This window comes from Lissotriton helveticus, chromosome 2_2 (assembly GCF_964261635.1).
Source record: "Lissotriton helveticus chromosome 2_2, aLisHel1.1, whole genome shotgun sequence".
NCBI lineage: Eukaryota > Metazoa > Chordata > Amphibia > Caudata > Salamandridae > Lissotriton > Lissotriton helveticus.
The window spans coordinates 224,196,049-224,268,137 of NC_136060.1; positions in this window are offsets into that span (position 1 = coordinate 224,196,049).

Consider the following 72,089-nt stretch of genomic DNA (forward strand, 5'->3'; position numbering starts at 1 on the left):
AGGTTTGCTGATAACAGAAATTTACCTAACCTCAATTTACAAAATGTGGAAATCAAGTGGATTGCCCACAGAGGATTAAAATGTCACCAATTGATACCATTGGTGAAAACCTTTTAGCATTTGCCAAAACCTGACCTGTTAATTGTGCACTGTGGAGGAAATGACTTGGGCACTTTGATTGGGGTAGGTCTGGAAATGCTTTTAAAGGACACCTTTGAGCAATTGATGGCACTTTTTCCTCAAACTGCCTTGGTATATTCAAATATATGCCAAAGACAGAAATGGAGGTGGTCAAACCAATTTTGTCCACAAATTGAGAAATCGAGGAAGCATGTAAATAAGTCTGTTTCAGCTTACATGAGAGACCATGGAATGGGCTCCATCTACAACAATAACTTGCGTTACTACATGCAAGATATCTACAGAGGAGATGGAGTTCACTTCTCAGATGAGGGGAACAGAATTTTCATCCTCAATTTAAGACTGTGCATTGGTACCTACTTGTAGGTACCTACATCAGCCACAGGACCCAAAAGCTCTTTTCAGAGCTACCCTACATCTGATCACTCACAATTATTATTTTACTCTAACTTTTTTCACTAATTTTCACCAAAGTACGCTCCCCGGAGCGCTACCCGGTACGCGCACCGGACGCTAACCGTGCAATTTTTTTTAAAAAAATGGTTTTTTTTCGCACATATGGGCCTCCTCAGCCACCCTCAGAAAACCTAGGGGGTCAAGATACGTCTACCGTGCCCCCTTCTACCCATTCTGAACATTATTTGCCCTCCATCTTGTATCTTAATTCGACCGAAACACAAAATGGTGGACTCCCGTAACGCTGCCGGTTCGCGTACCGGGGCGCTCACCGGGAAGCGCTCCATTAAAAAAGGTGGGAAAGTAATTTACAGAAGAAACCCTGGAGACAATGTCACCAAATATAGATTAACTCATACTACATACCAATCCCTACCATTTTCACAAATTTGGTTGGAATTCCATTTAGCCATTTAGCCTGTAGACCTCTCTAAATACCCTGAGGTAAATTACTTCACAAAACACATATGAAGTGTTGGAATTGACAACCAATTAAAATGTTACTTTCATTTTCTACTTTTTTTACCTGACATTTGATTGGTTATGTACCTGAATATATATAAAAAAAGAGAGAGAAACACAGCCATTTTGACTACTACTTCCTGAACTACATTGCAAGATCATTTTCACTCACAACTTAAACTTGTTTTTAAAAGGTAAGATATTAGTTTATAAATTTGAAAACATTTTCATATAGTTATATACTATCCCTCTGTAAGAGTTAGACATTGAGAACGGCTTGTTTATTATAATTATGGATTGATTTAGGTTTCTGTGGTATAATTATGAATTTACATAGGCTTTTTCACAGGCACTTTTTAATAGTACTACTTCATGCCTCAAAAGTACCTGTCTGAACTTAAACCCAACAGTGCCCTATCTCTACTGATATATTTATTTTTTATTCAAATTTCAGCACAAAAATGCAAGGAGAACAGAACGTTTCCTTTGAAATTGTCCTAGACATGAACAATGAGGAAATAATTGAACCCATTGACTTGGAATTCATGGATGAATCACGAGACCATGAACTTCTACAATGTGTAGAATCTGTGGATTGTTCACTTCATTATGATGACGGTCAAATGTGGGAAGTTATGTTCACTCAACAAGAGGACATATCGGACAGTCAAATGTTAGACGTTCTATTAAATTTTGAAAAACAATCCGAAAAATAAAATTATATTTAATATTAAAAAATTGTTTGAGTCTTTAATAATTTTTATATGTAATTCATAAACTAGTACCAAATTGATTATAATGTAAAGTCAGACTTATAGTATACTGTGCACAATTCCAAAAATACATTTATATTTAATAATCATTAATACTGCTACTTAAATTTAAAAAAAAGAAAAAAAAAAAAAAGAACAATCAATAAACATACAATATTTCAAAATATCATAGTCTATCATTCTTTTTTCCTTATAGTACGCTCCCCGGACCGCTTCCCGGTGCGCGTACCGGGCGCTCCCCACGCAAAAAAAACCAAAATTTTGTTAATTTTTTTTTTGCCCCGCGGGGCCCTTTTAAAGCCTCCACATCAAACCTAGGGGGTCAGGGAGGATCTACTATGCCCCCATTATGGTCATTTCCCCCTTTGTTTTGGCCTCCTCTTGTCTCTCGATCATACCGAGAGACAAGATGGCGGCCGCTCCAGACTGTTTAGAATGTTGACAGACACCGGAGAGCCAATCAGCTTCGCTTCGCGAAGTTCCGTTACGCGTCAGGTACGCGAACCGGGGCGCTGCCCGGAGCGCGCTTACAGATATATATATTTTTTTGAACGTTAATTTCTCAAAATCCACTGGAGCACATATATTGAGACATAGCAAAGGCACATCGGGCTACCAGTCCCTACAATTTTGCCAAGTTTCGTGCAAATCCATTCAGCCGTTCGGGCTAAAAGTGAGGCCAACCGCCCTATGGAAATTAACATGGGAAAAACGCGTTTTGGGACCCCCCTTTTTTCTCGGCCCCCCCTTGACGACCCCCCCAAAATTTCAGTGGCTGCTCAGAAACAAAATGTTCCATTTTCCTGAAAATTTCAGCCAATTCCGTCCACAAACGCCAAAGTTATTAGACATAGAATTTTCAAAAATCCCATAGAGAAAAAATCCTAACTATATATACCTACTGGCGACCGCCAGTAGGTAATATATATATATATATTCACTGAAAAAACCATAGGTTATAGACCATATATAGTTAGGAATTAGCATTTACAAAACCTTGAAAATTCACTGAAAAAACCATAGGTTATAGACCATATATAGTTAGCAATTAGCATTTAAAAAACCTTATTTTACTCACACAAAACCATTGAAATTCCATATATAGTTAGTTGCACTAACTATATATTGCGCACCCGCAATCCACTGCTGATGATGTCACATATTACATCATTCATGACATGGTCAGTGACATCACTGATGACATCACTGATAACAACATCCAGTGACTATGTTTCTGTAAAGTTAAAATATGTCTTACATATTGAAGAATGAGTGGATGTATAAGTGTCTGGACGAAGGATTTAGTAGGTGCATGACTGAATGTATGAGTGAGTGATTAAATGTGTCTCACTGAGTGCATGGGTTAGTGACTAAACTGTCTTAATTTGTGCATCATTATGTCTGTTGTTCTGTAAACTGCTGCATGTGTTGATCAGTAGCTATATGAGTAACTATATGGGTTATTGATTGATTGCCCAAGTATTTGCATGGGAGACTGAGTGTGTGTGTGGCTGGATGGGAGGTGTGTGACTCTGTACAGATCAATGTGTACTTGTATCAATGATTGTATAAGAGAGTAAGTATGTGTTAGTATATGGTTGAAAACGTAAGGTGCTCTATGTTTAACTGTATAGAGTAGAAAATGGAAGTGTGATTGATTCTTTACAGGACTGACTAGGTGTGTGAGTAACTCCATGGATGAGTGGCAGAGTGTGAGTGTCTGTATAGGTGTATGAGTGCATATGATTGTGTTGTAAACATGAGTGATTGTATGTATGAATGATTGTATGGGTGAATGAGTGAATGTGTGTGTAGACGTAGGAATCAGTGAGTACGTATGTAGTAACTAGTATTGGTGTGTCAATGGTTTCAAAAATTATACTCTGTTTTTAACACTGGGTGAAACAGAGGTTATATTAAAATGTGAGGAGATGCATTGTATTGTCACATGAATGATATCATCAGTGATGTGGTCATTGATGTCAAATGAGATGTCATCAGTGATGTCATTTGAGATGTCATCAGTGATGTCATCAGTGATGTCACTGACCATGTCATGAATGATGTAATATGTGACATCATCAGCAGTGGATTGCGGGTGCGCAATATATAGTTAGTGCAACTAACTATATATGGAATTTCAATGGTTTTGTGTGAGTAAAATAAGGTTTTTTAAATGCTAATTGCTAACTATATATGGTCTATAACCTATGGTTTTTTCAGTGAATTTTCAAGGTTTTGTAAATGCTAATTCCTAACTATATATGGTCTATAACCTATGGTTTTTTCAGTGAATTTCAATGGTTTTTTAATAGCAAATATCATAAGCTGTCGAATGTCAAGTACGTGGTAAGAATTTTTTTTTTCGTGTTTATGCACACTGATCTGCTTTGATTGCTGCCCCCCACCCCTCATTTCTATTAGGAGTACTCTCTCTTTGCAGATAGTGAAGGGTAGTTAACGCAGCCCTTTCCCCCTTTGTAATCCGTCGTGCCTGCTTCTCTCTCCATTTGATTGATTGTTCTCTTTGGTTCATTCTCTATTTACAAACAAGCACAGAGTCGCAATACTCTGTTTAGTCTTTGCAGATAGCGAAAAATCGTGTAAAAAAACAAAAGGAATCGAGCAAAATCAGTAGGCCACTAATGGGATCTCTTTTTGACCTCGCTAAAATAGAAACATTAGGAACAACCTGTTGAAAATAGCAATGCGTATGTACATAAGCGGCGTTCATTTGTGTTCACAGTACCCCTTGTTGATTGTTTCAATCGAGCATTGAATTGTTCGATGTTAATTCTCTTAAGGATCTTCTCTACCTGCAAACGAGGAAGAATAGGAATATTCTCTCTCCCTTTGCAGATAGTGAAGGGTAGGTAACGCAAGCCTTTAACACGTCGTACCTATTTCATTCCTCATTGATTGATTGATTGTCCGAACATTGACTGTTTGGGAATTAGTTCTTTTTGGAGGTATTCCCTGTTTGCAAATAAACGTAGGAAAATCTTTGCAAGTAGTGAAAGGGTACGTAATGCGGACCTTTCTCCCCCGTTGTAATCTATCATGCCTATCCCCACTGATTGATGCACCTGTTTCACCCGGACCATTTACTAGACATACGTCATCTGGCCCGACCAGAGAGCACCCCTAGTGAAAAGGACATATGCAATAATAACGAAGTGATCACTGTATCCTGTTAACAGAAACTTTAGCATGAAACAACCTGGAAAGAAAAGAATAGGAAAACGAAAATCAGTAGGCCACTGATGAACATGAACTTTTATTAAACAACGAACAAAGAAACGATAACATAACGTAATGATAAAACCTATTAATGTCCTAGAAACAAGAAAACGTTAAAATATGCCAGTGGTGAGAGACCAGAAAAACAGTAAGAGAAACCAAATCACCCCTCGCTGTCCCACCGCCTGCCACGCCAAAAAAATCGATAGACTAGGGAAAATGCAAGTCAGTAGAACATCCGCCCCCACTCTGGAAACTTCCAAGGTGGGGCAGGGTTCCGGCTACGCCCAGCCGGGAGCAGCCCATATAAGGCAGGTCCTGCTGCCACGCCTCGGCCAGGAGATCCTAACGTAGGGTGTAGCCGGAGGAGAGGCCGAGACCAACGGGACCCGGCCAGGGGATTGCCTTTACAACGCTGAACAGTTGCAGGGGGGGGGGAATGTCTCCTCGACCCTCCCCTCTCTCTCCCAGTCCGGCCGCGGTGGCCCTTGAGAGTTGCAGGTAGTCCCGCCACATGCTCTTCCGGTCCGGCCACCAACGGTCGGGGGGCCGAGGCCGACGGAATCCGGCTGCAGCCGATAAACCAAGAAACCCGTTCATGGGGCCAGAGCCAGGGGCGTCCGGCCGACATCCACCGGAAGCCCGGCCCGAAGACGGACGGGACACTTCTTTCTTTTATAATGGCTGCGACAACACTGGGGGGGGATGTCTTGCACATGCCTCCGACCCCCCCCTCGTCCTCATCGCCTGGTCCGGCCATAACAAATCTCAAGCGAGACGCCGTGGGGTGCACTGGGAGGGAGAGACGGTGCGAACAGGCCTCTCCCGCCTCCCCAGTGTAGGCTTCCCAGCTGCACCCTCAGCGGTCCAGGCGCCCGGAAAAGAGTTCTTCCACTGTGGCCATGCTGCAACGTCTCGCCCGGCAGGGTGGAGCCCGTCCGTTCATTTGACCCCGCGATCGCCAGTAGCTACCGAACTCTCAAAATGGCGGTCGACCTGGCAAGAGCGGGCCCAGCATAAAGAAATGGCCCGGTCACTGGTTGACTCCACCACCGTAGTCCTCCACGACCTTGAAGATTCTAGAGGAGCCGCGGGAGTCTCCCACCCCCGATGGGGAATGACTGCCATGATCACCCGTGGAGTGACGAAACTGTATCCGCGGGACGTCGGCGCCAGCCTCACTTTGAATTACTAGAATCCTGCAGACCTCACTTCCGGTGAAAGCACAGTGTGACCCGGTAGGAAAAATTGTTGCACCCCCTCCCCTTTTTGACTGATAGTTCAAACCACCGATCCTTTCCTTTGCCCTTTTAACGGAACTTTGGACTGCCTCCCCCTCTTTTACATTTTCTAGAGAAAACAAAACATTAACCACTACATTAGCATAGCAGTTGACACCAGAACTGTTTTCAAATTGAAAACCAACAACATCTTCAACAGAATCCTTTTTGTTTCTGCTGTGACCCTGCTCCAGCACAGGCATTGTCCCCAGCAGTAATTCTGCAATGCCGGTAAGAATAGCTGTGGTGCCTACTGGACTCACTCACCCCCGCGGCGCCCCACGCCGTTATTTGCTGGGCGGCAACTTGCTAGACATCACCTTCGTGACATCCAGATTTCAGCGCGTTCTGCTGCCTTGGAACTATTCGCACAACAGACCGCTACTGACAAGAATATTTCATTATTGGTGCTGTCAATTTCAATAAATCTATTACTGTTTTTGTTTTGTTGTATATATTTATATGTTATTAAAGTTTTATATTCCTACTACTTTGTTGGAGTGCTATATATTTTTTATGTGACACATAATTGTAAAAACTTTGATGTACAAAGAGTCATTCCTGGAATCTTCCGCTTCAGGCTCGGTCCCCTCCCCAATCACAATACAGGATAGGTTTCAGATAGTAGGAACACGTGTGGTGTGACGGATCTCATCGGGTGTGGGCCTTGATCTACTATAACTCCTTTGAAGAGGGGTGATTCTTTACAGCTGGGGCCATAAACTACATCTGCAGGGCTAGCTGATAGCCTGGACAATCGGACACAGAGGAAGAGGAGTGTCACAGGGTGCGGTAGTGAATAGGGCGAAAGGGAGGTGTCGGGCGGGCACAGTGTGATTCTCAGGGAAGAGCAGCGCAGATGGGGGGAGGTTTATTGCCCATGCATAAGACAGAGAGCGGGGGTGACCAGTGCCTGGGGAAGATGCTTGCGAGGGTGAGGAGCCATGCTACGAATCGACAGCGTGCAGAGAGTGGGTCTGGTCAAGACATCTAAAATGGCTGCCGTGCACGACAAAAGTGTGGCATTTCAAAAAAGGCAAGATGGCGCAGACAATGTTTTTCAACACTTCCTCATTTCCTTCGAATCGAACGTTAACAGACGTTGGGGCATATTACCAAAGTTAAGCGATATTTATCGCTAACGATGCTTACCAACCAATTTTTTACCACTAAGCATCGTCAGAAATTATCGAAGATAAACCTTACTATTATCAAGGTTTATCGCAAATGCGATAATAAACGGCCGCAATGCATGAATATCGCTAAAAACTCAGCGATATTCATGCATTACCGAGCTAATACTCTTAGCCATGTTATCCACCTCCCATTGGATAACATGGCTAAGAACTGCTCAGGGCAGGTGTTACTTTTTGGAGATATTCGCGCTTAGCGCGAATATCTCCAAAAGTTGGTAATAGGAGATAGATATCTTGCATGTTGTAATGCAAGTTATTGTGGTATATGGAACTCATACCATAATCTCTCAGGAAAGCAGAAACTGATCCTTTTGGGACCGCCTAAAAAGGCCTAGGGGGTGAGGAGTACTCTACTTTGCCCCCTTTTCACGTTCCGAACTATTTTATTTTACTCTCTTCTGTAATTACACAAAATACCAGCGATAAGATGCATCGGAGACACACAGTGAGAGAAAGGAGGCCGGAGATGAAGAAGACATGTCAAATACACATTGGAGATAATATAGTGGCAGAAGGGAAGTAAATATGAGTAAACTTACCATGTAACATAAAAATGTTGCACTCTATACTATAAGTCTCATTTTATACTACAATCACTTCGCTACAACCTCATAAATTAAAAATAAAAATAAATAATGTCTCAAACAATTTTTGATTTCTAAATATAAATTTATTCTTCAAAATTTTCTAAATTTGAAACAACTAGTAACATGTCCTCATCAGTAATTTCCTCTTCAATCATCTCATCTGGAATCTCCTCATTAAAAGTCTGCAATGATGATTCTTGTAACTCTATGGTCTCCAAACACTCGATAAATTCGCCATCAAGAGATTGATCAAAAAAATCATTCAAGTCATCTCCTCCTTCTGACAATATTTCATTATTGGTGCTGTCCATTTCAATCAATGTAGTGGAATCATTCAAGTCATCTCCTCGTGACAATATTTCATTATTGGTGCTCTCAATTTCAATCAATGTAGTGGAATCATTCAAGTCATCTCCTCCTTGTGACAATATTTCATTATTGGTCCTGTCCATTTCAATCAATCTAATGGAATCATACAAGCCATCTCCTCCTTGTGACAATATTTCATTATTGGTGCTCTCAATTTCAATCAATGTAGTGGAATCATTCAAGTCATCTCCTTGTGACAATATTTCATTCTTGGTGCTGTCCATTTCAATCAATCTAATGGAATCATACAAGTCATGTCCTCCTTGTGACAATATTTCATTATTGGTGCTCTCAATTTCAATCAATGTAGTGGACAATTCAAAAGAAATTGCCACGGTCTCTTCATTGTGAGCCATTTTATTTTGAAATTGCTTGCTGTAAATTGCAGAAAAAAATAATCACTTTCATTTATCGTTTTTAGTAATACATAATATAAAACTAACTTCATCAACTATTTAGTATAACAGAAGGACTGCAAATAAATAACAGAAAACATTTTTCAAATTATCTTCAAGTGTACAACATAGTTCCCCTTACAAATTAACAACTCACCTTTTTAAAAGTAGCAGAAGTGTTAGTACTGTGTAAATCAAACACCAGAAATTCACCACCAAAAATTCCTCACAAATGTACCTCAGACAGTAGTATCACAAAATGGCTGTGGTTTCCTCTCATTTGACATATATACATAACCAATTAACTTTCATCACACACAAATACAAAACCAAAGTAACATTTTAATTGGTTCTAAATTTCAACACTTTCAAATGTGTTTTCCCCATGCAATTTTCCATAGGACATTTACATACGTCTACAGCCTGAATGGCTGAACGGAATTACACCAAACTTGGCAAAATGGTACATCAAACCTAAGAGGTCAGGAAGGATCTACTATGACCCCTTATGGTCATTTCCCCCTTCGCTTTGGCCTCCTCTTGTCTCTCAATCCTACCGAGAGACAAGATGGCGGCCGCTACGGACTGTTTGGAATGTTGACAGACGCCGGAGAACCAATCAGCTTCGCAAAGCTCCGTAACGCGAAAAGTACGCGAAGCGGAGCGCTGTTACAGATATATATCTTTTTTTGAACGTTAATTTCTCAAAATCCACTGGAGCACATATATTGAGACCTAGCAAAGGCACATCGGGCTACCAGTCCCTAATATTTTGCCAAGTTTCGTGCAAATCCATTCAGGTGTTCGATTATTATTATTATTATTTTTTTTTGCCCCGCGGGGCCCTTTTAAAACCTCCACATCAAACCTAGGGGGTCAGCGAGGATCTACTATTCCCCCTTATGGTCATTTGCCCCTTCGCTTTGGCCTCCTCTTGTCTCTCGATCCTACCGAGAGACAAGATGGCGGCCGCTACGGACTGTTTGGAATGTTGACAGACGCCGGAGAACCAATCAGCTTCGCTTCACAAAGCTCCGTTGCGCGAAAAGTACGCGTCCTAGGACGCTGCCCGGTCCGCTGTTACAGATATATATCTTTTTTTAAACGTTAATTTCTCAAAATCCACTGGAGCACATATATTGAGACCTACAAAAGGCACATCGGGCTACCAGTCCCTACAATTTTGCCAAGTTTCGTGCAAATCCATTCAGCCGTTCGGGCTAAAAGTGAGGCCAACCGCCCTATGGAAAACTCAATGTTAAAAACACGTTTTGGGACCCCCCTTTTTTCTCGGCCCCCCCTTGACGAACCCCCCCCAAATTTTCAAGGGCTGCTCAGAAACAAAATGTGCCATTTTCCTGAAAATTTCAGCCAATTCCGTCCACAAACGCCAAAGTTATTAGACATAGAATTTTCAAAAAACCCATAGAGAAAAAATCCTAACTATATATACCTACTGGCGACCGCCAGTAGGTAATATATATATATATATATATATATACACAATACTAGATGTGAGACAATGAGCTTGTGACTTGTGTATTTATTAAAGTGGTAAAGGTGAAGAGATATATTGTGCAAAAACAAACCACAACAAATAGTCAGTCATGGTGAATGAAACCATATTGTAGATGCCAAATAGTCTGAAGTCTAAAATACTGCTCCCATCAGAAAGGGAAACGTGTCTAGAAATAGTCCACAAAGTGAATGTATTACACACATTGGAGGAAATGAAGGTCAAGGTTTATTGCTGGCAGTGGTGGGTGTCTTATCATCCATTCTTCCTGTAAATTGCATGGACCTCCACACTTTTGAAGGTGGGTGGGATCCGCTGCTGCAGGGACAGGTGTGTCTGCAGGTATGTCTTTCCCTGGGAAAGCCTCCCTTCCTGTGGCTGCTGCTGATGTAGATGTCCTGGGTGTAGTGGACCACAGGAAGAGGTAGATGTGGAAAAGCCCTGCACAGGGTTGTGTTGATGTCCTGCAGCTCCCTAATTAAGGAGCCCATGTTGGTGTTGTGGGTGGCCAGTTCCTGGTGTATTTCCCTCTGCAGCTGCTTTTTCTCCCGGATGTCCATCATTACCTGGCATATGACATCTTGGGACTTATGATAGACTCCTAAGACTTGATCAGTGGTGGCCTGGATGTGAGTGGCCCCTGTTGCCTCATTCAGTGGGCCCATAGTACCCCTCCCATGACCCCTATTCCCACAACCCTGTGCCCTTGACCCAGGGTACCCTCTCCGACTGGTTCCTGGTTCCTGGGTCCTGGTTTCTCTTTCACTTGGCTGGTGATTCTCACCTAAAAATCCAGGACTGGGGGCACAAGATGGTAGTAGCCGTGCTAGGTACACAGGATGGGGGACTAGAGTTGGCTGAGGTGTTGCAGCTGAGGTGGGAGGTGTTGGTGTGGGTAAAGTAAGACTCATTGTTGCTATCTGCCCAGGCTGACCAGATTGGACAGGACCACCATCCATGTCCACATGTCCAGAAGTGATGTAATCACTGAGAGCTACATCCAGGGGTGGATTGGGAGTCTGTTTGGTTGCAACGCACTGCCTAGGTGCTGCTCCAGATCGACCGGTTGTGAGTTAGAGATCATTGTTTTTGTTGGAAGTGTGGTATTTACATCCAAATGCTTTGTGTCACAGTATGTAGGTACCTAGGAAAAACAAAACAGGTAGAGATTACTATTGTGATATCTTTCCGTGGAATTGAACTTATTACCAAAATATATGGAGATATTCAAAACATATACTAGAATGGAACAACTCATTAGATGCGCTAATATGTTGCATTTTTGACTAAGGAATGAACATGACATCTCACAAACATTTAAGCCAACAAAATGGAGAGGTGACATGTGCATTTGTCCATTCCAAAGCCTAGTTCTGTACAATACAGGTGAACATACAACTTGTTTGTATATATAGCATTCGTCATCATGTGAGCAGTACAGAGTCAATGGGTCACCTGCCTCTTCTTATCAGCGGACTTACCGCAATGCCTTACAAATATTTGAGGAACACACTTTGTATGTTGTCACTCATGCCATCAATAGTTTCAGTTGAGGAGACCAGGATTACATCAAGCTAAGTAGGCAGACACGTCTCTGCATTGTATGTAGTTTGCCCATTCCATGAGAACTGAGCATTAGTTGTAACATGCAAGACACGTGAGAATAGGCAAAATCACTATTGCATCTGTTTTTCTGTTACAGAAACAGGTCCTCATAGTAATTGTAGTCATTTCAATCTCTACTTGAGAATCGGCAAAATCACCATTGCATCTTGTTTCAGTCACTGAAACCGAGACCCATTGTTATTATCATTGAAAGTTCTACTTTCCAACATGTGACAAATTGATAGTCTTGCATAGCTGTTGCCAAAATACATTTGTGCTGGGCCACTTATTTTCATATTGTCATATGTGGCATATCTTGGGTCCTAGGATGATAATTTATTAGTAATACACTCACAGACACCATTCTAACATGTGGCATGAAATGGAGGTTGATACTAAGGGTGGATGGCCAACTCCGCTCCTCCAGCGGAGTTTGTAGTATTTTGCCAACTCCGAGCTCCTCTGGGAGCTCGTAGTTGAGCAAAAACTTTGATTGCACGGCTTGGCAGAGTTTGCCCCTGCCTCCCACCCCTACCGGGGCTGCTGTCACTTACCTAGCACATTTTCCGCTGTGCTCGGGCTGTCCTCCTCCTACTCCTCCTGGCAGTCGTCTCTCCTCGTCCGTGCAAAACCCCTATGCTATATGTCTTGGGACTGTGCATGTGCACATTCTCTCAAGACTTACAGCGTAGGGGTCTTGCACAGAGGAGGAGGAGGACAGGTAAGCCAAGCAGGTGGCAGTCTATTGGGCAGGAGCCCTCCAGGTCTGCTGCCTTCATCTTGCTGCGCGCAGGATGCAGAGCAGAGCGGAGTGAAGTTCCACTGAGTTTATAGGCAAATCCATGGAATTCCACGTAGCAGCACTCTGCCAATTCCACCTACCCGTAGTTGATATATGTGATCTTATCTGCAACAATACACATTTACACTGACAATACAACATCTCAGACACTTTGAGTATGGCATGCTAAGAAAGTTGATCAACAACACAAGTATTGTGACAGTTACTGAGGTGTAATTTACCAGACTCCACTCCTGGAGCTATTCCTGTCAAGCCCTCATAGTGCAAGATGGCAAAGACATTCTCCTAAGCAAACACAAGGAGATGATGGACGGAGCGCTGAATCTTTTCATACACTCACCCCCAGTTACATATCAGGGTTGAATCTATCATCGTTCTTTAGCTCACTTTGTCACCCCAGTTCAGACACAACTATAGGCAAATCAGTCTTGGTCCTGTGCCTCATGGGAACAGTCCAGCCCAAACTGCCAAGCCATGTCTTCCCTGGACCGTAAACAAGCATCCTGGGACAGGTTTCAGGCTAACAGCCCTCATCAGCCAGGCTAGCTTGACTCCAGTGGCAAATTGAGCAAGGGACCCATGTCTGGGCATACCCTGCCAGCTTAGGGCGAACAAAGCAAACACAAGGAGATGATGGACAGACCGCTGAAACTTTTCAGACCTTCTCATCCCAGGGAAAGAGTTGTAATGGGCGTTGGGAGGACCATTGACAGTCTATTAGGCCTCCAAGTGTTGCTTGGAGGGCATGGAATGCACCTTTCCCCTCAGGTTCTTCCACCTCTTACAAATTTCCTCCTATGTGCCCAGGGTGGTACCTACAGCATTCACTCTGTCGACCACCCTGTCCCACATTTCCATTTTCCTACTGAGAGGAGTATGTTGGACTTGGGCTCCAAACAATTGTGGCTCTACTCTTATGATTTCATCCACCGTGACTGACAACTCAGCCTCTGAAAAACGTTGATATTTGTGACTGATAACTGTAAAATAAAAGGAGTGACAATAACTAAAATAAACATTGAATAGCTATTAGAAAAAATATGCAACAAAACCGTGTGGAGAGTGTTAAATGGGATATAGAGAAAAAGGGTGGCTTATCTCACAAAAAAGTGTGGTCTCTGTCTTGCTGTGCTACAGTGGAGAGGCAAAGGATCATGGTATGGGATGAGGTGTGTTGTATAGTGTGATTTATTTACAGGTGTGTCCAATTTGCCAATGGATATCAGCTATGTTGTTTTTGTATCTATCTAATGGGCACTGTTCTGGTGATGAGCTAACATCAAACCACGACGGCCCACCACCATCAGGTAACCGCCGGAAGGAGACTGCCAGTACACCAGTGTTTTCATAATCGGCTCGGCTGGAAGATGCGGCCCTGATGGCAATAAAGTATGCATCGCCAACATTGTGTTTCTCTGTGGGCCAGGTGGGGCACACTCCATTGACATGGTCGGCTGTTCAGTCTTCATGCATTGTAATACAGCAGACGAGAGACTGCTGGCTCAGCATTCTTCATGGGAGTGCTGCGGCTGCGGACAGTGGTTAGACCGTTAGCTCATAATCAGTAAGCCTGGGCGTAGTTTGCGTAGCAGCACTACACGTAGCTTCACGTAGTATACTTTGAACTTCGCATAGTACACGTAGTCTGCGTAGCGTAGTTGATGACACTGTGTACTTGTCTGCACTGAGAAGAAATTGCAAAATAATTGGAAATGGTTTGCTGTACAGGACCAGATATAATAAAATAAGTATCTCTATCTTTATATGCTAAAGTGCATATAGTACTTTCACAATGGTGAAACTGAAAAATTAGCAAGCAGTGGGAGATTTGATGATTTTGGGATCCTCCCTAACCTAGGGAGAGTACCAAACAGATGCTCTGAAAACAAAAAAAACACATCTTATTGAACGATTTAGTGGTGGTCCCATCCTCTTAGGACCAACCCAAACACAGTTATTGGCAAACAGAACATTCCCAACCAAAGGCCCTGCAAAGCATTATGGGATGAGATCAGCAGTGGGCAGTGAATATTATATAGTATACAATATCAAAAGAATTCTACAAAGAGCTGCAGTTCAACTGGTGGTTATTAGATGTCCCACACGAGTCAAATGCAAATGCTTGATGAAATGGTTTCAATGGTTTTGCATTTGACTCGTGAGGGACATCTAGTAACGACTTGTGGAACTGCAGCTTGATGTAAGAATAGTTTCAATGCTTTGCATTTGACTCGTGAGGAACATCTAGTAACAACTAGGTGAACTGCATCTCTTTGTATTTATTTATTTATTTATTTATTTATAAAATTTCTAGAAGCGCACAAATACCTTGCGGTGTCTCGGCGCTAGAGTTCGTTAGGATTGCAGGGAGCTCATACAGGGACTTACTGGTTGAAAAGCCAAGTTTTTATGCGCTTCCGAAATATAAGTAAGGAAGAGCTTGATCTGATATTAAGGGGAAGCTGATTCCACAATTTCGAGGCAGCGACAGTGAAGCGTTTGTCACCCCATGTCGCTTTCCTAGTGCGTGGAATGTCAAGTAGCTGAGATGCCGCGGAGCGTAGAGAACGATTAGGTTTATGGATAGTGATAGATTTTTTTAGGAAGTCAGGTCCTATGTTATTCAATGTTTTATAAATGATGCACAGCGCCTTAAACTTTGTGCGGCTTCTGACAGGCAGCCAATGTAGTTGGCGAATAATGGGAGAGATGGATGAGAATTTCGATGTACCAGTTAAAATTCTCGCAGCAGCATTTTGCACTTGTTGTAATTTATTCATGACTTGTTCCTGTGCATTCAGCCATAGTCCATTACAATAATCAATTTTTGAGAGGACTAGAGTAGACATTAGGGTTTTACCTGAGTTTTGAGGAAGAAACGGAAGAAGCTTTTTTACCGTTCTCAAGGTGTAAAAGGACGCTGAAACCACTGCGTTGGCATGGCTGAGGAAAGTAAGCTTGTTATCGAATAGGACTCCGAGATTCCTAACTTTCTGCACCGGGAGAGGTGGATCTCCCAGCTCTGCTGGCCACCAAACTGGTGACCAAGACGGGGCCAGCTCACCGAAGAGCATGACCTCCGTCTTATCAGAATTTAGTTTTAAGCAGTTCTGGTCCATCCAGGTGCAGATCGCTCTCATTCCTTCCTGAAAGTTAGCTGCCACTGTAGCTCCATTTTTGTGAATAGCCAGGACTAATTGAGTGTCATCGGCATATGAGGTTATTCCTATGCCGAATGACTTAATCACCCTCGCTAAGTCCGATACATAGATATTAAAAAGCGTCGGACTTAGCGAGGAGCCCTGAGGAACTCCACACGGCAGGGTGAAATCAGGGGAAAAGTAGCTACCCATTTTCACAGACTGTTCTCTGTCTGATAGGAAAGATGCCAGAAGAGTCTTAGCTTTGCCTTGGATGCCCATGGCATCGACACGGTCGATCAGGATGTTATGATCGACCGTGTCAAAAGCAGCCGATAGATCTAAAAGTATCAGAACTGCTGTGCCGCCTTGATCTAAAATTATTCTGACTTCTTCAGTTGCTTTTATCAGGGCGGTCTCGGTGCCGTGCCCCTTTCTAAACCCAAATTGGGTATCATCTAATAAGTTGTTGTTATCAATAAAGCTTGAAAGTTGTAGATTCATTGCCTTCTCAAATACCTTAGAAGGATAAGGAAGCGAGGCAATGGGTCGGTAGCTTTTTAACTCGGCTGGATTTAGTGATGATTTTTTTAGAAGGGGCTTCACGATGGCTTTCTTCCAGATTTTGGGATAATCTCCTGTTTGGAACATCGTGTTACAAATATGAGTAAGCACCGGAGCTACTTGATCAGATGCCAATTTGAGAGTGCTTGGTGGGCAAGAATCCATTGGAGATCCTGACTTGACCGCATTCATGATTTCCTCTATAGATGCTTGGGAGAGCGAGGAGAATGCTTCTAGGGTTGGTCTGGCAGGTATATAAGGAGTGACTGGGCCAACTAAAGCATCAGAAGTTCTTTTTAGTGTAAAGTGATTAAAAATATCTGTGACTTTTCCTTTGAAAAAATCCGCAATTTCATTACAGAAGGATTGAGAAGGTTCAATGGAATCAGGGACAGAAGGGTTGGATAGCTTTTTTACCACCTGGAATAACTGTTTGCTCGAATTTTGAGCTGATTCTATTTGTGTGGTGTAGTAGTTGCATTTTTCCTTAATGAGGAGTTTTTTATAACTTTGCAGGGCTGTCTTATATCTCTCTTTGTCATTATTGTCGTAATTCCTGCGCCATCGTCTCTCCAGGTTGCGACATCTTTGTCTCTCGAGCCTTAGTAGTTCGGAGAACCAAGGAGCAGAAGGTTTGTTACGGTTGGGCCGTAGTTTTTTGACAGGTGCCACGTAATCTAGTGCGTCGTTCAACCAGCGCACATAGTTATTGGATGCTACACTTGGGTCATTTGACTCTTTGTAGTTACTGGCTTTGAGTACATTATTAAAAACATGGTGGTCAATATTTTTCCAATCACGGCATTTAATTTGTGAGCGTGCAGATGGTACGCAGTGTTTGTGTTTCCTAATTAGTATAGAGAATACGACTGCAGAATGATCAGTCCAGGTGAGTGAAATCACAGTAGGTTGATTTATGGAAATGTTATTAGTAAATAGTCCATCCAAGATGTGGCCGACTTGGTGGGTGGGTGATGAGACTCGTTGTTCTAAGCCTACTGCTTGAAAATCAGTGATAATCTTGATGGAATCTTTATCAGCCCGATTTTCTAAATGAAAATTAAAATCACCCAATATTGTGTATTCTGTATAAGCAGCTACTGGTTCTAATAGAGGATTAAGAGCTTCCAGGAAGGATGTACGTGAGGTGGGAGGTCGATAAAGTAATAGGCCTTTAAAAGTCTGAGTGGGACAAAGAGTAAAGGTGAAACATAAGGCTTCCATAAAATCGTGGATCATTGGTTCGGTTTTTAGAGCCAAGTTAGCACGATGTATGATAGCTAAGCCGCCCCCTCTTTTTCCCGAAGATCTATCTAATCGGGTGACATAATAGCCATCAGGAGTAGCTATCTTAAAATCCGGGCCTGAGGCCGAGTCTGCCCAAGTCTCTGTGATAAACAGTATATCAAGATTTTGGGTGGCTATAAGTTCAGCGACCTCATAGCTATGTTTGACAAGGGAGCGTGCGTTTATAAGTGCACAATGTACAGAGTCTTCAGGGTTTTGTGGCAGCCTAGGGACAGCTAGATTACAATGAGGAGAGGTCGATGTAAAAACACAATTTGGACAAGGGTTAATAGGCAGATTGGTCAGAGAGTCAGCAGAGAATTGGGAGCATCTTTTATCAATTAAAGCTTTGCCTATACACAAAAGTTGGGATCGCGTGTAGGTTATTACCTTGGGGATATTGTGGGTGTAGCAAGAGGCAGGGGGTATTGCGCACAGCACGGATCCAGCGCGGACTGGCGCAGACTGGCACCCCTTTGGCGCGGCTTCGGCGCGGAGTCGGCGCTCCCGCTGCGCTCGACCGCTGCGCTTGAGAGTGACCATTTTATCCTTTCGGCCCCGCCCCCAGCTGGAACGCTAACTCCGTTCTGCTCGGGGAGGCGGTTCTGTAATTTTGAAGCTGACCCTGCCCTCTACACAATCGGCACAAGCCGCGATGGAACGGGGCTGGGGGTCCACAAATACAGTGAGTCAAAACGTGTGTTTTAAGCGTCTTGGCAATCAATTCTTATTCAATTAATAGCGCGTTTAAAACAGAGTACAAAATACGATTTTTAAAAACTACACAATAATGATTCCCAGTGTGCAGAGGAGGAGCCCCTCGCAATCTGCACGAGCTCTGATATCACGAAACTACCAAGGAGCTGCCACCACCTTGTAGAATTATTTTGATATTGGATATATAATATTCACTACCCACTGCTAATCTCGTCCCATAATGCTTTGCAGGGCCTTTGGTTGGGATTGTTTTTTTGCCAATAACTGTGCTTGGGGTGGTCCTAAAATGATGCTACCACCACTGAAGTTCAACAAAATGTGCTTTTTGTTTATGCTCTTTGTGTTCAAGGCATCTGCTTGGTCCTCCCCCTAGGTTAGGGGGGGACCCCAAAATCCTCAGCTCTCTCATTGCCTTTAGATGCTACGCTATGTCATTAAGCACAGTTTTGGTACTGTACTACGTGCAATTCGCAAAGTGCGAATTAGTACAAACTTTGCATGTTCCGTTAGCGTAGCGGAGTTGTTGGACTTGGCCCTTCTGGCAATTTCACCCCTAATCTTTTTGCTTTTAGTATGTGATCTGTGTTAGTGATTTTTGGGCCTCTGCGCACTTTTTCCCTGTGTCCCAGTGTAAAGTGCGTGCGTTTAGTGTGGCTGGCCTGCCCTCCCATAGGAATGCATGGGGTATGTGTGTGTCCATGTTAGTTCCTGATGTGTGGGGAGTGCAGGCTCGAGTTTGGTATGTGCGAACTCGTGATAGTGAATGCTGCGCAATGGTATGTGGGGCTTGTATGTGTCTAGTGGCTGGAGCTAGCTGGCAAGCCTGGCTCCAAGAAGTCCGGATGGGTCTGCCCAGGAGTGAGTGGAGAGATAAGCCTGAGTGATGTGAGGGAGGGCTGCACCTGGTTCCTGAATGGGGCTGGAATTTCCCCACACAATGCTGGCTCCGCCCCCTGTGGTGCGTCTAACGACCCTAGCCTCCCTAGTGAATGAGAGGGGTGGTTGAGCCATCAAGGGTGCTCCAAAACCAGCTGCGACTGGTCTCCCCCCACCCTGCACCTACAAACAAAGGATTTCACAGTATAAGAAGGGGCTGTGTCCCCATGAATGTTGTTCTCTTCCAGGATTCTACCAGAGGGGGCTGCTGCTGTTGCTGGGGCCAGGAGGACTGCCACTTTGGATTGCCTCCCTGCCTGGAGGCCCAGTGAGCTGGCTCTGGACCCAGCCTTGCCCCCTACCTGCCTCCAGAACTCTGCTGGAGCTCTATTTTGCTTGTGGTGCCAGGAGCACTTTATTCTTCGCCCCTAGCGCTGAGAGCGCTTTATTTTTACTGCCTAGCACTGGTGTTCTCAGCCGGTGCCCACCCGGCATTTGCCCCGCATCCTGGCCGATTTTAAAGTCCCCTGGCATGTGCCCACCCCGGCAGGTACCTTGCCGCTATTTCTGGTGGCCACCCAGCGAGTGCCCACCTCGCTTTATATTTAATTAGAGGGAGCCCACCCCTCGTAGCACCGAGGTCACTGCCGCAGCCCCAGAGTGTTTTCAGACGTTGCCGGACCGCTGCCTAGTGCGACCCGGAAGTGCCTGCCTCCCTGCTCGGGGCCGCGCTGTCATTGGCGGCCACCCGAGGCAGGAAGCCAGGCAAAACGAGGAGAAGAGAGGCTCTGGGGTGCCGCCTTGTTCCCAAGTCCCCCGCGCGGGACTCCAACGACCCCGCATTTGGTTTTGGAGCCGAAGAGGCTCGTGGGGGCCATTCTGTATTAAGAGGGCTCCGGGGACATTTGTGATTAGGAGCCCGAGCCTCGCAGGGGCCATTATCTATTTCGAGTCCCCAGAGGGGGGACTCCAACAAAGGGCATACTTGTTCAGAGCCTGAGAGGCTCACAGCGCCCCATTTGTACTTCAGAGCCCACGAGGCTCCCAGCCCATCATTGTTTTCAGCTGTCCAGCACTTAGTGGACAGTTGCCACGTTTAGGCTTGTGTTCTTGGCTGCCTGCGCAACATACCCTGACATTTGGACTAAGGGCATTTCAGCCCTTTCGAGGCCAGTTGGCCTGAGCGACAGTTCTAGTGTTGTGCTATGTGCACCCTGCACATGTGTGATTTACTTGCTTATGTGATTCCTGCGCAAATGTTTTACCTGCACCTCTGAATGTGTTTTTATACCTCATGTGCAATGTGTTTATGCTTCCTTCCCTTTGCTAAAAGTGACCTGCTTAGGTGATTGTTTTATGCTTCCTTCCCTTTGCTAAAAGTGACCTGCTTAGGTGATTGTTTTATGCTTCCTTCCCTTTGCTAAAAGTGACCTGCTTAGGTGATTGTTTTATGCTTCCTTCCCTTTGCTAAAAGTGACCTGCTTAGGTGATTGTTTTATGCTTCCTTCCCTTTGCTAAATGTGACCTGCTTAGGTGATCGGTTTATGTTTCGTTCCCTTTGCTAAATGTGACCTGCTTAGGTGATCGTGTTTTCCTTCTATAGGTCCTGAAGATAAGGTCCTAGTTCCCTGCGTGATTTTCCTAAAGTTGTTAGGGTTGCGTAGGAGGTATTTACCCTTTACCAGGAATTCCTGGTTGTGTGCTACATGTGCTATTTTGGTGCTACAGTCATTATATGCTTTATGTGCTGACTATTATTCCTACAAAGTATTATTTCTACAAGTGCTAGTTCTAAAAGTGCATACCCCTGACAGTGGTCCAGGTGGTCCTGTCCTGTACATAATCCCTTGTAAATTCTGCCCGTGCCTGTTGGCACATTGTAAAAGTGTGTGTTTTATCTCATGCGTTTTATTATAATACAAAGGCTATTTTTATATATAACCTTGTATGGAATTTCCTTTGTGGTGGGCCTTGGGTGTTGTTGCTGGGGGTGCGTGCGCAAACACTTAACTCACATCGCCTCCAAGTTTAGCCTTACTGCTCGCGCTACTTTACCAAGGGGGTGAGCAGGGGTTATCTTGGCGTGTAACTCCCTTGCCCTGACGTGGAAGTGGTGATCTCTGACTGACTTTGGCGCAAGCCCTGGCCAGCCAGGGATCCCATTTCTAACAGGAGTTTTAAGCCCAGGGTAAATAATCAAGCCCTAAGCATCATAGGGCCTGTTATGAGCACTACATTGACTAGGACTAATAGAATATATCTTGTAAATATGCAAAATTGCTTTTATGCATATACAACAGCCTCTTTTAACAATGTTGTTATGTATGTCTAAACCTTAATTTAAATTAATATGAGGATTTTTCTTTGAAAGCGGGTTTTATTCAGCTAAATAACATGGGAGCAAAATGTCTGACCAAAACCTTTAAGCACATGTATTTCTACCCTATTCCAGCAATGTAAATGTACTCAATAGGTTCAGTTCTCAGGTATGGTAATCAGATGTAAATTCATTATACATGTAACAATATCTTCCAGGTACATTACTAGCATTTGAAAAACAGCATTCATCCTACTGCAAATGCAATCTTGAGAAACACTTGCTAATGACAGAATGAAAACATTAAATCTCACTCATTAGTCTTCCCATGCCATACCGAACTGAGCTCTACAGAATGCCCTTAATTATTAGCCATTGAAACTCCTGGATTGGTGCTCTAGTATTGCATTCATGTTACACAATCAAGGAAGGAGTTGGTTTTGTTTTTGCATTTGCGTATATGCACTCACACTGTAATCCCAACAGTGGATGTTGCCATTATATTTGACTGTACCTTGTGAGTCCAACGCCACATCATTTATCATTGCTTAACTACACCTGGAATAGTCTTAACCCCTTGTGTGCTCATGACGAGCTCAGCTCGTCATGGCATACAGCTCTCGGGTGCTCATGACGAGCTGAGCTTGTCATGAGCCCCACCCACGGGGGGAGCGCGGGCGCTCCCTCCGTGGGTGCCCAAATCTAAATTTTCACGGGAAAGGCAGGCGAGGCGCGCTGACGTCATTGGAGGTTCCCTTTCTCCTCCAACGCGCAGGGAAGCCATTTGCTTCCTGCGCGTCGGAGGAGAAAGAGGTAAGGTTGGGGGCTGGGGCGGGGGGATTTAAACTAAAGAGGCATCGGGGGAAAGGAAAGAGTTTTCCTTTCCCTTGATGCCTCTTTAGAGCATTCCTGCTGCACTATCGTGTGATCGTGCAGCAGGAATGCCCACTAGACGCCAGGGATTTTTTGGGGGGGGAAGTTGGACAAACTTTGTTGGTTTGGGGAGCGGCCCCTTGGGAAAGGGTTGCTCCCCTTTATGGGGGCATTAATTGAATCGATGTTTGCCACCCGGGAGGGGCCGGATTTTTTTTTTTTACATGTTTGGCAACGAAAATCGGGCATTGTTTTGAGGAGTGGCCCCTTGGGCAAGTGCCACTCCCATGGAGCGGTACAAAAGGGGGTGGTGATGGACGGAGCATCTGAACCAATCAAACACTCACACCCAGTCAAAAGATCTGGGTTTGACCTATCACCGTTCTTTAGCCCACTCTACCACCCCAGTTCAGACATGGCTATATGCAAATCATTCTGACCCTGTGCCTCATGGGACAGTCCAGCCCGAACTGCCAAGCCATGCCTTCCCTTGGATGGTGGTATGGTGCTTTGTTTGCATATGTGATTTTAATGTTTTTTCTCCTTTTTATTCTAGTGTAAAGCTTTTGATTCCTGTTTCTGGTTTTGACAGTGGTTGTTGTCCAGTTTTGCGTACTTGCAGCTTTTGGGTAAGTAAAATATTTGTGTTGTATTTGCTCCAAATGAGTAATATTGTAATGTAGGAATTATTTTTTTTGTAAGTGATCTCAAAGTGGCAGAATATTTAGTTAGTGCTTTGAGAAAGAAAATCTTTGTGTTGTGTTTTGCATTGTCTAATGTAATCTTTTTTCTCTTTTTTTTTAGTGGGTTATTGTTGATCCATACTGTGTCTGTGCAGAGTCCGTGGTGTAACTGCTTCTTGCAAGTGAGTGATATCGTTTTGCAGTGTATAGGTATTTTTGAAAAAGATGATTTTTGGTCATTGCTTATTTTACATAGTGTTTGTGGTTGTTGACTTGTGTGCCAAGTTACCTTTATTAGTAATCATTATGGCTACACGTAGAATGACTGCTCAGCAGGTGGTTGGTATGCTTCTTGAATCTTCCTCTGAGCCGGATTATGACACTGAGGGAGCGGAGGGAGGGGAAGATTCTGGCAGTGAGTTTTCTCTTCATGTGGAATCATCGGATGATGAAAGTTCTCTCAGTGCAGTTGAAGGGCCTGTTTTAGAGGAGGATACTGCTGTGCCAATGGTGCAAGAGGCATCTGGATTGCAGCCTGAGGCTGCTAGTCTTCCTAATGGAAGTGCTGGACTCTGGGTTGATCCTAACATGGTGCAGCCAGTGTTGCCTGCCTTTTGTGGTGATGTAGGGTGTAGAGTGGATTGTGACATTTTTTTGCCTATACAGTATTTTCAGTTATTTATGGATGATGTGTTTTTGGATGAGATTGTTGAGCAGACTAATTTGTATGCTGAACAGTTTTTGAGGGACAACAGTGACAAACTTAGGCCCCACTCTAGAGCTACCCGGTGGACTCCCACAAATCTGGAAGAGCTGAAGAAGTTTTTGGGTTTGACTTTATTGATGTGTTTGGTAAGGGAGCCGAACCTGGCTTTATATTGGTCTTCCATTCCCTTGATGGCAACAGCCATATTTCCAGCAGTTATGACTCGTGATTGGTATTTACTTTTGCTATGCATGCTGCATTTTGTGGCTAATTCTTTGGCATTGCCACGTAGTCACCCTGACTGTGACTGTCTTTTTAAGATTCGGCCTGTTCTTGATCACTTTGTTGATCGTTTTTCAGAGATTTACATTCCAGGGAAAGAAACATCTATTGATGAGTCTTTGGTTTTGTTCAAGGGTCGTTTGGTTTTTTAGGCAGTACATCCCTAGCAAGAGGGCACGCTATGGAATTAAACTGTATATGTTGTCTGAGAGTAAGACAGGATATGTCTTTAATCTTCGTGTGTACACTGGTAGAGATTCTCCTATTGACCCCCCTGGTTGTCCGTCCACTTTTGGAGTGACAGAGAAAATTGTGTGGGATCTTGCTAGAAGACTGTTCAACAGAGGCCACCATTTGTACCTTGATAACTTCTACACTGCTGTGCAATTGTTTAAGTAATTGTTTAAAGTGGACACTTTTGCATGTGGCACAATCCGATCTAACCGCAAAGGTTTTCCGAAGGAGCTTGTTTGCAAGAAACTTCAGAGGGGTCAGTGCAGTTCCTTGCGTAGTGAAGAACTACTAGCTGTGAAATTTGCGGACAGGAGGGATGTTTACATGCTGACTACCATCCATGATGAGAGTACTTCACCTGTGCCTGTTTGGGGTCAGGTTGCTGATGTGCACAAACCTGTGTGCATTATGGACTACAATAAGCATATGGGTGGTGTTGACAGAGTAGAGCAGAGGTTGGAACCTTACACTGCTATTCGGAAGGCTTATGTTTGGTATAAGAAGTTGGCTATCCATTTTTTCAACTTAGCAACTTTCAATGCTTTTATTGTGTTCAAGGAGTATTCTCCTGCGTCCAAGTTGACATTTCTTCAGTTTCAGCAGTCTGTGATATCTAGCCTTGTTGTTGTGGAACAAGTAAGTGTTCCTAGATTTGGAGTGGTGGAGGATGTGGCTCGATTGAAACTTGCCACTTTCCTGATTACATTCCTCCCACATCTACAAAAGACTTTCCCATTAGGAGATGTAGAGTCTGTTGGCGAAGAGGTTTGCGGAAGGGGACTCGTCTTTTCTGCCCTGGGTGTCCTTCTAATCCGGGGCTGTGTGCGCCTGCTTGTTATAGAGCTTACCACACACAGAATAATTTTTGGGAGTATCCATGAGTGGTAAAATCAACTGCCTGATCTGTGTTTTTTTAAATTAGTATTCTGTTTTAAGGTTGGCATTTGTGCATTGTATTTAGTTACAGATTTTGTGTTACTAGATTTGTATCTATTTGCAATTTGTTTGTGTTTGTTTTGTAAAAAAAAATTCGAAATGTGATGGCGGTGTGCGTAGGCTGGCACTTGGCTGGCGGTGTGCGTGGAGTGGCGCTTGGCTGGCGATGTGCGTGGAGTGGCACTTGGCTGGTGGTGTGCGTGGAGTGGTGCTTGGCTTGCGGTGTGGGAGGAGTGGCGCTTGGCTTGCGGTGTGCGTGGAGTGGCACTTGGCTGGCGGTGTGTGTGGAGTGGCACTTGGCTGGCGGTGTGCGTGGAGTGGCGCTTGGCTGGTGGTACGCGTGGAGTGGCGCTTGGCTTGCGGTGTGCGTGGAGTGGCGCTTGGCTGGCGGTGTGCTTGGAGTGGCACTTGGCTTGCGGTGTGTGTGGAGTGGCTCTTGGCTGGCGGTGTGCATGGAGTGGCGCTTGGCTTGCGGTGTGCGTGGAGTGGCGCTTGGCTGGCGGTGTGCGTGGAGTGACCCTTGTCTGGTGGTGTGCATGGCCTGGTGCTTGGATGGTGGTGTGAGTGGACTGGTGCTCGGCTGGCGTTGTGTGAGTAGTTACTTTTTGTTGGTCACTACACACACTGTTAGCTGAGCGACACTCCATGCAGTCCATCACTTTGTGTAGTTGCTGTGTCAGGAATGTGGACATGTGAAAGTGATGGGCCCTTGAATGGCGCTGCCTGCTGGTGTGAGTGTTGTAATGTGATGGGCCCACGGCTGGAGCTGCGAATGTTTTGTATGTGTCACAGTTATGAAAGGTGTATGAATGGCCTGTAAAGAGGTTGGTGCCTTGACGTGGCTTTACAGCTCACAAGCTGTGTGTCAATGGTTCAGGATCTCATACTTTAAATTATTAGCAGTGCATTTAATTTTTGTGAAATAACTTGCTAATACAATTGTATATACTGAATCATCACTCACCCTCGTGCAAAATCCAACCAGTATGTGTGGGTGCTTGCGGATTAGATGGCTGTGCAGTAATATTTGTCTTTTTTATCTTTCTGAAGCAGGGTGTACCTTGTCCCTTTTTGTGAATGTTGTAATCTGTTGCTTTTGCTCCCGGATGGTGTGAATGGTCTGGTGTGCATCAGGTATGAAAGGTGCGTGAATGGCCTGTAAAACGGTTGCTGCCTTGTCGTGGCTTTACAGTTCACGAGCTGCGAGTAACTGGTTCGGTTTTTATGCATTTATTTATTGACAGAGCATTTCATTTCTGTGAAATATCTTGTTAATAAAAGTTTATGTACTGAACCATTAATCGCCCTCGTGCCAAATCCAACCAGTATGTGTGTGGTTGAGGAATAGATGGCTGTGCTGGAGTGTTTGACTTTTGAGTAACTCTGTTAAGGTGTACATTACAGCTATAAATAACTTACCTAATGTAGATATTATTGTTAAACCATGGGAGTATATGGTAATGTCTCTCTTGTGAATTCTAGGTTATTTTTTTATCCACAATGTCTGGCAAACTTGAAACTGTCTGTCACAATTTCCATGTAATATTGTCCCAAACACCTCACGGTGTAGAACTGAAAACATAATTAAATCAAAACAATTTGGTTTTGCAAGGGAGGTCACCTGGGTTTTTGGGCTGGTGCTCGGCGGCCATCTAGGGAAACCTATCAAAACCACACACTTCTGAAAACGAGACACCTGGGGGCTTCCAAGGAGCTATGGCTTGCGTGGATCCCCCAACGTTCCCTTACCCAGAACCCCTTGTAAACCTCAATTTTATCCGTTTTTTCACACATTTTTGTGTGGGAAAGCGTGGCATCACTGGGCTCACACACATTTCCTCCCACCCAGCATTCCCCCTGGCTTCACGATAAAAATGGTACCTCACATTCGTGGGTGGCTCAAGGACCCGCAACTGGCAAGGGCCCAAAACCTAATGAGGCGACATCAAAATTACCTACCACAAGCCAACCTGGTTTTGCAAGGGGGTTCCCATGAGTTTTTGGCCCGGGGCTCGGCGGCCATCTAGGGAAACCTATCTAACCCACACATTTCTGGAAACTAGACACCCGGGGGCGGGGGGAACAGCAAGGTATGGCTTGCGTGTTTTCTTCATCATTCTCCTACCCAGAATCCACTGCAAACCTCAAAATTTACTTTTTTCCCACATTTCTGTGGTAAAGTTGTGGAATCTGCATGGATCCTTAAATTTGAGGTTTGCAGGGAATTTTGGGTAGGAAAACATTGGTGGCCCCACGCATGCCATACCTCGCTGGACTTCCCTGGGTGTCTTGTTTTCAGAAATGTTTGTGTTTGGTAGTTTTCCAAGATGGCCACCGAGCGCGGGGCCAGGAACTCAGGTGCCCCCCCCAAAAAAAACAGGCCGTTTTGCTACAGGTAATTTTGAAGTCACCCCCGTACAATTTGGGCCTTTTTCTGTTGCAGCCACTATGCCTACCCACGCAAGTGAGGTACCATTTTCATCGGGAGACCTGGGAGAACGCTGGGTGGGAGGAAATTTGAGGATCCATGCAGATTCCACAACTTTACCACACAGAAATGTGAGAAGAAATTGATTTTTTCAGCAAAATTTGAGGTTTGCAATGGATTCTGGGTAAGAGAATAATAAGGGACCCACGCAAGTCATACCTCTCTGGACTCCCCCAGGTGTCTAGTTTCCAGAAATGTGTGGGTTAGGCAGGTTTCCCTAGATGGCCGCCGAGCCCCGGGCCAAAAACTCATGGGAAAAACCAGGTTGATTAGTGATAGGTAATTTTGGTTATTTTGATGTTGCCTCATTAGGTTTTGGGCCCTTCATTTGCAGCCTGTTTTCCCATTTTTCAGAAAAATACAAAAATATGACTGTATTTTGCTTAATTTCTGGGACCCCTCCAAAGGAATGCACAAACCCTGGGTACCTTTAGAATCCCCATGATGTTGGAAGAAAAGGACGCAAAATTGGCGTGGATACCTAATGTGGTCAAAAAGTTACAGGGGCCTAAGCATGCACTACTCCAAATAGCCAAAAAAAGGCTTAGCACAGAAGGGGAAATGGCCTAGCAGCGAAGGGGTTAAAGTAGCTGATAAAGGACATTTGACAAGAACAATATGCTACTAACTCCAATTCCAAAAGTACAAAATGTAAAGTACGCTGGGCTGTAGCAGAATAAAAATATAAAGTACTTCAGTTCTGAAAATGACAAATTGTTTCATTTTTTTGACAAATGCATGTTTAGAAAGTTAATTGGGTCATCTATGTATACATATAATATTTGTGTAGCGCAAACCTAGCCAACAAGCATTTGCAATGCAATCGATCTCACATTTGTGAAAGTTTGAGCTATTGGCATTGTAAATGGTATTGTTTTTTACTAGAGGACTCTAGAGGACTAAGAATGAGGAATTGCCACTGGGAGGAGAGACAGCTGCAGCACTGCCTAGAGTGCTTACAATGAGGATTAGCCATTCTAAAATGGAATTTTTTAATGCTGGTCCTAGCCCAGTTCCCTATTAGTTGCATGCTCTCTTTTGTCTGCACCTAAAAGAAGCAGCGATATTGTAGCCCGCCTAATAATTACACTGGCACGAGAACCAGGAACATCAATAAGCGCACCAGAAACATGTCTGGTTATTACAAAAACTCAAACAACTCCGCATTAACAACCTCTGCCCAGCCACTCATGGGTTTAAACTCAGTTTATCCCCTTGGCCGCAGCGGTAATTCCGTCGCGGCGCTGGGGGAGGGGGGGCGCACAGCGCCTCGATGCTCGTGATGGAACCACTCCGTCACAAGCCGTGGTGGCGCTGTGCTTTTGACGGAATGGTTCCGTCACGGCCCCGCCCCCCTAATAGAACGCTCAGCGCAGGCGCGTAATCAGCGCCGCGCAGGCGCAGCGGCCGAGCCGAGACGGAACCATTCCGTCACCAGCACAGCACCACCGTGGCTCATGACGGAATGGTTCCGTCACGAGCATGCACGGGGTTAATTAAAATCGAAATAAATTCAAAGAATAATTTCATTTATCATTTTCTATTATTTGAGGGAAGCAATAGCCTAATGAGTTTAAGGACAATGCAGTGACTTTATAAATCTCAACAGGAAATATCTTCTAAAGGTAATGAAAATAATGATGAACAAAATAATATTAAATGTTTTCACTAATATCAAAACCTTTTTTATAGGACCAAAGCCAACATCAATACATATGGGCTATTGTCAGCAAAATATAACAAGTGCAAGAGAAGTAAAACTAAGACATCAACGTTCTCCTTTATTGTTCAGTGCAACTCTTTAGCCCATGAAATTTGTTCTCTTGTATAGAGGGTATGAATAAGCTCTGGATCATTTAAGTCTCTGCCTTATACTTTCAATTCATTCTTCAAGTAATTGATTTAGAAATGTTGCTAGAATATTAATTTACCTTGAAAACAACAAAAGACAAGATGCATTTGGCATAATAGGAACAGTTGGTTTAAGTAAACACTTTGGGCGGGAGTACAAGATTTTATAAATTTCTTTAGGTATTGTAAAGTGCTTCTCTCTATTCTTTTTTGTTAAAAGAATGCGGGTCTTGTCTTTGGAATCATAAATAAGGCCCCTAATACCAAATGCAGTTCAGCCGCAACCTTGTGGGGCCACAATGGGGGTCAGTAGGCAACATGTCTAGATGAGGGTCGGATGATTACTGCATGCACTGTGTGTGTTGTATCCTGATTGGCTGTGTACTCCTAACTTCATGTAGCATCTGACTTTATGGTGCTTTTGGTAATGCACGCTCTACTCTAGCCTTATGATCTTTTTTTTGTGGGGGGACAATCGCCATAGACCACTGTGGTTTCGCTGCACTTACCTTAGCAATTGACCTGAGTTTCCTCTTTGCACCTTTGTCTGCCGGCTACGTGCCACCCCACCTGTGATCTGTCAATTAGTAATCACATGCGTAGGTTTCAGCATATGCCCGATCACGTATTTCTGAGTCGTGGTTGATGGAGAGTTCATGATGGGTGAATTCGATAATAGAGATGCAATTTCGTTCTTGCATAGTAATATATCATTGTAAACATTGGTATAGATTTTATCAATATTAACAGTGTATAAAAGTATTAACATCTGAGTTTATTGCTTAATTGGTTTCAATCAGTCTTAAAATGACTCTCATTTGAAAGGGAATAAAGCCGTTAGAATACCTAGGGATTGTCTTCTCACATAATGTAAAAACGCTTTCTAGAACTTATGTAGAAAAAGTCTTTGCAATCACCGATCAATAATTTCAGGATTGGCAAAGTCTGAACTGAGTGTGTGAACCGGGATAAATACGACAAGAATTAGTATGCATGTTTCAGAACTGAGCCTGCCCCCACAAGGACATACGTAGATAATTTAAAAAGCCCATTTTGAAAAATGGCCCTTTGAGGTTAGTGATCTAAAGAAAGAACACAGGGCTTTCTTTCTATCTCATATTCAGTAGTTGTTCCAAATAGGTCCTTACCAAGAAAGAATGTTTTGAAGGGAGCTGTCTTGAGCACACTTTAAAGGCCTAAATGAACTCTTGATAAAAGAGACACTATGTTCTTCACAAGATCAGTAAGTTATTGCCTGATTAATGGCACAAGCCAATATATATTTATTCTCAAGGGTACCACTATGGTAGATTACTACATTTTGACTAATGTAAAACACAATTGTTGCTCTAAATGTAACATCTAGGCCCTAGTGTGCTTGGATGGTGTCAGTGGCAGCCAAGAGGGCGGTCTCGGGTGTTGTAGTTTCTTCGGAATCCGGACTGGGAAGGTTCGAGGATGTGGTTCTCTTCGATGAGGGTGGTAAGTTGGGTGTTGACGATCTTCTCAGTGACCTTGGCGGGGAGGAGAGAGAGGGGTGGGAGTTCTTCAGGTATGTTGGGTCGGCAGAGGGTTTCTTGAGGAGGGGCTTGACCTCAGCCTGCTTTCAGTCATTGGGAAAAGGCCGGCTTCGGAGGTGGTGTTGATGGTGTAACGAAGTTTGGGTGCTATGGCTGTGCTGGCTCTGTGGAAGATGTGTGGTGGGCAGGCATCCATGGGGGCTCCTGAGTGGGTGCTTTTCATGGTCATGGTGGTCTGCTTGGTTGTGACTCGGGTCCAGGTGGCGATGGTGGGCTGGACTTCCTTGCTGGAGGGGATGGTGCTTTCCGGAGTTTGCTTTCTGAAGTTGTCATAGAGGCCCTTGATCTTTGTGTGGAAGTAGGAGCTGAGCTTGTCGCAGGGGTCCTGGGAGGGTGTGACGTCCATGGCTTCGCTGGGTGGTTTGCTGTATGATTCTGAAGAGTTCCTTTGGGTCGCTGGTGTTGGTGAGATTTTGTTCCAGATAAAAGTCCTCTTGGTGGCTCTAATGCGTTGGTGGTATTCTGTCATGGCGTTCTTGTAGGTGGTCTGGTCTTCGGTGGTTTTGCTGTTTCTCCATAATTTTTCAAGGCACCTGCAGGAACATCGGGCTTCTTGGAGGCCAGTGTTGAACCAGGTGGGCTTCCGGGGGCACTGTCTGTCAGGGTTGCGTAGAGGTGCAAGCTTGTCTGCATATCTAGAGATCCAGTGGTGAAGCTCCTTGGTTCCGGAGTTGGCATCGGTCGTGGCAGAGGGAGGGTCGTAGATGAGGGTGAAGTAGAGGTGTTTTTTCTGTGAGCTTGCCCCTGTTCCTTCGTGGTTGGCGTGGGCTGGTATGCAGTGGTGGTGTTATGTTATTTTATTGAAAATATATAGCACACTTATACCCATGGGTGTCTTGGCGCTTTTGAGGAGAAGTGTACGCAGTGGAGGTCTGTCCAGAGGGGCTGCGAGGTGTGGCTAAATCGGACTTTGTTCTTTCCTGTGAAGATGGGGTTGAAGGCGTGTCCTGCCTTGTGGGTGGGGTGTTGATGAGCTGCTTCAGTCGATGTTAGCAAGGTTGTCTAGGAGGGCGGTGGAGCCAGAGTCGCTACGGTTGTCGAGGTAGAAATGCAGGTCTCCGATGAGAGTGTTGTCCATGGAGTTGATAGCGTGGGCTGCGATGAGACAATGGTGGTGGTGAAAGAGGCACGAGGCCCGGGGGGTCTGTAGGTGAGGGTGCCTCGGAGCGTGGTTATGTGGTTAGTCTGGATCTGGAAATAGAGGTGTTCGGTGTTGGAGAGGGTGTTGCTCATCCTGGAGGTGGAGAGTCTGAGGGAGCTCTTGTCAGCAATGGCGAGTCCTCCACCTGGGCGGTGTGGGTGGTTCTTCCTGTGGATCTTGTATCTGTCGGGGATGGCGGTGGCGATATCCGGGGCAGAGGAGGCATTGGTCCTGGTTTCCATGAAGAAGGCGACGTCTGGCGAGAGGGTGTCTAGGAGGAATGAAAGCATTTCTTCTGGGATTTTTTATCCTCCCAAAGTGGTAGAGAGGGCTAACTGATTATCTCCCCCTTTAGGGCCACAATGGAGAGAAAATAGACAAAGAGTGATCATCAGACCAAAGCCGAGTGAAAATCTCTCCCTAGTGAGCGTGACCCTTATAACTCCTTTGACTGTGGGGGGTGCCGTAGGGAAGAGCCCAGCCACTAGTGGGGTGGAAACAGCAAATAGATTTGAAATTTTGAGTGAGCTGGACAGCAATGATTGACTAAACCACCGTCCCTCTTGTTCAAGGGAGGGAGGAGGGTATACAACGGAAGCCCACAATAAACATGACACAAGTAAGCAAGCACAATGTAGTAGGTGCAGTTAAAATACTTAGCTGAAACATTGCAGGGCTGAGAAATAAAATGGAAGATGCTATATGGAATAGTTTCTTAAAGAAAATGAAATTATTGGGCCTCAAGAATCCAGGGAAGTGGGTAATACCCTCTGGTTGGATGGCTACGCTACTTAAGGACCTCTGTAGTAGGAAGAGCGAAAGGGGGTTTGATTATTTTAATATCCCTCAAGATCACAGGTACCCGCTGAAAACTGGAAACAGGGCTAGCAAATTGTTTAGCTGTTAAAATTATACCCACAAACACAACTAAAATTCTAATTGTTAACTTCTATAATTTATTTTATAGAACCACAGTAATTGAACATTTGTCTAGTCTTAAAACCTATTTGGAGAGTTATAAGGAGCAACAAGTCACATCTTATTTGGCTGTTATTTTAGGGGATTTTAATATACATTTATGTTCCGAGAGCTTTTATGTTACCGATAGCTTAGGGCCGTATATGTATTCAGATGCCCATTTTGAACACACACTGCAAGGGGAATTTTTGGAACAAACGCTTGCAGATTTTGGTCTTTTATATCCGAATTATCTATGAGGTACAGTTGATATTCCATCCTTTAAAGGTAGGGGGATGCATACGACCATTGATTATATTTTTATAAATACTGCCCTGGAAACATTTGTTAAACATTACACAGCTGTGTGGTCACAATTTAGTGACCACAATCCCATATACCTGTTATTGAGAGGGGGTATTGGGCTCAATCTGGAAACTGCAGCAGTTATTAAGAAGGAAGTGGACTATAGTGGTGTAGGGTCATCCCTCAATATTTTTGTAATAACTTAGCTACCAAAGTGGGATTGGAAATAGAGCTATGTCTTCACAGTGGGGCAAGAGAAAATGGGATCTTACCGCCTATGGTAAAATTTGCTTGCAGGTGGCTAAAGGCCTTACGTATGACTGCAAGAATTATCCCAATAGAGGAGAGAAGTGGGTTGAACATAGATGTTCAGTGGCGCATCAGAAGCTGATGGCTGCTTTAAAACACAGACCACAAGATACATGTTTAATAGTTGTCCTTAGGAAAAAATATAAATTAGCTATTAACACATGCAAGTCAGACATTAAAAATGATGCACTGAATAAATGAATGTCAATTGATGTAATAAAAAATAGTTCCAAGTTTTGGAATGTTGTGAATAGACCATTCTTTGTGAATAGCAAAGGCAGTCTGCTGGAGTATAAGATCCCTGAAGAGGATTGGTTCAACCATTTTAAAAATATATATGGGGACCAGGGTGATTTGGAACTCAAGAGTTCCCCACTTGTAGGTAGGAAATATTCCCTAGTGTTTACAGAGAAGGAAATAGCAGTGGCTATAGATCAAATGTCAAGGAAGAAAGCCTCTGGTCCGGATGGCGTTCCAGCTGATCTATACAAAGCTGACATAGCTGTATGGTCTAAACTACTAGCTAATGTTGTTGATGATGCCTGTGAATTAGGTTTACCCCAATCTTAGTCACAATCGGTTATAGGGCTGGTTTTTAAAAAGGGAAACAGAAGTGACCCGCGATGCTATTGGCCAATTTCATTGATAGATTTAGCTGTGAAGGTTCTAGGTAGAGTGGTTTTAAGCACGCTGATTGAGTGGCTCAATGACGCTAATATCCTCTCAAACTTACAGTACAAGTTTAGGAAAGGGAGAGGAACTACAGATCAGTGCCTAGATTTGCTTCCATTATCTGGAAAATACACAGTTGCAAAGAAAGGTTCACTTTGTTTGGCATTTATGGATCTTTCTTTGGCCTTTGATCGTGTTAATAGATCCAAATTGTTGCGCCTGCTATTAAAATTAGGCCCGGATAAAAATATAGTACATTTATTTGCAGATTTGCATCAGGATCTTATAGCCACAGTGAGAATTGACCAAAAAGTTAACCTTACACGTAGTGCTCATAATATTAAAGGAGTAAGACATGTTGCATCCTAGTCCCACTTTTATTTAATTTATATATTAATAATTTAGATACAGTTTTAACGGATGCTAGATTAGACATTCCTTGCGTAGGTAAGCAGCTAATCCCAGCTCTCCTACACGCGCATGATGCTGCCCTTTTAGTTAGAACATCAATTGGCCTACAGCATCTTTTAACATCGTTTACTGTTTTTATGAAATTTTTGGATTTGGATGTTAATTTTTCAAAGTCTAACACCATGGTTATGGGGGTAAAACCCAAGAAATATAAAACTCACTTTTATGAAGGGAATATTATAACATGGGTGGGGTCGTATTTATATTTTGGAGTGTTATTTGATGAGAAGGGTACATGGGTCCCACAAATGAAAGCCAAAAGAAATGCAATGGCTAGATCTATCTTTGCTGTTCTAGACTTTGCACGTAGATTGGGATCAAAGCCAATGCATAGCATGTTAAACATCTATAGGGCTAAATGCCTGGCTATAGCAAATTATGGGTCAGGTCTCTGGGATACAGAGAAGCGGGCGATATCCAAATAGGGGAAAATACATTTTTAAGGAGTCTTCTATCTGTGCCACAATATACAGCTACTTATATTATCCACCAAGAAACAGGTCTAGGTTTCATATCAGATACTATAGATATGGCACCTTTACTTAGTTGGATAAGCATTTGGACAAACCCAGAGCTCGGGATGAACCGCGATATCATTCGCGATTGTTTAGCTCTTGACCGAGCAAATAGTATCCCCTGGCTAAGTCACATGAAAAGGACTGCATCTTATTTGGGGAGACCAGAGTTATTTAGCTCCCCAGAGAAACTTCGAAAGGAGGACATGCGCTTGGCTAAAAGCATGTACCTGCAATTATCAGAAATGGATAGAGAAGCTGTAGAATTAACTAAACCCCTTGTACGGGCACATCAGCTGTTATCCACCTCACGATCAATTGAACCGTATCTAAATATAGTTACTAACCACCATCATCGTTTCCTCCTGGTGAAATGTAGATTTAACCAACTAAATTTACTCCTTGCAGAACCAATGGGATGGCAGAAGCCAGAGGACCTGAATGTTTGCACAAGTGATAATGTTTCCACTCAGGACTCAATGCATTTTGTCTTATTTTGTGAGCACTTTTTGCACATCTGAAATCAGTTAATTTTACCTATTGTAAAAGGCAAAGGTTTTATACAGCCCAGACCTGCTTTTATATATCTGCAAATATTGTCGAATGTTTGGGAAATATTTAACATAGCTAGCTTTTTAACCGCAGCAGTCAGAATACGGAAAGAAAGAAGGACCGCTATTAATTAGTATATTTAGAATGTAATGGAATGTATTTTGATGATTCAGATTCAGATTTCTCTGTATTTTGTGATGATCGTGTTTTTGTAGTATTTTTAAGGGAAAATGTTATTGTGATTTTACTGTAGTATGCTTTTATGGTAATAACCCAATAAAGTGAATTTGTCTGACTAACTGATACAATTGTAGTTACTTGTAGCACACACCACACAATATTTAATTATTTGGAGAAGATTACATTTTTCAATATTCATCAACTTATTGGAAATGTCTAATCTTTGTTTCTATGGTATTGTCTACTGAAATAAACTGAAAGAAGTTATTGCAAAATAGAATTTGCCTGAGATAATAAAGCATGGTGCTATCTGACATATTCACAAACCACAGTGATAGACCCTAAATCTACTAATGGAGCCTCTGCTGATTCTATTGAAAAATACAGATTATTGAAAGTTATAGAAATATAAAAAAACATAGGTCTATCCTAGACTTCATGATGTAGCCCATTCTAATTGCAGGAGTAAATTATATAGGGCTCGATTTAAAGTTTGGACTGTCATCCACCAGGGCGATGGAGTAAATGACTCCGTCGACCTGCTGAAGGTCAAAATTTCAAAATGTCTGTTGAGCCAGTGGACATTCCAAGCATTGACAGGAACCTCCATCAGTGCAGTTCCTGTCAATGCATAGTAACTTTGCAGGACGACTCCATCACACATGATGAAGTTGTACAGCAAAGATACTTTTTTTATTTTCAATAACAAAACCCTAATGTTGTATTTTGTTTTTGAAAACTGTGCATGTTGCAGTTTTTACTGCCCCTTTCTGCCAGGGTTTTCGTGGTAGGCACTAGCAGTGAAAACTGACCTGTATGCCCACCCATCTAAATTAGGTGGGCAGACATGAAAGGTCAACCTCTGACAATCCTTACTCTGTTAGAGGGGTGTAACCACAGCAAAAACGGAGTAGTCTCTGCCGTTGTTACACCAAAGGTCTGCCCACATTAAAATCAGGTGGTTGGACAATCATGTTGGCAGAAAGGTTTCTCCATCACCATTGCGACAGAGTACAATTTCCACAATCATATAATTCAGTCCTATAGTTAACAGAGATGTAGATTGTAGATTCTGGAAGTGTTGTTATGATAATCTAAATGTAATTAAAGCCACAAAGGCTAGCATTTTGCATAAACTTATTTGATTGTTACTTTTCAGCACCTTTAAGAATGCACACTGGGAACAGCTGAAATTGCAGAACTAGGAGTACCGTCTTAGTCCATATAAACCATATGGACATCATTCCCTAATCCTGCAGAACGCGAATAGACCTGTCAACCTCTGAACTCTTAATACTTCTCTTTGATGATAAACTCTTCTAGATCTACTGATCATCAGTATAAAAAAGAAAGGAAAATGTTAATATCTCAAGAAAACAGGTTCCACAAAGAAACAACCAAGTCTAAGAATGACTTTTGGTTCGAATACCCAATTACATACTTCAGACTACTTGATTCAAGCAGTGCTCTACAAATCTTACGAATGGTCAGGAAGGTGAATAAACTCTCTGTGTCTTTAGTAAAATCGGGATTTCCTTCACACCATCATATGGAGAACCGATATTTCATGTCATGACCAGGAAGTCATTGTGCACGATCACAGTCTCGTAAAGTCATACTTGTCACATGCTCAATGTTAGAAATGGGGGTCTCAAGTTGGCAATGGTTTGCACCTTTGCCCAAGTAGGGCCCCTTATTCCAAGTCAGGATAAGAGGGGTACACTTCTACAATAACCCTGCTCACCCCCTTGGTAGCGTGGCATGAGCAGGCAGACTTATCTCAGAGGCAGTGTGTAAATCATTTGTGCATACATACAATAATACAGTGAAGACACTGCAAATGGACACCACACCACTATAGAAAAATAAGTCATCTTTATCTAAACCAAACAAGACCAAACAACAAAAATCCACAATATATATACCAAGATATCTTCAAAAATAAAATAGGTTACTCACACAAATAAAGCTTGAAGCAACAATGAACTCCACCTAGAGCTATTCCAACATCATGACAGATAAAAATCCAAGGTTACAGCACCGACCACGAGGAGTGCGGTGTCAAGCACAGAGGCACACAAACCCTCAAATAACAGTAGCTTGGCAAATGATGAAAGCAAAGATGGTGCACAGCATTGGGGAGGTGATGCTTCATTGGTGCCAAGGGGCATTGGTTCCTTACGACCACAGCTGAGGTGATGCCTCGGTTCCTTACGACCCCAGGGGAGGTGAAGCCTTGGTTCATTACTGCAATGCAGGGCAAGTAAGGCGTTGGTTCCTTACTGTTGTCGGGGAGGTGAGGCATTGGTTCCTTACTGTTGCAGGGAAGGTGATGTCGCAGTGGCAATGAGGCATCTGTTCTTTAGGACGGGCCATAGTCAATGGATTCAGGAAGTCACCCACATCAGTTATCGGCTCCATGACGATGAAGCACAGCACCGGTGAAGTTGGGGCTATGGTGCGAGTCAGGGCGGTGATTCGGTTGTGTCATGAGCAGTGCCCTTGGCTCCAGTGCAGACAATGTTATGGGATCTGGACCCCAATATTTATTAAATCGTTACCTTTGTTCTCTGGTGGCAGAGCGGCTCTGTGCTCAGTAAAAACCAGGTCTGTCCACCCTGGACCAGCTTCCAAGCAGGAGGTGGAGAAAGCATTGTGTAAGGCAGACCAGGCCAATTTAGGTGAAGGAACTCTCTTCCCACTACTCTAAATGCAGCCCCGGTCTATTGAGGCCGGCCCTGACTCATCCAGGAAAGGCAGGACACACCTCTTCCCCCCACCCAGTGGCTGTCGACGGTGAATGCACATCCCCAGCCCCTGTCACTCCAAAGTCAGACAGCGAATCCACAAACCAGCAGAGGTACACAAGTTGGGTAGCAAGAAAATACCCACTTTCTAAAAGTGGTAGTTTCAAACACACAATATAAAAATCATCTTTACCAAAATATGCATGTTTATATTCTGAGTTCAGGCATATTAAACTCCATCTTTCGATATTGTCCCAATGGGAAGTTAAACTTATAAGGTGATATAAATAAGCTCCCATTATATCCTATGGGACAGATAACTTTTCAATAGTGAAAAACAAAATACATTGTGTCACACACATCAGTACATGTCCTACTTTTCACATACATTGCACCCTGCCCACAGGGGTACCTTGGGCCTACTTTAGGGGTGACTCACATGCAATAGAAGGGACTGATAGGGTCTGGCAAGTGGGTGCACTTGCCAGGCCATCATGGCAGTACAGAGAGCATGCAAACACTTCTGTGGCAGGTCTGAGACCCTTTTTGAAATGCTGCTTGTGTGGGTCGCCCAATCAGCCTTTGACTTACAGGCCCTGGGCACACACAGTGCACTGTTCTATTGCCTTAGTAGTAAGTCAAACAAACCAATCATGGAAATACTGATCTATATTCACATTTACAGAGGGAGAACTTGCACTTTGGCACTGATCAGCCGTGGCAAAGTGCCCAAAGGATCTAGACCATCAAAAACAAAATCCAGTACACAGCAAACATACAGGAGGCAGAGGCAAAAAGACAGGGGAAAACCATGCCAAGGATGCCAAGTCTAACTCTCAATTACATGGGCTATAGCCTAACGGTTAGTGCGGTGGACTTCAAAAATGGGGAACTGGGTTTGAGTCTCGGCAGCAACCCTCAACATATGGTGATTCTGAGCAAATCAAGTAATCTCCCTGTGTCTAACAAAAATAAATGTGTCCACATGTAATGCAACTGGTGCTCATGTAAAGTGCTCTGAAACCTGATTTCGGGTCAAGTTCTCGCTATATAGAACTTTGAGAAAAAAAAGAAAACAAATTAGTCTTAAGTACAACCTTCTAAAATCACCAGGATTTGATCAGTTAGCTGCTTTCATAATATCCTTCCAATGTCAGACCCCTTATCAAATGGACACTAAACAGATATACATCTAAGCCACCCTCACTCATTACTGTCCTACTGTATCATGTAACTCGTGCTGTTGCAACTGCATCATATGCTTTCATCAATGACAACTTCAACTGACAGAATCCATTCCTGCAATATTCATTCATCCTTACATCATACTCTTTCAGAAAACAGAAACTAGGAGGATCATCAACCCTAGGTTAGAAAATTGACAAAGACATAGGGCCCAATTACAGTTTAGTTCGGACAGAATTCAGACTGGATCAGTTTCGGAAACGTTTCCAACCGAATCAAATCCAGGGAGACCGAACGATTATGATGCTTCTGGATACAATTAGGTCGGACTCCCATTGACTTCAATTGGATCCTCTACACCGATCGAATACACAGGATCCTATTGAAGAAAGATGTGGCTTTGGAAAATCCTACACCCTGTGGCTGGCACCCCTTGGTACCTGCCACACTGTACATGGCCTTGGGGAACCCCAGGGCCTCCATTCTGAAGGCCCAGGGTGAAGAGGGGCCTGCTATAGACCCCCACAGTCAGATTCTGACAGACAATCTGAGTCAGAACAACCGATTCGCAAAGGCTGTCCAAATCTGACACTCTCATCGCTCAGTCAGAAACGTGGTCCAAAGAAATGTATGAGTATGCTCCGAATGACTCAGTTACTCCGAATGCCATCCAGAACCAATTCAGAAAGTCAGAACGCTTTCCAAACATCGTAATTGGTCATTCGTATACCTTTCCGACTCGGTTGGAAAGACGGATTCTGAATCAGATTCGGAAGACATGAATCCTATTCGGGGCCTTTCCAAATGGCATCATAATCGACACCATAGTCTTTGCCTTTCCAATTTCTTAAAATAATACTTCACCTAGATTATATAACCTATGAAAAATCTCTATATTTCTCACATTTGAGCCCTTCGGCATAAGGTTGTAAACTTAACAACCTATTTGATGGTCAATCTAAATCAACTGGAAAACAAAATTCACATCCCATGTAGGACTCGCCTCAGCCGGCCTACATAACGTAATATCTTTCATAAATAAACACATCAAAAAAATCCCTAAAAATAAAATTACCTTCCACCAATCTGTGCCTAGTGGCCATTGCTGACCAATAACAATTTATAGTTCGATATCTCAAACCTTTCTTAAAACAACTCTGACATAAAAATATCCAAACTACAGCAGAAGCCGCCAAACAAGCCCAAGGATCCCAAGGTCCTCTGCGGCTTCTTTTAATGCATAGATGCTAGGAATCCTTCATGAGAATAGAGGCCTTGTTTGGAAATCCTCCAGGAGCTCTCTATTTCCCATGATAACCTCCAGACAAGAAGGCTCAGCACCCTGCTTTCCTTCAAAGGATATTCTTCTCCTTCCAGAACCTCCAAAAAAATCATAACTCTAAAGTGCTTCTTACACAGACAACTCCATCACCATCAGAAATGACGACTGACACACCCAAAATGATGCAAACAACACCTTTGCCCTTGACCTACAACAGAACGTGCTCTTCTCAAACCTCACCTAAACTGCTGAAATGCTACTATTGTCTCCACATTATGGTTTGGCCTCCATACCTCTCTACCTGAGCATTCTGCCTTAACACAAATAGATCCACATTTAATGGAACCCAGTGTTTCATTACCAAGCCATGGTTCCTTATTCAACATCCCAAATGCTGTAATGATTAAATGAACTAAATTCCAATCTGCTATCCGTTCATCCCAACTTGGCAGATACTCCAGTCTGAGCCAATGTTGTTTCCTAGGCAATAGTGTCTTAACTCCTTTACTGTTTCTGACATCATCTAAGACCTGATTTATTCACGCTGGGCCTCATTTATGAAAAGTGACTAATCGCTGCGTGAAAACAGCGATGCGTCACTTTTCACTGTGCTCTCCTTGCGACACCAATGATGCGTCATATTTACAGTATGACGCATCATGGCGCAAGGAGTTACAGATACGTCAGTTTTTCTGACGTATCTGTATGGTGCAAAAGTGACGCATTGGTGGAGTGTATCCCAAAAGAGACGCAACTCCAGCAATGTGTCTGAAAGGGCCTGCGTCAGTCTTACGCCTGCTGTGAGGCAGGCGTAAGAAATTGACGCATTTGTGTCCTAGAAGTGGCGCAGTGAAATCTTATAGATTTCACTGCGTCACTTCTACGACCCTTTTATGCGTCGGAACGCCCCCCCTGCATACATTATACCTGGTGTAGGTATAATGTAGCGCAGGGGTTTACAAAGAGACGCATCTACCTAGATGAGTCACTTTGCAAATATGGTGCAACAAGGCACATTTTTTACACTGCTGGTGCGTCACAAAAAATGACGCACCGGCGGCGTAAAAGTGACACACGGCCTGCTGTTTTTACTGAACTGTTGACACATTGTCCATCTTCAACAAAGCATTGCATTTGTTTACTGTTCTTAGGAAGCTTCTGGAGCAAACACCATACTTTCTTCTTCAAACAGTTGGTATACACATTGTTCCCCTCCAACAGCTACTTTCCACCAGTCTCTATCGGTCCCATGAAACTGTGAAGATTGGCATCTGACCCCACCACAAAGTCTGAGCTGGTGCCAAAAATTGTCCCCATTCCATACTTTTACTTTCCCCAAGCACCAATCTCCAACCACTTGATCAACTCCTCGCTTATTTCTTTTGTCAACCTCATCTGATATGCTTACAATAGTCCTTTCTTAAATGATCTTCCTTCAGTTATTGAAGAGCCCTGTAATATAAAGGATTTGAAAACACCACCTGACTGGACTATGAAAGTAGACAAATCACACAAGCCATCATCCTTAGTGAGTATGCATGTTCAACCTAACCTCCCATCACAGAATTCTCTCCTCTGATTTCACTGTGTACACCTGGAACCTCAAAAACTCCTTGCATGGAACAAAAATAAATGTCTCCAGATCAATCACAAACAGCAAACTTTCCAACAGATCTGTTGTCAATGCAGAACCATCGACTCTCCTTGTGATTTCAGAATAGATACCCTTTACGTTCTAACTCCACTAGCCAGTCTTCGACCTAGAGTAAATTTTCTAAAACATAGATTTCCTCCATCTTGAAATACATGTATTCCAGAAACAAATCCATAATCCTGAAATGTATCATGTCTCCACCCTTTCTACTAAGAAACTCAAAGTTTTAAAAGCTGTTTCTTCCTCTGTAACCTGTTCTACTGTCCCTTCCTTTTTCATCCAAAGCACTTCTACATCCACTAGACTTCTGTATTTATCTATTGGTTCTCTCAACTGAATTGATATATCCACAAATTCTACCTTCCAACTAACCATTGTCTCTAAACCCCTTCTATTGGTATAAAACATCAAAGATCTTTGTAGTTATCTTGGGTAGCAGCTACTAAGCTCTGCCCCAGGTGTTCTGCCTATACACACTCTTCTCTGTGGAAAGGAGCCAGATGATGCATGAAACTCCCTGACGAATCCTGTACCGAGAGGATGATTCTGGGACTTTGGAGAGGAAGAATGAAAAACACTGCTACATGGAGTATTGTGCTTCATCAAGATCCTTAACTAAGCCATCACTAAACAACAAGCCCATTGATTATTACTTGTCTCCTACTTTACTAAATCGCCTCATTTTCAGCACTGCTTTACACCACTCTGTGATCCAGGCTGAATGAATGTTTCCTACATAGAGTCAAGCACTGTATGAGGGAAATATCCGCTGTTACTCCATCCAAATGAGACTTCCCAGCCATATATATAATGATTTGAGGATCATTAATCCACACACTGCCTTACAGCCCATTTCAGACCTTTTTTGGATCATAACCCAACTTAAACAAAAAACTAATGAGGTCCATCTTCAAATATGCACATACTTTGTCTCAAATGTAGATAAGGTTTGCATAACCATTGCATAAGGAGTTCACCTGTCAAATTGTGATAGATCATATCAGCAGAACATATTTTTATCCTGAGGCTCCTTCACAATTCCCTTTTTTCAATCTCCTGAGTCATCTATTCTTAATAAGCATAACCCCCACCAAGTCATCATGTAATATCTGAAAAAAATCTGTGCAGCTACAGACAACTTCCATTGTGCAGCATTGCACTTGGTTATATGCTGACTACCCTCCATAATTTATTTATATTTCTCTGATTCCTGCATGCTAAATAGCTCATCTTCGCCACCATTACCCTCTCTCTTGTCTACTGTCTCCTCCTTTAGCTTTTCAAAACAAACCAAATCACCAACAAAGTTGCTTTTAAATGTGCCTCTAAAATAAAAGATCTATTGCATCCTGAATAACCCGACTGTGCCTTCATTATCCTATCAGACAACAGCCGACACAAGCCTCCTGCACTATGATCTAATGTGCTGCCTCACTGCATCACTTACCAAAGAACTTGATTCCAAACCAAGATGGCAGCCGAATTGCATGGCAAGATGATGACCCTGGAAGTATAAGTACTGACCAATTGTTCTTTTATCTCATATCACCATACTGCACCAACCAAGACGTGTCTTCTAGATTGCATCACACGCTGACACCACGTGCCAAACATGGTATGGGTCACATCCTCAAACAGAGACTCCCAATTGCTTAACAAACCTTAACAAAAATTGTGTGACCTGTTTCTTTCTTTCTGCATATACAAATGTAGATCTCTGAAGAACAATCTATGAAACAAAATAACACATATAAAATGTTCCTGAATATTGGAAACAAATTAACATGTAGCAAAGACTCACAGCACAGTCACCCTTTTGACTACAACTTTAAACACTACCCATTCAAAGGGATCTAAATATTAAAAATATGAACCAAAAACAACAACCATGCTTCCAAATAGTTAAAGTAAAAGTGCATTTGCCGGTCAAGCAAAAGCAGTGAAAAGAGGAGGAGGAAGATCTCAAATGGACTATGTGGTCTGAGATGCATTCTAGTTTTGATTGTTTACAGTGTTGCTTTTAAAGGCTTCTAAACAGTAGGAATAAAATATGTTTATACATAAAGATGACCTGTGGCCTTGACACAAAATGAGTGTTGTAAGAGATTCAATTCAGTGAATAAGATCAGAATAGGTAACGAAGATGGCAAACATCAAGACTGGATGGAGAAATCAGCTGATCTTACCCTGATTAACAATAGCTATAATAGCATGAATGTTTTCAAAATGTCCTGTGAAACGCATTTACAACCAATTTCAAACATGGAAAGGGAGATGTATGCCTGCTACAACATTGATGATAACATATTGAGGTTGCCCATCACTAGCACATGTATGTATGTGCGCATGGAGAATAAGCAACTTCTTTGAAAGGTCTAGTGTCATCTCTCAGGTTTCCATGCCAAGTACACTACCACAGCCAAAACAGGGCAGTCAGGAGCTATCTGATATAGCCACCAAATGTGTAATCTGATAGTTTACTTTATCATCAGCTGACCTGAAAGACACCACTAAATCATTCCTATTCATTTGAGAAATTCTGGGTAGGTCACAGATGATTTTACCCTGTGAAAAATGTTAACCCTCTGCTGGGAATTGATAAACCGTATTTGAGAGAAAACTGTTTTCTCACATGATTGTCTGCTAGAGGCTATGGAAGATGCTCCAGACGTGAAAATGAGACAATGTTTTCTATTAGTTCACACTATCTTCCTCAGCCATTTGAGAACAATGTCTGATAATCTGAGAAAAACATGTACTTCCAACAGGAGCAGCCTGGTAGTTGATTCAACTGTAGCTTCCCACACTGTTCTAATGCATGTTCTTTATGCATGACAAAAGCGTGGCACATCTGAAACAAACTTGATGGAATCAAAGCTTTAAAATATAAAGCATTTCCTTTAGAAACAAAGACAATTATAGAGCTCATTTTGTCAAAGAAATCGTGGTTAATGCCTTAGCAAGAGAAAAAGAAGGTACGTTTTATGTGAGTTGTCACATTCCTCCCTCATCCATGTTAGCAAAACATTCTGCCATGCAGATTGAAATATATACTTTCTACATTAACAGCACTTTATCAGTTACTCCAGGTTTCGCCGCTGTCGTCTAATAAGCAAATAGAGCACTCACATTCTGTATTTACTAAAAGAAACTGTGGTACACCTGAATGCCATCTTGATGCAATCAAAGCAGTAAAACTGGAAGCACTTCCTAGAGAGGAGAATGCAGTGAAGGAACAAAATGAAGGGGTTGTTTTGTGATAAATTTTATGTTTAGTGATCTGGAAAGCTAAAATGAAGACATATTTTTCAAGAGTTCTCAAATATGTTCAACACCCATGTCAGTAAAACAGTCTGACATTCAAAGTGGAACATGCACCACCAACACCAGCAGCAATATCTCAATTAACTCTCCAGTAATCAGCTGCATCATCACCTCAGAGTTCTAATGAACAACTAGAGTGCTAATGTTGTATTCATGACAAAAGTAAGGCACTGATGCTTGCCACATTATTGAAATATGAGCTATTGAATTTAAAGTCTTTCATGGGAGCAGACTGAAGTATATGAGCACTAAGATGTTAATGCATGCATGAAACCAACACAATAAAAAATGTGAGGTGAGGAAAGGGGGTTTAGTATTTTTAAAGGTGATGAAACAGTTCAAGAGTCCTGCAGAAAAAAGTATAATTTTGTTTTCTTTGGTGAATATATATATGCACACATGGGAATTACCATAAGAAAAGCAAGTTTATTGACCCCCCTTTTTCTAGGCCCCCACTTGACGGATAATCTCGAAACTTTCCATGCGCCTCAAGAATCACCTGCTTTACCTATGGAAACTAGGTGCAACTGATACTGTAAACTTTGATGTCATCAATTATGTCATTTAACATGTCAACAGTAGAGGTGAGCAGAACTTGCGGAGTGAAATTCCACGGAGTTACATTAAAATCTGCGAGATTCTGTGAAGTTCTGCGAAAGGGGAGAAATTGATATGCTGCGCTGTTCGCACTGATTATAGTGCTGGGAGCTTGTTCCGCACTACAAAATCAGTGTGACTGGCACCATTTGGTTTTCTAGAGGGAGCTGCTTCTTTACTGCAGCTCAAGTAGATTTTCTACTTGAGCAGCAGCCTTCTCACTGCAAACAGTCTAGACTGCACATGACCACTTGTATTGGGAAAATACCCTCCTAGCACCCGACAATTGCACTAGGGGACACCAATTCTTGTTTGCAACTCACTGATGGTGAGCTGCACACGAAAAAGCTCTCAGTCACGCGTGGTTGGTGGAATTTTACCAGTCCTTCACGTTGCATATGTAATGCGACTTGGCCAAAACTCACCCAACACAGCTGGTGGAGCGGAATTTATCACCAATTCCTAGGCATGAGTTATGTAATATGTGTGGTCATGAGCAGTGCATGCGGGCCAAGTTATGGTAAGTTCACTGAACTGTAACGGGCATATTTTACTGGTTTTCTTCTTTATACGCATTCGTTTTTAACCCATTTTAACACCTAACTATAATTTTGTTTTAAACTTTGTATTTTTCAATGAGTTTCTCACATTTCTTTATTGAAAGGGAACATCAAACTACCATACCTAACCAAAATGTCTTTTTAAGTTAAATTCTGTTGTTTTTTGTCATACTCAGCCAACACCTCAAGTGCACACGGCCTTCAGCCATGCACTGTGGGGGGCGGGCCCAGGCCCACCCCAAGGGTGGCAAACACTCAATAGGCTGCCCTCCATGGTCATCTTGCTGCCCGTCAAATCTCCCCATGACTTAAGTTCTCCATCTCTATTACCCTCTCCCCTCCCAACTTTTGTTGGTGGTCAGCTTGTTGCCTCTGCCCATGCTGGCCTCCTTCCTGTGGTCAGTATACTGCCACTGGCCCTTCCTCTGCCATCCATCTTCCATGTAAGAGCAAGAACACTAACTCGTTGTCAGTGAATTTGCTCTCCCGCCCTTGCTGCTCCACCATTAACTGAGGCCTCTCCTGAGCCCCTGCACTCCCATAGTGTTTGGTGTTCAAGCCCTCCTCCACCCGCAGGTTATACCTGTGTCTCATCCCTGGTGGTCGAGTTGACCTCTGACTCCTTCTTTTGCTCCGCTTTCTGCCCCCTTCATGCTCTCCTTTCTGCTCCATTTTCACCCTTTAGCTTTCTCACCCTTTCACTCTTTATAGCATATTTCTTCTGCTTTCTGCTCTATTTTCACCCTTTAGCTTTCTCACCCTTTCACTCTTTATAGAATTTTCCTTCTGCTTTCTGCTCAGTTTCACCCTCTATTCCTTTCACCCTTTTATTTTTTATATCTTTCTCTTATCTTTTTTCACCCTTTTACTCTTCTCAATTTTACTCTTCTTTTCCTTGCTTCCCCTGTTTTTCCTGCCGCTGCGGCCCCTCCCCCGAGCAGAACCAGCCTGAGCCAGGTCCTCTCCCTGCTCCCGCATCCCAGCTGTCTAGCCATCCCCGGACCCTACTTAACGGTCACCAAAGGCATGCCTGTCTGCGCCCATCCACGACCCGACTGCGACCAGTGCCAGGAACCCTGCAACTCCGCACCCCCAATGATACAACCCAGTGACACTCCACGCACTCAACCCAGGCCACAACAACATCTGCAAGCTAGCATCACCAGCTGACACCCATGGGCCCTTCAGCTTTCACCGATGCCGGCACACAGTACAACCTGCCAGCAAGAACACAACCGAACCAAAGACCCTGCGATGCGTCCTCCTCAATGTCCAATCACTCCACAAACACGCCTCCAAAATCTGGGAACTCCTCGACAGCATCACCCCAGACATGGCATTCTTCAACAAAACCTGGAAGAACACCACCTCTGGACTAGATATCACCATCGCCATTCCCCAAGGATACAAGATCTCCTGGAAGGACGGCCCCAGCCGCCCAGGAGGAGGAATCACCATCGTCCACAAATCCACCCTCTGGCTGAGCACACTCCCTGATGAGCCAACAGACCTGATGGAACACCTACCCTTCAAGATACAAGCCAGCCCTACCACCACCCTCTGAGGAACTCTCGTCTACTGACCCCCCAGACCCTGCAGACCCTTCACCAACTCCATCACAGACATCATCTCCCCACAAGCTATCGCATCCACCAACTACACCCTTCTAGAGGACCTCAACTTCCACCTCGACAACCAACTAGATCCCAACACCACATCCCTCCTGGACCACCTCCACAATTGGGCTCCGCCAGATCGTGACTCAACCCATGCACTCAGCAGGACACACCCTCCACCCCCTCTTCACAACAAGAAATGGCATCAGTTTCAGCCACACCACCGTACTCCAGTGGACAGACCATTGATGCATCCACTTCACCTTCAGAACACCCACCATCCACAGACACCAGCACACCTGCTCCCACGAAGAAACTGGACTAAAATCACCAACAACCAGCTTACCTCCTCACTTGGCAACTTTCCACAACCACTGTGGAAAACGATGACCCCAACATTGCAGCCTGAACTCTCAGATGGATCTCCGACAGTCCCAACACCATAGCCCCCCTCAAGAAGAACAACACACACATGCCAAGAAATCCATATGGTTTACCATCAAACTTGGAGAGTGCAGACGCACATGCCACCACCTCAAAAAGGCCGGGAGGAACTCCAAATTCACAGAAGCCTACAACATATTCTGAGCAGCCACCAATGCTCACCACCAACTCATCAGAAATACGAGAAAAAGAACGATAGAAGACAGAATCTCCATACACTCGTACAACAGCAAAGAACTCTTCAGCATCATCAAAGAGTTTACCCAACCCACCAGTGAGTCTACTGACATTCCTCCCTCAGAGGACCTCTACAACAAACTCAGCACCTTCTTCCACCACAAAATCAAGAACATATACTACAACTTTGATAAAGACAACCAACACACTGAACCCTCACCAGCCACCCCGACACCCTGAAGCCAACTATTGACAGCTGGACAGCCCTCACCACCAAAGACACACTGAAGACAATGAAGTCAATCCACTACGGGGCCCCCACGGACCCCTACCCCCACCACATCTTCAACAGAGCTGTCGACACCATCGCACCCATGCTTCGTCACACCATCAACTGCTCCCTGGTGAATGCCACCTTCCCCGACTACTGGAATACGCCGAGATCAAGCCCTTCCTGAAAAAGCCATTGGTGGACCGCATCGACCTCAAAAACTACAGACCCATCTGCCACTCCCATTCCCAGTGAAAATCATCGAGAAAGCCATCAACAGCCAACTCGCCACCTTCATCGAAGAGCACAACATCCTCGACTCCTCCCAATCCGGCTTCAGAAAAAAACACAGCACAGAAACCGTCCACCTCGCAGCAACAGACGACATCCGCTTCCTCCTGGACAGAGCAGAAACAGTAGTCCTCATCCTCCTTGACCTCTCAGCGGCCTTCGACACAGTCTTCCACCGCACCCTAACATGCAGCCTCCAGGATACAGGGATCTGGGACAGGCTCTTGACTGGATAAACTCTTTCCTCTCCGGCAGAATGCAGCAGGTCAGACTCCCTCCTTTCCTCTAAGACCCTACACCAACCACCTGCGGAGTCCCCCAGGCGTCCTCCCTCAGCCCCACGCTATTCAACATCTACATGGCTCCGCTTGCCCCCATCATTAGAACCCATGGACTCAACATTGTTTCATACGCAGAAAACACCCAACTCATCCTCTCCCTATCCAACGAACCCAACACAGCAAAACACAACTTTCAAGGAGGCATGGAAGCCATTGCCAAATGGATGAGAAGCAGCTCTCTACAACTCAACACTGACAAAACAGAAGCACTCATCATAGGCCCATACCCCGACACCTGGAACGACACCTGGTGGCCCCTGTCCTCGGAAGCCCACCCAGCCCCACAGACCATGCATGCAACCTCGAAATCATCCTGGACTCTGAGCTCAAGATGGACCGCCAGATCAACTACGCCGCATCCTCCTGCTTCCACACCCTCTGCCTCCTACATAAGACCTTCATATGGATCCCCGTGAGCACAGAAAGAACGTCAGTCATGCCCTTGTCACAAGCACACTAGACTACGGCAACATACTCTATGCAGAAATAAACAAAAACCTCACCCGCAAGCTACAAAACATCCAGAACGCCGCTACAAGCCTGGTCCTCAACCTGCCAACTACTGCTGTATCTCCCAGCACCTGCACACACTCCATTGGTTCCCCGTTGAGGTTAAAATCACCTTCAAGATTCTCACCCACGCACACAAAGGCTTCTAAAACACCGGACCAGCATACCTGAATAACCGACTCAAATTCCACAAACCCCAAAAGACCCTACGAACAGCCCATCGTTGTGGCCAGAGCCTGGAAAGGCCTACACCCTCCACCTCAGACAGACAACATCACTCGAGAAACCTCAAAACTTGGCTCTTCGACGGACCCTCTCCTTGATGGCCTTGAGACCCTCACGGGTGAGTAATCGCGCTTAACTAACACATGATTGATTGATTGATTGATTGTAAGAGGCTTTTCCCCTCACACCCTCCTGCAGAAGTCTGCTATGCTGTCCCACCCCTGCCACCTCTCTTCTGCTTTCCATTGTCTGAGTGCCACACTTGCCCCTCTCACCTTTCCCCCTGTTTTCCATCTCTATGCCCCTTCACTCTCTCTCTTACCCTCTGTGGTCAACTTTCTGCCTATTCTGATAACGGTTTGCCCTCTGTGGTCCAACTTGGGAGCCAACTGACAGATTGTTGTTGTTAAAAGTACATGTTTCAGTCTGAATGTCAGAATGTTTTACTGAAATGGATGAGAAATAGATTTGAGAACTCATAGAAAATGTGTCCTCATTTTAGTTTGCTAGAACACTAACCATATTTACTATGACAAAACATGCCCTATTTTGGGCCTGGCCCTTACTGTAGGGTTCCTATAGAGTTTTAGCTTCCTCTGCCTTGCTTTGCTGAACCCGTTTTGTTGGCTTTTAGGACTCTATGCACCTTTTCCCTGATAACCAGTGGTGGAGTTGTTGTTCCTTTTTCATAAATATGGTACAAATATTATATTCCATAATATAAACCCCTATTAATTCGACAACATGTATCCAGGGCCTCTAAATTAAATGCTCATAGGGCCCGGTACTTGGCATTGAAACAGTAGGATGGCTGTTTAAGTTTTACATGTCCTGGTTGTGAACAATTCCTGAAGTTGTGTTTTACTGCTATAAGGTCTATCTCTCCCATAGCCTAACACTGGGTTACCATAATACACTTATTAAGTGCTAACTCCAGTCACGGAGCAGATAGAGATATGATGTTTACACTCAAATGAATTGCAATTTTAAATCATCTGTTATGGTGAAGTCAGATTTCAAGTTATAATTCTGAAAATGCCTCTTGGACCTGGCCCTCTCTGCATGGTCACCCCCAAACATTTTGCATTTTACCCTCCACTTTCTGCTGAATACGTTTTGGTTTGCCCTAGGACTTGTTTTTACTGGCTTACACCTGATTGGCATATTTAATTATCCTATAGGTCCCTTTGAGTGTGGAATACCATATATCCAGGGCCTGTAAATTAAATACTACCAGTGTATAACAACCAATGAAGTAGCACGTTGAAACATGTCTCAGGCTTTCCATTGCAGCTGGATGCAGTTTTAAACTGACAAATCAACTTGGCAATATAACACACTTGCCAAATCTTAAATTCCCCTGTTATTGCATATATGTCACCCCTTGGGTAGGCCCCAGGTAGCCCATGGGACAATGTGCATTGTTACTAAAAGGTTTGATATATACTTTTAAGTTTTGCATACCTTAAAAGTAAGGGTGGGCGGCCAGCTACGCTCCGTGAACGGGGTGCGCGTAGTGCCGTCTCCTACGCATTTTGCGTAGTGGGCGTAGCCAGGCGGCACTACGCGTGCTCCGCAGACGGTGCGTAGCCAGCCGCCACCCGCCTCCCTCCCGCCCTCCCTAAAAACTTAAATAAAAGGATAGAAAGCTTTTAAAAACACTTACCTTGTCCGCCGCGTCCCCGGGGCTCCCTCTCGCCGTCCCTAGATTCGCGCCGCCATTTCGGATACTAATGCGCATGCGCGGGCGGCCGCACATGCGCATTTCTCATGAGAAATACGCATGCGCCCACGCATGCGCATTAGTATCTGAATCGGTGGCGGCGCGAATCCAGGGACGGAGAGAGGGAGCCCCGGGGACGCGGCGGACAAGGTAAGTGTTTTTAAAAGCTTTCTATCCTTTTATTTAAGTATTTAGGGAGGGCGGGAGGAAGGCGGGCGGTGCGTAGTGGGGCTACGCGGAGTGCGCGGGTGGGCGTAGTGTTGCGCCCACTTCGCGTAGCTCCGCGGAGCCCCAGTCCGCACACTACGCCTAGGGTTACTTAAAAGTGAAAAACTCCAACATTTGTTTATAAACTTCTGTGAGGCCTACCTGTCCCATTGGATAACATTGGGTTGCCTTATTACATTTAATAGGTGCTAAGTAGTTTTGATTGTGACTAGGTATCCAGTTCATGTAATGAAAAATTCCCTTTAATGGTAAAGTCGGATTTAAAAGTTGAATTTTGTAAATGTCACTTTTAAAAAGTTAGCTTTTTACTGCCCTTCATCCTTTTGTGCCTGTAACCTAACTGGGGTCACATGCCTGGGTGTAGCTGACATTCTTTGTGAATTCCTCCCAGACAGTCACACAATAGAGGGATTTGGTCTGCCTGAATGGGCCACGTGCGGGCAGGATAGCCCCACCAGCAACTGAAGGTATGCTCTGCCTTCACACAAAGGACCTATCACCTCCTAATTGTCACTGCAGCCATCTTGGAGCCACAGCAGGTGAGTCCATGAATACAATGCTCTTCAAAGTACATTTCTAGAAGCTTCTCCGACCTTCTAGAGAAACGGCACCAGGGTATAAAAATGGGAACTTCCGATGTACTCTTCAGTTCACTCCTGGATCTTTGGAAGGACTCTCAGATGACTGCTTACTGCTGTGCCTTGCTGTGCACTCTGCAAGACTGCTTTGCCATACCTGGAACAACTGCTCTACTGCCTGGAGCCTACCTTGAACCCTCAGAGGTCAGCCCTGCTGTTGAGCTCTGAATCTTCACCTGAATCCTGGACTACTAGAGAGACTCCTAGGTCTGGTTTGCTGGCCTCCTGTTCAGAGACACAGGGACCATTTTAAACCCGCACCTGGATCCACCCTGTGTGAGCCCTGAAACCCCACGTAGTGTCCCACCAGTCCTGGACCCTTGGTTGTGGTACTAAAGGTTCCCATATGGCCACATCCCAAACTGAGAACAGCAAATTCTGTTCAGTGGTCCTTTGTCAAAGGGGTTTTCTGCATAGTGAAGCTGTCTCCAGCTACCGCCTTTTGCCTCATCTCGCTGGAGATTTTCCACAAAAACAACTAAGTCTGTTTTGACCCAAGTCTCCGCAACAACAACACTCCCTCCTCTGGCAACTCTTGAAGCCTTGCCCCCTGAACTTGACCTTTTCAAAACATTTTTGTCAAAATGTCCTCTAAGTCTAAAGGTGAGTGCTGACCATTCCCAATCCACCTCTTTTAGCCCGAACCGCGCTCCATCATGGTCAGCCACAGTTTTCAACATTGACTCGGTCTTGCGTAAGTAGATGTCCGTGGTTGACGCTTTGATCTGTTAGGTGCTAGTTTTTACTAAAAACCTTAAAAATTCATAACTCGTGTTTTACTGATTGAATTCTTTCCATTTTGGTGCCATATACTTTATTACAATGTACTCTATTATTCTAAATTAGTGTGAGATTTTTCTTGTTTTGTGTTTTTTCTTTGTGACTATTTGGGTGCTGCATGAATACTTCACACTTTGCCTCTAAGTTAAGCCTGATTGCTTTTTATGCCAAGCTACAGAGGGATAAGCACAGGTTAATTTAGTGACTTTGAGGTTTATACTGCAAGTTGCCTAGCCAGGGATCAATCCCCAGTCAACCAAAAACCCAATTTCCCACAATGCCACTGTTAGAAAGCTACTGTTGGGGCTTGTGTTTTGCTTTCAGGCAGTGAGACACAGGAAACCTTGGTTTTAGGGGAGAGGATCTTTCTGACAGGATGGATGGGGAGGGGGTGCTACCTACCCTGATTACATTTCAAGGGCCCTGCCTGAAACACATACAAAGGAAACTGACACCATGCCTAACCTGCCTTTTGTCACCCTAGACAGTTTAGAGCCGAGACAAAAGAAATAACTGATCCTGCGTTGGGGGTAGGTTAGGTATTTGACCATCAGGCAAGGGGGATGACTGACCCCACCCTTGACTTTTGCGAACCAGGTCAATGTGAACAACAACACCAGTTATGGAGGTAGGTCAGGGAACTACCCACACACAGAGGCTGGCACCAGGTATAAATATAGGAACCTCAGATCCACTCATCAGAACACTCCTGGACTTGTGTAAGATTCAGACGAAGGACTGCCCTGCTGTCAGAAGGACTGCACTGCTACTTGAAGGACTGCCCTGCAGTCTGAAGAAGAATGATTGTACCTGCCTGACCTGAACCCAGGCTATCTAGAGTGACTCCAAGGGTCAGTTGGCAGACCTCATATGTGAGCTACAGGAAAACAACAAGCTTCTAGAAACCTCCATGCAACTGCCCAGCTGACCACCACCAAGTAGACATGTCTGCACCTGCATGAGCCCTACTGCTAACCACTTCTGGTGTGAGTTCTGATCCCAATAAGTGCCCTCCTGATCCTGGACTCTTAGCTGACATCAGTGAGAGCTCTTTCTGAAGAAAAAGGTGAAAATACTGGAGTTTGGGCTCTTCAAGACCAAGAACAGGCCCATCCGCGCTGAAACTCTGTTGCTTGCGACTACCACCAATGCAAAGCTCTGAAAGGACCTGTTCTTCATGACAACAGAAACTGCCTGCAGCAATCAGCAATGTGAGACCTGCCTTTCATGCTGTAATCTACAGTCAATGTTGAATAAATTACAACGAAGTTAAAGTGACAACCGGATCATCTTGCTACTGTCAGTGAAGCTCAACATGCTCTTTGTGCCAAAAGCCTCCTCTTCGCAGCCTTCTCCAACGTGAATAGAACTCCTAGCACCGGCTTGATAAGGTAACTCTTTAGTTTGACTAACTTGCTCCCTGTATCCGACCGGCCCTCCATCATGGTAAGTCTGAATTTGTGACCCCCCTCCGGTTTAGAGCAACCAGATAACTGCAAGTAGCTATATCTACCTCTTGGTGCAATTTCCATAAAGAAACTTTATAAATCAATATCTCTGGTTCTTTGAATAAAATGTTGTTCTTTTTGGTGTCATTATATTTATTAAAATGTGCTCTATTTAGTTTGTGATGTTTTCTCTTTATTTCTGTTTCTGTACTGCATAAATGGTTTTCACATTGCCTCTAACTTAAGCCTGACTGCTTTGTTCTAAGCTACCAAAGAGCTAAACACATAATAATTAAGTGACTTGTGTGGTTAACCCTGACAAGGATTGTGGTTGTTTCTTGAAAGGGGCTTCCACCCCTCTCAACTAAACCTCAATTTCTTACACCCCCTCATTTTGTTGATAACTTAAGGATATTTTACAACAATTTTCCAAATATCTTGAACTTCAATTTATCAAAAATTAATATTGATATCAAATCACAAAAATCCAATTTTCTGGACCAAGATCTAACTTTCTGCTAAATGTGGTGAGATTCTGTTCAGCAGCATTTACAGTATTGCTGTAAGAAAAAAATGTGTTTTAGTACCCCCTTTCCTCAGCCCTCGCTTGGTGGATCACTTTACTTTACAAAAAGGAGCTACGATAGATGAACTTTTATTGGAAGATTTTGTGGAGATTCTTCAAACATTGCAAAACATTATCCATGAACCAAAAAAATGCTTGTCCTGTGGAAAAATGGTCCTATCTATAACTACCCAGTGGCAACTTCTACTATGTTCCCCAAAACTTTACAGGAAGGAGTAGAGGTGGATGACCATTTTTTGGAAAGCTTCGTTAAGCAGTACCAAGGGTTTCAGAAACCAAAAAATTGATAATATAGTAAGCCTCAAGGGACCAGGAAAGTCAGTTGAAGGCCAATTAGAGAATGTGGCTGCACTGTCTGACTGGTGCTGTATTACCTATTTTGGGGCAAGTAGTCAAGTATGCTAGGGAAACCCCCTCAATTAGCATATGAATAGGTGGGAAATGTGCCATCTATTCAACGTGACAACTGTTGACCGAACCATTCAGCAGAAGCAGCATAGATTAGCTGATTATTTAGCTAGGGAGGGGAACCTTCTCCACCACCTTGTCATTGAGGTTAATGGTGACTTTGCTGAGAAAAAGGCATTGTTTTGATTATACCAATAAATATTGTTATGATGTTAGTGGTGTTCAAAGTTACATTTATCTGAATATTTATTCTAACTGTCCCATTTTTTTAAAAACTGTGTTTAAAACAGGGATTCAATTTATTTAGATTTCACTAAACTGGTCGAAGTGGCATCTTTTGAAAATGAATCTAACACCTGTACGGTTTTTATATTTATTAAATGTATATTTATATTTATCATTTCATATTTTAAAAATAATGAATGTAATTACAAATATTGTAATTGAATAATTATTGTCCTTTCTAAAAGTTGGATTTCAAAGTAGTATACAGGATAGGGCACATGCATCAACCTATTTAGGAAGTGCAAACGGTGCGAATCGGTAAATTCGGCCGTTTGCACTTCCTAAATACGTATTTGGGATGCATCAAACACTTTTTCAATATTCGCATTTTTTTGCATTTCTTAAAAATGCGAATGCATTTAAGGAATCGCATTTGTGCGATTCCTTAAAAGCAATGCATCAATTTAAAAAAAAATGCGAATTTTGAAATTGGAAGTGCAAATTAACACGAGGTTGACCCTCGTGTTAATTTGCGAAAATCTTTCAAAATGCAAAAAAATGCATTTTTTACACTGTCATGTTACAGATACACATGTCCTTAGGACATGTGTGTTTGAAACATGCACTTTCAAATACATTTCAGGGGTGCAGGGGGGGGTCCTTTGGACCCCCCCTGCACCCTTGGAATGCATCAACAAATTGCGAATTCGTAAATGCCTTCCCATTGACTCCTATGGGCCTTTCGGCCCATAGGAATCAATGGGATTTGCGAAAAAGCAGTTAGGAATTCGGTATTTATTTGCGATTCGGTAAAAATTGTGATTTTTACCGAATCACAAATAAATACCGAAAAAAATGATGCATAGCATTTTGCAATTCTTAATTTGCGATTCGGTAATTTTCGCAAATTAAGAATTGCAAAATGTATGAATGATGCATGTGCCCCTTAGCATTTCTGTCATGTGTCACGGCCACCAGCTGCTGCGTGTGCCCCATTGCCTTGCCCTCTGCCTCGCTGCCTGCCTCGCTGCCGGCTGACCCTGCTGTCGTTTGTTTTGTTTTGTTTTGTTCTCCATTTGTGCTTGTTTTTTAGTAGTTTTTGCCCGTGTTAGCGTTTTTTGATTTTCATTTGTGCTTGTTTTTTAGTAGTTTTTGCCCGTGTTAGCGTTTTTTGACTTTCATTTGTGCCTGTTTTTGTCAGCTTGTGCCCGTATTAGCGTTCTCCTTCTTGTTTCCCGCCTTCCTCGCCGCCCCCCGCTTCCCGCCACCACCGCTGACCCCGCCCCTTTTTTCCTTCTGTTCCCTCCCCGCTCCCGCCTCCCAGCTGCTCCGCCCACCCGCGCACTTGGCCTTATATGGCGACCGTGCGACACAGGTGAGTGTGACCCACTTGTGGGACACCCCCGCGCCGCACGGCCACCAGCTGCTGCGTGTGCCCCATTGCCTTGCCCTCTGCCTCGCTGCCTGCCTCGCTGCCGGCTGACCCTGCTGTCGTTTGTTTTGTTTTGTTTTGTTCTCCATTTGTGCTTGTTTTTTAGTAGTTTTTGCCCGTGTTAGCGTTTTTTGATTTTCATTTTTGCTTGTTTTTTAGTAGTTTTTGCCCGTGTTAGCGTTTTTTGACTTTCATTTGTGCCTGTTTTTGTCAGCTTGTGCCCGTATTAGCGTTCTCCTTCTTGTTTCCCGCCTTCCTCGCCGCCCCCCGCTTCCCGCCACCACCGCTGACCCCGCCCCTTTTTTCCTTCTGTTCCCTCCCCGCTCCCGCCTCCCAGCTGCTCCGCCCACCCGCGCACTTGGCCTTATATGGCGACCGTGCGACACAGGTGAGTGTGACCCACTTGTGGGACACCCCCGCGCCGCACGGCCACCAGCTGCTGCGTGTGCCCCATTGCCTTGCCCTCTGCCTCGCTGCCTGCCTCGCTGCCGGCTGACCCTGCTGTCGTTTGTTTTGTTTTGTTTTGTTCTCCATTTGTGCTTGTTTTTTAGTAGTTTTTGCCCGTGTTAGCGTTTTTTGATTTTCATTTGTGCTTGTTTTTTAGTAGTTTTTGCCCGTGTTAGCGTTTTTTGACTTTCATTTGTGCCTGTTTTTGTCAGCTTGTGCCCGTATTAGCGTTCTCCTTCTTGTTTCCCGCCTTCCTCGCCGCCCCCCGCTTCCCGCCACCACCGCTGACCCCGCCCCTTTTTTGCTTCTGTTCCCTTCCCGCTCCCGCCTCCCAGCTGCTCCGCCCACCCGCGCACTTCGCCTTATATGGCGACCGTGCGAACGCGCAGCGTTGACGCGCTGCGGGCGCGCCGATTGTGCGCCGAAGGCGCGCCAAAGGTAAGCCCGTCTGCGCCCATCTGCGACCGGATCGCGACCAGCGCCAGGACCCCTGGCCCACGAAGACCCCGACCGACCCGCCTGACGTACACCGCCGCCACCCTCATCGCACTCAACACCGGCCGACTCCCAGATTGCCACCAAGCCTCACCACGACGCTCCCACGGACCTTTCAGCTGCCACGCCTGCAAATTCTCCTGCACCCGGACCTGCCGCACACCTGCACCCGCCAAGTCGAACACCAGCAGCACCCACCTCAAGTGCATCCTGCTCAACACACGCTCCGTCCACAGACACGCCATCGAACTCTGGAACCTCCTCGACACCACTGCCCCTGACGTCGCCTTCCTCACGGAGACCTGGATGAACGCCTCCTCAGTGCCCGACATCGCCATCGCTATCCCAGAAGGCAACAAGATCGTCCGGAGGGACCGCAACGCCAACCAGATGGGAGGAGGCATCGCCATCATCCACAGGAACACCATCCGGCTCACGACCAGCACCGACAACACCCTGACCACCGCCGAACACCTGCATTTCCAGATCCACACCGACCCGAACACCACCCTCAGAGGCACCCTGATCTACCGACCCCCGGGACCACGCACACAATTCAGCGAGGACATCGCCGACTTCGTCAGCCCGCACGCCCTCCCCTCCACCGACTACATCCTCCTGGGGGACCTCAACTTCCACCTGGAGAACAACAACGACCGCAACACCAGCTCCCTGCTCGACAACCTCGCCAATCTTGGACTCAAGCAGCTGGTGTCCACCCCCACCCACCTCGCCGGACACACACTCGACGCAGTCTTCTCCTCCAGCCCAGACATCGACTTCAGCCACGCCACAGAGCTTCAATGGACGGACCACAGCTGCGTCCACTTCACCTTCAAGAGAACGACGACCCACCACCACCAGCAACAGACCGCCCGCAGAAGCTGGAACAAGATCACAGCAGACCAGCTCGCCACCTCCCTGAGCCAGCACCCTCCTGCCAGCTCAACGAACCCCAGCCAGGCTGCCGACAACCTCACGAAGTGGATCAGCATCTGCGCGGACGAGCTCGCCCCGCTAAGGACCCCGCCCAGCAGACCCGGCAGCAAGAAAGCCCCATGGTTCACCGACGAACTCAAGAGCTCCAAGAAGAACTGCCGAGCCCTCGAGAAAGTCTGGAGAAGGGAACCTACACCGAACAACAGGACCACCTTCAAGCTGGCCACCCGGAAGCACCACCAGCTGATCCGCGCCGCCAAGAAAACTGCATTCAAGGACCGACTGGACAACAACGCACACAACTGCAAGGAACTCTTCAACATCGTGAAAGAGCTATCCAACCCCAGCGCAGGAAACAACGACATCACCCCATCGCAAGACCTCTGCAACTCCCTCGCTTCATACTTCCACAACAAGATCGCGGACATACACAACAGCTTCAGCAACCAACCAACGCACACCAGGACCGAACAACCACCCCCCACCGCCACCCTCCACGCCTGGACCCCGATCAGCACCGAAGACACCATCCAAACGATGAACTCCATCCACTCCGGATCACCGACTGACCCCTGCCCTCACTACGTCTTCAACAAGGCCGACGCTGTCATCGCACCCCACCTGCGAGACATCATCAACACATCCTTCGACACCGCCACCTTCCCTGAGAGCTGGAAGCACGCCGAACTCAGCGCTCTACTCAAAAAACCCACAGCGGACCCCACCGAACTCAAGAATTACCGCCCCATCTCGCTCCTCCCGTTTCCAGCCAAAGTCATCGAGAAGACCGTCAACAAGCAGATGGCCGCCTTCCTTGAGACGAATGGATCCCTCGACCCCTCACAGTCCGGCTTCCGAGCCAATCACAGCACCGAGACCGCCCTCATCGCCGCCACCGATGACATCCGAGCCCTGATGGACAACGGAGAAACAGCGGCCCTCATCCTCCTAGACCTCTCCGCGGCATTCGACACCGTCTGCCACCGCACCCTAGTACAGCGCCTCAGCAACGTCGGAATCCAGGACAAGGCGCTGGAATGGATCATCTCCTTCCTCGACGGAAGAACACAGAGAGTCCGCCTCCCACCGTACAAGTCAGAGGCATCCGAAGTCATCTGCGGCGTCCCTCAAGGATCCTCTCTGAGCCCCACCCTCTTCAACGTCTACATGAGCCCCCTCGCGGCCATCGCACGCCAACACAACCTCAGCATAATCTCCTACGCCGACGACACCCAGCTGATCCTCTCCCTGACCAACGACCCAGCCGCCGCCAGAGCCGACCTGCACGAAGGGATGAAAGAGGTAGCCGAGTGGATGACGACCAGCCGCCTGAAACTGAACTCCGACAAGACGGAGGTCCTCATCCTGGGCTCTTCACCCTCCGCCTGGGACGACTCCTGGTGGCCTCCCGCCCTGGGCACCGCACCCAAACCAACAGACCATGCACGCAACCTGGGCTTCATCCTGGACTCCTCCCTCTCCATGACCAGGCAAGTCAACAACGTCTCCTCGGCGTGCTTCAACATCCTACGCATGCTACGGAAGATCTTCTGGTGGATCCCCACCGAGACCAGGAAAACCATCACCCAGGCCCTCGTCACTAGCCGACTGGACTACGGCAACGCCCTCTACGCCGGTACCACCACCAAGCTCCAGAAGAGACTCCAGCGGATCCAGAACGCCTCTGCCAGACTCATCCTCGACATCCCACGAACCAGCCACATCTCCGGACACCTGAGAGACCTTCACTGGCTCCCCGTCAACAAAAGAATCACCTTCCGCCTCCTCACCCACGCACACAAAGCCCTACACGACCAAGGCCCGAGCTACCTCAACAGCCGAATCAACTTCTACGCTCCCAAACGCCACCTCCGATCAGCCAACCACGCCCTCGCCGCCGTCCCCCGCATCCGAAGAGCGACTACAGGAGGAAGGTCCTTCTCCTACCTGGCCGCCAAAACCTGGAACTCCCTCCCGACCGACCTGCGCCTGACCCAAGACCACCTCTCCTTCAGGAAGAAGCTGAAGACCTGGCTGTTCGAGCAGTAGCGGCACCCCCCCTCCCCCAGCGCCTTGAGACCCTACGGGTATGTAGTGCGCTCTATAAATGCCATTGATTGATTGATTGATTGTCTAAATTATGTAGTTTGTGTATAGAGGCCTAGCCATGTATCTTGACATGAGTGAAGTCTAGGATAAGTCTGGTGACATGGAGTGGCACTGCAAGTTCACCAGCATTGACGCACTATGAACTACATTGAGATATGTAGTGGACTGGTGTCAGCATCCTGTGCGTTGAAAATCATACCTTTGAGTAGAACATTTTATCAGTGTCTTTCTGGCGATGACTACCGGCTCACTTTTGAAAATTTCTGGCAGACACATACACAGGCCCTCCTTTACAAAATTTTGTGTGAGTGCTCATGTTCTGCTGTGCATCTTAACACTACACAATAAGGCCTCTACAATGGTAAGTCAAAAGATGATATTGTTTCCATTGCACAAGTGCCCTCGCTAAACTTAAGTAATTGAGGCCCTCTTCGTTTGTTGTGTTTTGTTTGTTATCCAGGCTCGTGATTGATGCATTTTATATTTGAATGCGACATAGTAAGGTAAGGCTGCCAGATGCATTTTATTTATCCACAGGCTTGCCCTTTGCACAATACATACTAGATGATTTTCCTGTTTTACAGTTACATTTTTTGTTGTTTTTCTGAAGGTAGATTTAGGTGAGGTAAACACAATCTAATTTTGTGAATATTAGAGTGATGAAGTAGGACTTCAGACTCTACTATGCAAGGAGAAGATACCTACAATCGAGTCAATTTTTATTGTACAGGCAATGAAAACCTCAACAATAAGAATGAATAAAAACACAATGCAGAACTCATACAGATGATACAGCTTAGTTTAAAATTCAATTACATGATTTGTAAAAAAAAAAAAGATATAGACAACATAATATCGGACACATATTGTCAACTTTGATGCCGTCTTGGAGCGAGGTGCATATTTTTCAAAGTGCAATTTTAGGAAGGCGTGCAGTAGTAGTCCAGATTGTAGTTAGCACTGCGCAGCATTAGTTGCGGTCAATTATTTCCCAGCAAGTATTAGGAATTTCGTATAGCAACCTTTCAGGATAGGGCCACATCGAGCAAGGTGCATATTGTAGCAAAGTGGAAAGTGCAGTTAACAGAATCATGCAGTTGTGATTAGATAGAAGGAGGAGATTGTGTGCAACACTGCAGGTATTAATGGCAGACAGCTTTTCTCTGGCAAGTCTTAAGAATTTTGTGTAGCAACAGTTCAGTATAGGGTCCATAGCATTTAGACTTGCAATTACTGCCTCCCTGCATGTCCGAATCCCACATTGATTAAAAAGAGTTTTCAGCAATGATCTCCTTTCATGGAGTAGGACTGTGCAAAGTCATGCAATGTGTATATTAATCTCTTGTCCAAAAGTACCCAGTCTGCAGCTGTCTTATGGGACTGTCCTTTCCCATGCCATTGCACTCTTTTTCCCAGGGAAATGGCAAAATTCATAGTGCAAAACGTAAATTTTTAGATGGCTTGATCACCCTGTCTCTAGGTAGGATTGGGGTTTGAGAATCTTATAGCCATTTATGTGATCTCCGAGATAGAATTGCTTTGTTTTCCAATACAAAAGATGTTTTCATAATGCTGTTAACCAGTTTTGTTTAATGTGATTGGTGCTGAAGTTTTCTCATACAGCATGAATGCCTAAATCACTAATGGCTGAGTCAAGGTGAAGGGGGGCTGGTGCAGTCTCATTTGTTTGTAGTTCCTGTCACACAGCTTGGCACAGTTGGCTTTCCCATCTGCTCCTAATTGTCTTCCACACTTTTACATAGTCCCCCTTCCTTATGATCGATTGGTTTGGGAGGCCAAACTCTAGCCTTATCAGGGCTGGTGAGGCATTTGTGGGGGGAGACAAAAGAGTGAATGAAACCATTTAGCCTGGGTTAGATTTAAAAATGCTACATCTCTGCCACAAAGAGCTTCACTTCCATACCAAATGCAGGGGATACATTTTGCTCCAATTACCTTCAACAGTGGCAGGAAACTTGTGCTGGCCAGAGCTTGCTGTAGAGATCGGTAGGTTAGAGTCAAGGTATTACCCTTCCTGAGCAGATCCCTCATATGCTGTTGAAAGGCGCATCTTTGGTCGAAGAGTGCCCCTAGATATCTATAGGTTCTTGCCTGCTCAAGTTGTTCACTATACAGCAACCACTTGTGGCCTTTCTTGATCCTGCTGGTTACTCCCATGGTCTTAGTTTTCTTCAAGTTTATTATCATCCCATTGGTTGTAGAATATATGGACTGTTTTTCAATTAATCGTTGTAGTTAAATTTTTGTCTGGCTGAGCTCCAGGTTTCACCTTGTCCGCGAACTCACCTGTGGATGCTCTCCGCGGGTGGTGCGCCCGCCTCTATTTCAGCTCCATTCCTCATGCAAATTTCATAAGCATAAAGAAAAGCACTCTCGGGGCGAGTCCAATACTTTATTATAGACTCGCGGTGACTGTCACCGGTGACCGGTCACCGTGAGTCTATAATAAAGTATTAGACTCGCCCCCGAGAGTGCTTTTCTTTATGCTTATGACATTTGCGTGAGGAATGGAGCTGTAATATATATATATATATATATATATATATATATATATATATATATACATATATATATATTCACTGAAAAAACCATAGGTTATAGACCATATATAGTTAGGAATTAGCATTTAAGAAACCTTTTTTTTACTCACACAAAACCATTGAAATTCCATATATAGTTAGTTGTACTAACTATATATCGCGCACCCGCAATCCACTGCTGATCATGTCACATATTACATCATTCATGACATGGTCAGTGACATCACTGATGACATCACTGATGACATCTCAAATGACATCACTGATGACATCACTGATGACATCTCAAATGACATCACTGATGACATCACTGATGACATCTCAAATGACATTATTGATGATATCACTGATGACATCACTGATGACATCATTGATGACATCTCAAATGACATCACCGATGACATCACTGATGACATCACTGATCACATCTCAAAAGACATCACTGATGACATTATTCATGTGATAATACGATGAATCTCTTCAGACTCTAATAAAAACTTAGATACACTCAGTGTAAACAGACACTCACAGACTGTCACTCATCCATGGAGTTACTCACACCCCTAGTCAGTCATGCAAAGAATCAATCTCACATCCATTTCCTCAACTATACAGTTATACACACCTTACTTATTCAAACATATACTAACACATATTTACTCTCTTATACAATCCCTGATACAAGTTCACAATGATCCATACAGCCACTCACACATTCACTGGCTCTTATGCATAGTTATTTATATATGTCAACTCTCACATGTACTGTGTTTTACATATGTACTTACTTTGACATGTAGCACTTAGATATCCATTCACTCACCAATACACTCATGCACACAGTCAACCGCCCATACAGCTGTTTCCACATGCACTTTTGAACCCATACATCTAGTGAATCAACTGCTCACACATCTGTGCACAGAGTTATGCACCTCCCAGCCACCCACACACACACTCAGTCTCCCATACAAATACTTAGGTAATCAACCAATAACCCATATAGTTACTCATATAGCTACTGATCAACACATGCAGCCATGCATCAGTTTACAGAACAACAGACATAATGATGCACAAATTAAGACAGTTTAGTCACTAACCCATGCACTCAGTGAGACACATTTAATCAGTCACTCATACAGTCAGTCATGCACCTAATAAATCCTTCATTCAGACACTTATAAATCCACTCATTCTTCAATATGTAAGACATATTTTAACTTTACAGAAACATACAGTCACTGGATGTTGTCATCAGTGATGTCATCAGTGATGTCATTTGAGATGTCATCAGTGATGTCATCAGTGATGTCATTTGAGATGTCATCAGTGATGTCATCAGTGATGTCACTGACCATGGCATGAATGATGTAATATGTGACATGATCATCAGTGGATTGCGGGTGCGCGATATATAGTTAGTACAACTAACTATATATGGAATTTCAATGGTTTTGTGTGAGTAAAAAAAAGGTTTCTTAAATGCTAATTCCTAACTATATATGGTCTATAACCTATGTTTTTTTCAGTGAATTTTCAAGGTTTTGTAAATGCTAATTCCTAACTATATATGGTCTATAACCTATGGTTTTTTCAGTGAATTTCATTGGTTTTTTAAAAGCTAATATCTATAGCTGTAAAATGTATTCTTCTTTAAATCAAAAAATATATTTTATATGTTTATTAATAATTGTTTTTATTATTATTTTTTTTGTTCGCTCCCGGTTCGCGAACCGGGAAGCTTCCCGTTAGCTCAATTTGGTGCCGCGACCCGGTCCGCGAACCGGTAAACGTTCCGTTTGCGCAACTGCCGCGTTAGAAATCAACATCGTGACGCGTCGCGGAAGCGCGACGTATCACGTTGTCGCGTAATGCGTCTTATGACGCGCCGCGTTAGCGCACCCGGAAGTGCTCCGGTACGCGAACCAAGACGCGAAGCGCAGCTCCCCGGAAGCGATCCGGGGCGCGTCGCGAAAGCGTGACGTATCGCGTTGCCGCGTAATGCGTCTTATGACGCGCCGCGTTAGCACACCCGGAAGTGCTCCGGAGCGCGAACCGAGGCGCGAAGCGCAGCTCCCCGGAAGCGATCCGGGGCGCGTCCCGCAGCGCGTAACATAAGCGTAACAGGTCATGTGACTTGTTAATAAAACTTTTCATTGGTTCATTTCACTTTTGGTTTCCTAATGATGTAAGGCTAGGTCATGTGACCTAAAAATAACACTTTTCATTGGTTTAGAACTATTTTTTTTCCAAAATGATGAAAGCCCCCACCTTTTTTCTCACTCTGACTTTCAACTTTGTGAAAGGAAGACCTATTTTGCTGAGTGGAAAATGGCTTCACTAGTAGCTGCAGCTGGTGCACCCCCACCACCACCACCACCTCCTCATAGGAAGAGAGGACCACCTCCACAGTTCCTTCCCAAAACAGAGGAGGAAGAGGAAGAGGATGAAGAAGAGGAAATACAGCCAACACAGTTTTTACGTGAGGAGCCCCGGATATCGCACCATAAAAATAGTTTCATTTGGCAGTTTTTTCTTTTCCTGAAGGACAAAAAAAAGTTAATGCTCTCTATGTGACGTGCCTCATATGCAAAGAGGACTTATCTAGAGGCACAAATAAGAAGTATAGTTACGGCAACTATACTATGCACCGTCACATGCAGAGGTGGCATCCACTAAATTACAGCAGGGCAGAGATGCGTGACCTCCAGGACAACCCATCAACTCCTGTGGCCAGGACATCGGCACAGGTAACTCTGTCGGGGCCAGAGGCACGGGAAACAGTGCCAAACATTCAAGACAACTTTGTCCACATGAAGATAGTGTGTTTATATTGCGGTACCTTACTCTCATGTGGCAATATGAGTATTAATTTGATAAACAGAGCATTTGAAAACCACAAGTGCTCAAAACGCCCCAAAAAATAAAAAAAAATTTTGCTCCTGTTGAGCCCTTTCCAATGCCTGTTTTTTGTTGTTTCCCCCCCAAAAAAAACAAAAAAACATAAAATTGTTCAAAAAATACAAAAAAAACAAAAAAGTTCAGAAAAATAAAAAAAATATATAAAACAACAAAAACATTTAAAAAAAAGTTCTTTTCAGAACTACCTCCCCTTTATAAAAAAATTGCTAGAATGTTTAGCACTCTGGCAACCTCTATTTCTTTTGGTTCGCTTCCTGGTTCGCTCGCCGGTACGCGAACCGGGAGCGAACCAAAAACATTTTTTAAAAAAAAAGAAGAGTAAGTATAAGGGAAGTAAACAGAGAGTAATGTTAAAAGAAAGACAGCTATAGGGACTAAACCAGAGATACTGTTTAATAGATTTATTTACCGAAGAAAAGATGTAAGAGGATATAATTGTGAAAAACAAAATAGATAAGGAAGTGAAAGAAAAAAAGGAGAGTAGAAGAATAACAAAGAAGAGTTTCTTAGAGAATGTGAGTGAATGTTCAAAATAAGATTAAAACATGTGGAATAACAGAGAGAAAAAACAGAAAGCAGAAAAGAAGAAGTAACAGAAAAAGAATAATTGAAACAGCAAAGAAATGTAAATAACATAGGGGCATATTATCAACATAGGCAATAAAAGTTTTGCAGCTTTTATCGGCAGAAATGTGTCGCTAAAGCCGCTTTTGCTGCAGAAAACTGCCGCTAAAACCGCTTTTGCAGCAGTTTTCTGCTGATAAAAACAGCAATAATTGTATTGGCTGTGTTCATAATATGCCCCTTAGTGTGCTTCAACTACACAGAGAAAGCATAATGAACAAGTAGTGAAAGAGTGATCAGTCAGAGACACTAAGAGTAATAGAGACGGAGTGAGTGAACAAGAGTGAGGAACTATGAGAAGAGAAAGACTGCGAAAAGGAGTGGAAGGAGTAGAGTAAGTAAGTAATAGAGAAAGGAATGAGGGAAGTAGCAAAGGCAGGAAAGTGAGGGTTAAAGAAATGAAGTAGTGAAACTAATAGAAGTTAAATGTGATAGAAATGTAACGAAAAGAGTAGAAAACATTTACCTTATAATTGTCGTTAACTTAGTCACTTGTTATTTTTATACTTTCAATCTGTTAAAGAGAGAACAAACATTTGAAAAATATTAAAACATGTATTTAAAAATTAGAAAAGACAAGGGAAAAGATTGAAGGACAAACAGTTTTTCAACAACTTTGACACTTACAGAAGCTTCTGCTTCTCCAGGCCCCCTACACAGTCCTAAAGATATACATTTTAAACTAACAGTATCTTGATGCAGATGAACTGAGGCCTATCTTGGAACATGGTGCATCTTTTGCACTGCTGTTGTCTCACAAAAGTGACGCAATGGCAGCGCAAAAGAGGTGCACAATCATCATAAAACTGTTCCTAACATTTTAAATGATTGTTTCAGGATGGCAATAAGGTGTGTCCTATCCAGACGTTTGTTTCAGGTGAGGCCTACTCAGGGTTGCAGATGAAATTTACGCTTGTTCAAGAGTACAGAGGAGATAATACATGTGCAGGCCTACTAACGAAGTGAGTCATGTCCACTGCACTCTTGAACAAATGTCAGACCTCCTCTGTCTCCTGGAACAGGCCTAAACCTCATCTACACAATGTGATGTGTAATGTTAGGAAACACAGGTAATATAATTGAAAAACGTGCAATTTTTTTTGCTCATTCCACAATCACATCACCTGTGTTTCCTTAGCTTAGGTATCTCATTGTGCAGATGTAGTCCAGCATATGAAAGAGTACATAAAATGTGAGCACTGTATACAACAACTTTGACACTTATAGAAGCCTCAGCTTTTCAATGCCTACTACACAGTTCTAAATGTATATCATAAATACAAAAAGTACAGAATTAATTATACATGTTAAATGGTTTATTTTTGCTGTTCTCAGAATTTATCAAATTTCACTAAAAATAGTGACTTGAAGGTATTCATCATATAACAGCGGGGAAAAAACACACAATCAAAATGATTGTGTTTAAAAAACCCATATAACATAACCAAACAGAAATCAGAACTCCTGAAAAGTAACTTACTTTCCATGACGTCGAAGGATATCCTATGAACAGCTTACACTCTGTTGTGCTGCTATTATTTTCAGCCCGCCACTTTCTGAAAGAAAAGCTCCATTGTTTTGAAAAATATGTTACATACAATAAATGACTTCTCGCTCTCTACCGCACGTTTCCACAAGGCCAAATCGTTTAAGAGCCATTTATAACTCTTGGAATTCTTCTAAGCAAATCCCGTCATTTTGTATTTCCGCAACTTTCAGAAAGAAAACGTTCAAGATCACTTTCACAATCCTGGACTAGTAATATCTTACCCTTCTTGCTCACTCATGTTCTACATTTCCTATGACACTGATACTGCTTACTATGAAGCAGACTTACACTACCTCTATGAGTACTACAATTATTTAATTCTCTACATCACTTTTAATCACAAAGCAATATAAAACAGTAGATACAATTATATCAACCCCTAGAATCATTATACGCCAGTTACCTACCCTAAATTCTCTTTTCTGAAAACAGAAAGTAAGAATATTTTTAAATAAAAAGGCAACATTGTATCGTAGTCAAATGGGAATAATTTCCGAAACAGCAAATTTTTTTACATTTTCAATAAGCTGTGTAATAAGGGGATCTGTCAAATGACCATCATGCCATATAATAGCTGCAGTTACAAATGTTCTTCCTAAAATCAACGACTGTGTAGCCACAACATTTGTAATTAAAGTTGAAGACTTACTTTCATCAGGTTTATATAGTTGGATTTTCAAAATGACATTATAATCAAAAGTTTGGACCAATAATCTAGACAGCATTGCAGACTTACATTCCCTCTACTCCATGTTTTGATTGGCTGCTTGAATTAGCTTATAAAAAGAAACAGTTTTTCTGAACTCATACAAAGTGCAGTTATTTTTCCATGACATCAAGTGTTATGGTAAGAACACCGTTTGCTTTGGGAAATACTCTTTTGTCCTTCAACTAATCTCTGCCCACCACTTTCTGTAAGAAAATCTTCTTTTTTTCCAGGAACTATTTAAAACTCAAAAATAACTTTTGACTCTGTACTACACGTATCCTCAAGGCCAAATCGTGTAGGAGCCATTAGAACCTCTTGAAATTCCTCAGAGCAAATCCTGAGATTCCTTCCCTAAAATTTTGGTTTTAAAAACACCAGGTAAGAATTTTTAAGGTCAAAAGGCAATTTTCTTTTTAAAGTTAAAACAGAATCATTGCAGAATGACCAGCCATTTCTAGACTTTAAATAAGCTGTGTAATGTCCTGATGTTATTGAAGGACCGTCATGATATATAATTGCTGCAGTTACAAAAGTCCTTCCTGATATTGACAACTGTGAAGCCACAACATTTTTAATTAAA